General features: G+C 40.5%; 2 protein-coding genes across 3 annotated transcripts; both read left to right on the forward strand.

Annotated features, from left to right (window-relative positions):
* Window positions 1–8,574: 8,574 nt before the first annotated feature.
* Window positions 8,575–24,292, forward strand: LOC131553942 (tripartite motif-containing protein 16-like). The gene is made up of 6 exons (XM_058798927.1): window positions 8,575–9,106; window positions 22,229–22,312; window positions 22,393–22,584; window positions 23,194–23,346; window positions 23,494–23,541; window positions 23,772–24,292. Exons 1-6 carry the CDS (start codon window positions 8,672–8,674, stop codon window positions 24,288–24,290), a joined length of 1,431 nt encoding a protein of 476 aa, XP_058654910.1. The 5' UTR covers window positions 8,575–8,671; the 3' UTR covers window positions 24,291–24,292.
* A 7,496-nt stretch (window positions 24,293–31,788) lies between these two features.
* On the forward strand, window positions 31,789–41,868 carry LOC131553740 (tripartite motif-containing protein 16-like). Of its 2 annotated transcripts, none has more exons than XM_058798590.1 (6): window positions 31,789–32,479; window positions 33,852–33,947; window positions 34,028–34,261; window positions 40,368–40,527; window positions 40,668–40,715; window positions 40,930–41,868. In XM_058798590.1, the coding sequence occupies exons 1-6, from the start codon at window positions 31,907–31,909 to the stop codon at window positions 41,448–41,450; spliced, it is 1,632 nt and encodes a 543-aa protein (XP_058654573.1). In that variant the 5' UTR covers window positions 31,789–31,906; the 3' UTR covers window positions 41,451–41,868. The 2 variants fall into 2 exon arrangements, with proteins under 2 accessions (XP_058654573.1, XP_058654574.1); XM_058798591.1 differs by having other exon boundaries at window positions 40,814–41,071.
* The last annotated feature ends 15,632 nt before the right edge of the window (window positions 41,869–57,500 follow it).

A 57,500-nucleotide genomic window follows, 5' to 3' on the forward strand; every position in this document is an offset into this window, starting at 1 on the left:
AATCATCTGACATATGGCTCTGTAAGTTTGACAGACAGGAAACCAATTACAGAACTAAAACCACATTAGCATAAACCCCGCCTCTGATTACATCACAATTACATCTTCACCCCTCCCACCCACGCACACACACACACACACTCACACATGTTCGTTTTTGTGAAAAGTGGGGACTCTCCATAGGCGTAATGGTTTTTATACTGTACTTACTGTATGTGCTATTGTCCTACACCAACCCCTTACAGGAGACTGTGCATTTCAACTTTCCCCAAAAAAACCTCACTCTGAGTGATTTATAAGCGTTTTGAAAAGTGGGGACATGGGTCAATGTCCTGAGATGCCACCTTCACCTTGTAATACCTGTCATACCCTCGTCATTATACACATCTATGTCCTGACTTTTCACAAAAACGCACACACACACGCACTGTTTCCATGAGAACAAATCATGTGTTTCCGTGTGGATTTTACAGCTAACGAGGAGTGACATTAATCCAGACGAGGAGATGAGAGAATCACTGTCAGCACACGTCACACACAGCTGAAACAACACACACACACACACACACACACATACACTCACTCACTCTACAGACGGCTGACGGGAAAATCTATCATGCTGTTTTTCCCACATGATGACTTTTAACACTAATGAGCTCTGATCTGCGGATACACAGATGACTGACAGCTGTAATTACAGTGTGAGCGGCTGGAAATTACACCGTGAAAGTACACTCAACACACACACACACACACACTCAACGACACACATACACACATGCACAAAGCAGAAACTTACAAATCTGTGAACTGAATTGACCTCTTTCTGGAGGCCTATAAAATTAGAAATTAAATTGAAATGTATGTTCAGCAGTAAAATTAATTGATATTACGAACACCAATATCTATAAAAGGTTAACATTAGCGCTGTCTGTCAGTCGGTTAACCCTTTAACTTTCACCCCTAAAAGGAGCTAATAAAAATTATTTAACTTTAAATTCCTATTAGTAGACATCTAATAAATAGCCTCAAGCTTTTTATTTATTTATTTTTTAATTTATGTTTTATATAAAACTCTACAGTACGGTTGAGCTGTCAGTCCATGGTAAATCTCGATTTAAATTCTGAGAACTATTTTATGAGTTCCAATAATAGACATTCTTTTAACTTTATTAGTGATTTCTCTTTTTCTTTTGTTCTTTGATTTACATCAATGATAGACTGCAGCAGTTTTCACTTTAACAGCAGCGCTGTCTCTTTAAAACCTGATGCACGAGACGTGGATCTGACACATATCCGAATTTCTCCCAACTCTTTACGGTCATTTAGGACTTTAATTCAAGACCATGTTAACAAGGTCACTTGCCAAAACTGCACATTTTGACATAATTGTGTGTGATTTTGTCTGTCTGAAGCAGCTCAGCGTATACATACAGCCGAAGGCTCAGACTTTCAAACGATACTTTATTTGATAATAAACTTCGTCCAGTGTCTGAGCTATTTTTTTTCACCACAAATTATGAATGATAACACTGTCTTTATACTCGTTTAAATTAGAGTTGTGGACATCTCATAACTCTCTCACACAAGCGCTTGTCAATGCTGCCTACTGGTGTTGCGGTCTCCTGGAGATTGTTGTTGTTTCGTCTCTTCCTTTTCTTTTTCGGCTGGCCTTGTGGACAAACTAATTAGTGCAAAAGCAATTCAAGGCGTATTTGCGGCCTGCATACTCTTTGCTTGGACCAGATGAAGATGAATGGCAAGCCAGATCGTGAGCTGCCAATTGAATAGCCCTGCTCTATTGTATACATTGCACTGTAGAAATAAATTTGACTTCTGTAGCTTCTGAAGGGCAGTAATGAATGTTTCTTTTGTGTAAAAACTGCTTCATTTGTGTAAATTAAGTAATTATTTTGTCTTGTGGACTATAAATAAACATCTGTTAAGCCAAACAGTTTATTCAGCGCAGCACTAAATAAAACCAACAGAACATTTTTGTATCTATAAACTGTATCTATATATCAGCCTTCAAAATTTTTAATCTTTCAAAGAAATTCAGAGTCTGTTTTGATAACCTTCAATTTTCTTGTTAAAAATTGCATTGAATTTCAATTTCTATTCTACTTCCTTAGGCTGGGCGTGCATAAAACAGTGATGTGCGGACACTTCAAAGATCGTGAGCCATTGCATATGTTACGAGACAGTTAAAAGTTGGTACACAGCACGACTGGACTGCACTGTGAGCTGGAGGCATGACGCATGAGCTTTCAAGTCTATAGCTTCGGATAGAAAAAGAAAGAAAATCAATAGATGAATGTGCAAATGATTTGGTAAATTGGAGAGAGTCAGAGAGAGTTCTACAGGGGTGTTAAAATGTTGTGGTACTGTTGTAAATGCGTGTTGAAGACTGACACAGAAGAGAAGATTTGTTGAATAAAGTCATTATTTTTGTTTTCTTTGTGCACAAATAGTATTCTCATAGCTTCATAAAATTCCGGTTGAACCACTGATGTCACATGCACTGTTTTAACGATGTCCTTACTACCCCTCTGGGCCTGGGAACACTTTAGTTACACTGCTCTCTATGGAGGGTAAGAGAGCTCTTGGATTTCATCAAAAATATTTTACATTTACATTTATTCATTTAGCAGATGCTTTTATCCAAAGCGACTTACAACTGAGGAAAACAAGCAATTTATCATAAAGAGGCAATATAAACAGGAAGTGCTTGTAATACAAGTTTCAGGCATTGTTTAGATTAGAACAAGCGAGACGGGGGGATTATGGAATGAGAAAGAAAAGTTTTTTGTTTTTGTTTTTTTTTGTTTAGGATGAGGTCAAATGGTGACGAAAGAAATGAGTTTTCAGCTGTCACTTGAAAATTGTCAGGGATTCAGCGTTCCAGATGGGGGTTTGAAGATCATTCCACCAGCCAGGAACGGCGAATGAAAATGTTCTGAAAAATGATTTTGAGCCTCTCTGTGATGGTACCACGAGGCGTCACTCACTAGCAGATCTCAGACTTCTGAAGGGGATGCAGAGTCTCAAGAGTGAGTGGAAGTAGGCGGGTGCTGAGCCTGTGGCTGTTCTATATACAAGCATCAATGTCTTGAACTTGATGCAAGCCACAACCAGTAGACAAGGGCCTGGACAAGAAGTTGTGCAGTATTTTGTTTTTAGGTTTGATAACTTGAAAAGTAAACTTGAAAGTAAAGTAACTAGTTATCTGATTACTTTTTAAATGCAGTAATCAGTACTGTAATCAAATTACAATTTTAAAGAAGTAATTAGTAATTAGTAGTGGATTACTGTTTTTGAGTAACTTACCCAACACTGATGATCACAGTCAATAGGGTAAACGTAACTATTAATAAGTTCAAGTACCCATTAAGCGCACTACCATCTTTGAGCTCAAATTATAAAAAGAAAAAATAATTTCTTATCCTACTTGATGTCTTAACCAACTGATGTGTTTGTTACTACAAACCTATAAATTTACAGTTTATTGATGATCTGTGGTACTGTAAGGTGAGCTTAAAGGGTGCACTACTGTGAAAATCACACAGCTTCAGTGTGACATCAATAAGAAAAAGTATAATTTCACAAATTGTCAATAATTGTTCATATGAAAGTATGTATAAACTTTACATGACCTAGATTATTTATTTTGCTAAATCTTGTTTTTTAAATTCCATGCAGTACAACCCGAATTCCGGAAATATTGGGATGTTTTTTAATTTGAATAAAATGAAAACTAAAAGACTTTCAAATCGCATAAAGCCAATATTTTATTCACAATAGAACATAGATAACATAATTAAACTGAGAAATTTTACAATTTTATGCACAAAATGAGCTCATTTCAAATTTGATGCCTGCTACAGGTCTCAAAATAGTTGGGACGGGGCAAGTTTACCATGGTGTAGCATCTCCTCTTCTTTTCAAAACAGTTTGAAGACGTCTGGGCATCGAGGTTATGAGTTTCTGGAGCTTTGGTGTTGGAATTTGGTCCCATTCTTGCCTGATATAGGTTTCCAGCTGCTGAAGAGTTTGTGGTAATCTTTGATGTATTTTTCGTTTAATGATGCACCAAATGTTCTCTATAGGTGAAAGACCTGGACTGCAGGCAGACAATTCAGCACCCAGACTCTTCTACTACGAAGCCATGCTGTTGTAATAACTGCAGTATGTGGTTTTGCATTGTCCTGCTGAAATACACGTCATCTGGAGGGGAGCATATGTTGCTCTAAAACCTTTATATACCTTTCAGCATTCATAGTGCCTTCCAAAACATGCAAGCTGTCCATACTGTATGCACTTATGCACCCCCATACCATCAGAGATGCTGGCTTTTTAACTGAACGCTGATGACACGCTGGAAGGTCTCCCTCCTCTTTAGCCCGGAGGACACGACGTCCGTGATTTCCAACAAGAATGTCAAATTTGGACTCGTCTGACCATAGAACACTTTTCCAATTTGAAACAGTCCATTTTAAATGAGTCTTGCCCCACAAGACATGACGGCGCTTCTGGACCATGTTCACATGTGGCTTCCTTTTTGCATGATAGAGCTTTAGTTGGCATCTGCAGATGGCACAGCAGATTGTGTTTACCGACAGTGGTTTCTGGAAGTATTCCTGGGCCCATTTAGTAATGTCAATGACAGAATCATGCCGATGAGTGATGCAGTGTCGTCTGAGGGCCAGAAGACCACGGGCATCCAATAAAGCTCTTCGGCCTTGTCCCTTACTGTAGCAGGCATCAAATTTCAGGATAGGCTCATTTAGTGGATAAAAGTGTAAAATTTCTCCGTTTAAACATTTGTTATGTTATCTATGTTCTATTGTGAATAAAATATTGGCTCGTGTGATTTGAAAGTCTTTTAGTTTTCATTTTATTCAAATTTAAAAAATGTCCAAACATTTCCGGAATTTGGGTTGTATTTATTAACAATATTTTATGCCCAAAGATGAAAGAGGCATGTCATCTGTATAAAGAAGGAGCCATCAGACACCATCAGAAATCGTATCTGTCCAGGATAAAAGTAACCAAGAGAATATAAATACACCATTTAATGGTTGACATCCATTTAATCCATTAAGAGGATTCATTATGATGCTAGTCTCCATGTTCATCCCCATGAATTAAATGTTTTATTCGTTTGTTTTGTTATTTGATTTTTTTAATATGTGTTAGCTGAACGTGGACTATGTCTAAATGCTTCAAAGAGCTCTGATCCAGCCGAGAGTCTTATCTAGCGAGATGAATGGTCAACTTCTAAAAAAAATTAAAATGTATATACTTTTTAACCACAAATGCTCATTTTGCACTAGCTTGACCTCACGTATTAGGTAGTCACATTGGAAAAGTCACGCTGTCATGAAACAAAACACAAGAATATAGAGTCTTTATTAGACAACTCCAACAACAGCGACAGTAGAAGAACTGTAGGAGTGCAGAATCTCTGGAAGTGCAGTGTAATCCAGAACAGAAAGAGAAATAAACCTGACCAGTCCAAACCATCCAGAAGACAGAGACCACAGCAACCAGGCAAAATCAGAGTCAGGAACCAGGAGTACTGACAGAGAGAAAGACATGACATGAGCAACAACGATCTGACAACAATCCACAGAAACGCCAGCCAGATATAGGCAGTGCAGGCGCGCTACACCTGTGACCGCTCCGATTAGCTCGTCAGGTGCGCGGTAACTAGGCAACATTGACAAGCACAAGGAGTGGATACACACACACAGACACAGAAATGAGCACATGGACCCATAAACCGTGACACATGCGTGACGTAGGCAGAAGTACCGACCCAGTGTTTACAAAGTGAACATGCATAGAAAGTCAAACGCCCTTTACAAAAAAGGAAAAACAAAAAGGTAAAATGTCAGACAATTTTGAAGTTGGAGGAGAAAATGAGATGGAGTTTTTTTGACTTACCCTACCTTTTTGAACCAGAGTACACAGACGAAGAACTAACCACACGTGATGATTTTATACATGTGATTATGAAATGCATGCTGTTTCATTGTAATTCATTTATTTGTGAAATGCATATTTAACTTTTAACTGTGGAATTCATTTTTATTTTTAAAGGGTTATGAAACCCTAAAACACATTGTATTAACAAAGTGGTTATCTTTTCAAAGTTGAACCTACGTAACGAAAAGTGAACTCTTATGATCCAATCACTGCACTGTATTATACATGAGGTCATCTTACAACGGAGAATTCCAATCTTATGAAAGAGCTTCCACGCTGTCAGTTCACATCTGTAAACATGACCGTAACAATATTTAATATGCAACAACACGTGGAGCACGCATGAGAGAGCGGTTTCTGCTCTGAACACCGTGATGAGTTTAACAACACTCGCAGCGCGGATCATAGTTCATATCTGGACCAGAGCAAGCGTGTTTCAAGTTTTGTGAACATATTTCATATTCTCTCATGCTCCAAAAATTAACCAGCGCCATGTTTGTGCACATATCATGTCATCCTCAAATTTAATACTGCATGCGAAAATAAGGGCGCTGATACAGCGGTACGTCTGATCATGAACGCGATGTCACAACAGAATATTGTGATACACAGCAATGATATAGACTGGAAAATTTAAAGATGAGTAAACAAAAAGTAACTATGCCTTTATTCTTTCTGTTTTAAACTGACGTGTGTCATTTGTTCTGAGACTGTAGAGAGGGTAAACTAAAATATTATTAGAACTTTTAAATGTTCTTCTTCATTTTTCATATAGACCAATATCTCTGCTTATTTATTTCAAATAATAATTTATCAAAACATATTGGGTTTGTTCATGATAGTTGTTAGTCTTCAATGATAAAATTTCTTGAGAGTTCACTATCATTATTATTCTATATTTTTTTAAATATGTCAAGGTGGCCTGTATCTACGTTGTTTGTTTTACTTCTCTCTCTCTGCTCCTATTTTAATATTCGTTTGTCTGTATGAGTGTGTTGTAGGTCTGTGATTTATTGGTTGTTTTCTCCCCTTTTCCCACCCTCTTCACTCCCACTTTTCCACAGTTTTACAGCCCATTTCTTTTTCAAATCTGAGGTGTGAACAACCAGTGCTAAACCAGGGGGGTTTCATGACACTTTAAGTTACAGCTTGTTAGTGTTAAAACATGTAAATGACATGAATTTCAAACTGCTATCCTCCTTATTTTTACTGTAAGAGCGTGCACGGCCATTTGCAAATTTAACGTGTCTGGCTTCCGGTATCATTCGCTTCCAGCTTTTTTTAGCTGTACAAAACAGCTTTACTGACTCACTTTAGTAGCTTTAATAAGGATCAGCGTATGAATGTTTAAATCATACAGTGAAGACTATGCAGTGCTTTACATTTACATTTTGAATAATTTATTCAATTTCTGTATAATCCCTTACTTGAATACTACTGTTCAATAGACCTACTGTACCTAAAAACAGTATATTTCATTTGTCTTAATTTTAGTGTATTTGTCCTTTTGTTTGTTACTTGCATTGATGTTCTTATTATTAATAACAAAGATAAAATAACAAAAATGATTATATCATGATATAAATTGTTATCGTGAAATACGGTATGGTCATATTTCCCACCCCTAGCTCATGCCCTCTTATCCTTTTAGCTTATTCAATTATTTATCCTGTTGTTTTATGTTTTGTCTTGGTATCGGTTTTATTTTTAAAATTTAAATATTGTGACAACACTACTGTACAAGTTACTCACAGTCAATCAGCACTGATGATTAATATGCAAATCAGCAGAGCAGGACCAATGAGATCACACTGTGAGCGGAGCTACTGACACTGAACATCAGTCATGATTGACAGCTGGAGGTCAAAAACCTGTGTGAGTGTAGAGATTTGTGTGTTTGTCCAGATGTGTGTGTGGTCTGACCAAGAAACTCTTGCTCTTGTTCTGATTTTATGTCGCGGAGAAACATCTGAGCTATAAATTTTTACTTCCTAACACAATTAACTGCACGAAATTGCAATTTTGTATCCCATTTGCTCCCCCAAATTAACTTCATTAATTGTTTTGTAATTTAAATGTGTTCTCAGTTCATCTGAATGATGCACAACAAATGCAGTTCTTGCATATCACGTACTCTTTTTTCGATTTTGTTTGTCCTATCAATGGTATAAAAGCCGAAGTGGGTCCAGACTTTGGTCTTAAACGTGGCTGGGGCATCTGTTTACTCATACTGCTGTCCGCCATCCCATTAAAAACCTCTTTTTTTAAGCTAGTTAACTTATGTTCGTGTTTCCCTCATTCATGTATTGAGCTCCACTTCAAGGAGCCATGAAGTAGTGATGCTGGGAGCAGGGAATCTATTTAGAGCCCCTTATTTTATTAATTAAAATATCGATATTTGGTGCCAGTGTATCCATTCTCGTATCCCACAGAGAAGGACAACGATATATTGCCATACTGATATTTTGTCCCACCCCTACACAACACAGACATGAAGAGCACAGACACAGCAAATACTTGCCGTGCTCTGCAGTACACTGTTAGTGTGTGCGTCTGTGTGTGCATCTGTGTGTGTGTGTGTGTGTTAATGTGAATGTGTGAGATGTAGGTTTAGGTGTAGGGTTAGGGTAAGGGGATAGGAAATACAGTTTCTATTACAGGCTGCTGGGATCAGGAGGATCAGATGAGAGTCTACAGCTGCCCTCAGTGCAGACAGACCTTCAGTCCAAGACCTGCTTTAGCTAGAAACACCATGCTGGCTGAAGTGGTGGAGAAACTGAAGAAGACCAAACTCTCTGCTGACTGTGACGCTGGAGCTGGAGATGTGCAGTGTGACGTCTGTACTGGAAGAAAATACAAAGCTGTCAAGTCCTGTCTGATGTGTCTGGAATCTTACTGTCAAACTCATTTTGAGCGTCATGAGGAATTTCATTCACGTAAGCCACACAATTTGACTGAAGCCACTGGACGACTGCAGGAGATGATCTGCCAGAAACATGAGAAGATCCTCGAGGTTTTCTGTCGCACTGATCAGAAATGTATATGCATGCTGTGTACGATGGATGAACATAAAAACCACAACATTATATCAGCTGCAGCACAGAGGACAGAGAAACAGGTATTTAAAATTAGACACATGAAGTATTGCTGACACTCGTTTCATGTGTGTTTATATTGGCACCCATACTAACAGCTGACAGCATTCACACAGCACACGGCAGCGAAAATGAACAGCAGCTTCACTGTTTACTGAAAATGCACGATAAACCTTCATCAACACAATATTTCATAAAACAGAGCTTAAGCATCATAAAATAGTGGAGCGAACTATTCACTCGTTCTTTGAAAAATAAACACTTCCATCAGCCAAAATGCAAGTTAAATGCAGTGACAGACGAGTTTCTATTCAGTAAATCTGACTGAATCCAGATCCAGATTTCAGTCATTCATAGCTTTAATTTGTTCAGCTTAATTACACAGCAGAAACACTGTTAGTGTGAAGCCAGTGGCCTGGCGGATGATTTGGCCCACTGCCCTGTTCTTTTTATTTATTTTTTGTAATTATTATTATTATTTTAAATTATTATTATTATTATTATTATTATTATTTTATATTATTGCCTGCCCAGTGTGCCAAAGTGATCATTTCAGAATTCAACATTCAATAATTAATCCATAATAAATCATGAATCGTCTGGATCTCTCGCGCGCCTGTGTGGATTCGTATGTGTGTATATGGATCGTCATGTGTATGGATCTCTCGCGCGCGCGTGTGGATTCGTGTACGCGCATGTGGATCTCTCGCGTGCATTTGTAGGAGGTTTTGATACTGTTTTCACTCCATAGGTTTCTTCCTTCTGCACAATCAACTTTGCTGAATTTGTCTGAATCTGGGCAGAGAGTATATCTCTATACACTTCAGAATTCTTCCGGCTGCTTCTGTCTTCTGTCACAACATCACTAAACACCAGTAACCCAGTGCCACTGGAAGCCATGCAGCTCATGCATCACACTGCTCCATGTTTCACAGATGATGTATGCTTTGGATTATGAGTTGTTCCAAGCCTTCTCCATACTTTTTTCTTCCCGTCATTATGGTACAGGTTGATCTTAATTTCAGACATCCAAAGAATGCTTTTCCAGAAGTGGTCTGGCTTTTTTCAATGTTTTTAGGCAATGTCTAATTTTTAAAAAATATTTTTTCTTTACATGGAGAGGATCGTCAAATAATCGACCACTGTTGTCCTCTGTGAATGTCCATACCTTTTTATGTTGCTGAGCTCACCAGTGTGTTCTTTTTTTTTCTCAAAATGTACCAAACTGTTGATTTGGCCACTCCTAATGTTTCTGCTATCTCTCTGATGGATTTCTTTTGTTTTTAAAACCTAACAATTGTCTGTTCTACTTGCATGCAGAGCTCCTTTGACTGCATGATGTGGGTTCAGAGCAACAGCTTCCAAATACAAATGGCACACTTAGAATCAACTTCAGACCTTTTACCTTTTATGTTTTGCTAAACATTGTAGTTGGTGGAGCGTGGTTGGATGTGCAGACAGGGGAAGCAAGCCGGTGCGCTCGTGAAGCTCAGCTGTTTAGAGCGGACCGTGACGCAGAATCAACGGGGAAATTGCGAGGCGTCGGGACATGCTTTTACATCAATGAGAGGTGGTGTACAGATGTAACAGTGTTAAAGAAGATGTGCTGTCCTGATCTAGAAGCGCTCTTCATTAACTGTAAGCTGTTCTATTCGCCGCGGGAGTTACACTCGTGAGTATTTACATTCCACCGCAAGCACACATGACCTCATCTTTACAGAAACTCACTGATCAGATCACAGACACAGAACAACAATACCCGGCCACTGTTTTAATCATTCTCTGGGACTTTAATAAAGCAAATCTCTCCTGTGAACTGCCAAAATACAGACAGCACATCACATGTCCCACCAGAGATAGTAATATATTGGACCACTGTTACACAACAATAATGGATGCATATTTGAACATATATACATATATACAATATATATATATACAGTTATGGCCAAAAATATCGGCACCCTTGGTAAATATGATCAAAGAAGGCTGTGAAAATTAATCTGCATTGTTAATCCTTTTTATCTTTTATTTAAAAAATTCACAAAAATCTAACCTTTCATTGGATAATAAGAATTTAAAATGGGGGGAAATATCATTATTAAATAAATGTTTTTTTCTCAAATACGTTGGATGCATTTACTGGCACTCCTAGAAATTCTTATGAATAAAATATCTCTGTAGTATATTCCCATTCATATTCCCATATCATAAATTTTGAGCACTCCAGGGTGATTATGAACATTAAATTATCCAACCATGGCTTCCTGTTACACAGAAATATAAATAGGAGGGAAAACAAAGCCCAAATTCCCTTAATCATCCATCACAATGAGAAAAAAACAAATAATATATTTTTGATGTACAGCAAAAGATAATTGAGCTTCACAAATTAGTGAAGTGGCTTTAAGAAAAGAGTTAGAGCAGTGAAAATTCCCATTTCCAACATCAGGGCAATAATTAAGAATTTCCAATCAACATAAAATGTTATGAAACTGCCTGGAAGAGGACGTGTGTCTATATCGTCCTAATGCACGCTGAGGAGGAGAGTTTGAGCAGCTAAAGACTCTCCAAGGACCACAGCTGGAGAACTGCAGAAAATAGTTGAGTCTCGGGGTCAGAAAACCTTAAAAAAAAAATTGTCAAACAGCACCTACATCACCACATGTTGTTTGGGAAGGTTTCAAGAAAAATTCTCCTAGCCCATCCAAAACCAAACTCCAGCATATTCAGTTATAAGACATGACTGGAACTTCAAATGGGACTGGCTTCTATGGTCAGATGAAACAAAAAAAATTAGCTTTTTAGCAGCAAACACTCAAGATGGGTTTGGTGAAGACAGGGATAAAAAGTACCCCATGTGTACAATGACATATACTGCTGTATTTCTGATGTTGTGGGCCTATATTTCTGCTGGAGGTCCTGGACATCTTGTTTAGACACATGGCGTCATGGATTCTATCAAATACCAACAGACAAAAAATCAATAAGTGACTGACTCTGTTAGAAATCTTATAATGGGCCATGTTTGGATCTTCCAACCGTACAATAATCCAAACGCAAACCTCAAAAGCAACACAAAAATGGGTCACTGAGCACAAAACCAAGCTTCTGCTGGCCATTCCAGTCCTCTGACCTGAACCCTGTAGAAAATGAGTGAACTGAAGAGAAGCACCACCAACATGGAGCTGGGAATCTAAAAGGTCTGGAGTGATTCTGGATGAAGGAATGGTTTCTGATCTCTTGTCAGGTGTCAGGTGGTCTAACATCATCAGGCATTATAGGAGAATGTTTAGAGCTGTTAAACTGACAAATGGAGGTTTCGAAAAGTATTGAATAAAAGGGTGCCATTAATTGTGGCCAATGTGTATTAGAGAAAAACATTTATTTCATAATGATATTTCCCCCCATTTTACATTCGTATTATCCAATGAAAGGTTAGATTTTTAATTGTCACAGCCTTCTTTGATCATATTTACCAAGGGTGCCGATATTTTTGGCCATGACTGTATGTATGTGTGTATATATATATATATATATATATACACATTTTTTTTTTTTTTTTTTTGTGTGCTGTCAATCGATTAAAAAAAATTAATCGCATTAATCACAGTCATGGACTGTGATTAATCATGATTAATCGCAAATTTAAAATACTACGATTTTCACATTTCCACCAGGTATGAGACATAATCCTTATTATTCTTTTATCGTTATTATTTTGTTTTTATTCAGCCATTATCAGCCTTTAAACTGGCAATAACACATTTACCAAGCCACATCGCTTCAATCCCAGTGTTACGGGGCTGACGAGACAAGAGGCGTGCGGATCCATTTGCAGACTTTATTAGGCAGAGACGTGGTCGTACAGGCAGGGTCAAACAATGGCAAACAGGTATATAAAGGCAATGCAAAGAGTAAACTGAAACAGGCGTGGGTCAGGCGACAGCGAACAGTATCAAGAGGGCTAGACAAGAGAGGTAATCAAAAACGTGAGCGATAGTCCAGGCAGGGGAAAACACAATAAAACAACAAAGGCAAGGCTAGGCTAGGCTAGGCTAGGCTAGGCAAGGCAAGGCAAGGCAAGGCAAGGCAAGGCAAGGCAAGGCAAGGCAAGGCAAACTAACGGGGCTCTGTAGGGCAGCGACAATGCATACAATACTCAGCCACGAGGGAGAGAAGGTCCGTGGCTTAAATACTGTGTGCAAATGGGAATCAGCTGTGTGTGATCAGTGCAAGGAGCTGTGTGTGTCGTTAGTGCAATGAATGATGGGAAATGGAGTCCATGTGATGTGTGGTGTGAAAGTCCATGTGGTGAGCGGGTGACCTCTAGTGGTGAGTGACCGGGAGTGCAGACCAGATTCGTGACACCCAGTCTACATTTACCCAACTATTACCAAAAGTATTTCTAAATAAATACAGAAAAATATTTTCTTGCGACCTTACGTGAAGTATTATGACAAAATGCATTATGAAGAAGAATTGGACCTGTTCTGCGGGTGCATTAGAGCTAACATTAGGCATCATGCTTCATAAGACAATTTATGAGACAATTTTAATAGTACACTTTTACTCAGAACTCACTTCAAACCACCATGGAGTGTTTGTAATAACTTCCTTTTGCGATCACATGTGGAATTTGGTCATTTACTGTTCTTAAAATATGCTATTTATAGCCTTTTATATCGCTGCATAAATTAGCATTTCAGATGTGTACATTAATCTCAAGAAACCTTGCCACAATTGATGGAACCATGAATTCTGCACTCTATCAGAAAATCCTGAAGGAGAATGTCCGGCCATCAGTTTGTGACCTCAAGCTCAAGTGCACTTGGGTTATGCAGCAGGACAATGATTCCAAACACAGCAGCAAGATGGCACAACCAGTTATTAGGTCTAGGAGGCAAGCACGTTTTCACACAGGGCCATGTGGGTTTGGATTTTGTTTTCCCTTCATAATAAAAAACTTAATTTAAAAACTGCATGTTGTGTTTACTTGTGTTATCATTGATTAATATTTAAATTTGTTTGATGATCTGAAACATTAAAGTGTGACAAACATGCAAAAAAATCAGGAAGGGGGCCAACACTTTTTCACACCACTGTATAGGGTAAACATACCTATTAAGCTCACCAAAATCTAGATTGAGACATTTTTAGTGCACAAGATATTGGTTTCAGTAGAAGAAGCTTTGTTAAAATAAAATATTAATTTCTCACACAGAAATATTTAATTTTAAATGATAAAAGCATTTTGATTAAGATATACATAATTAAATGCAAAAAGTCTGGCTGTGCTTAATGGGTACATTTTTGTACCCTTTAAGCACACCCCTGTTCCCATTAAGCTCACATCATGTTTTATTAAAAATTTTGTTTATTTTAAACAATCTTTTTAAAGGAAGGAATTTAAAGTCTGATAGTGTATGATCCTCAGTCATTTAGTGATGCCCAATTTTCCTTTGTGACCATTTACAAAGTCTGTAAGTGTATGATGCCTGGTGTTTTAAAAATCTGTTCAAATTTTAAAAGTCGTGTAGTGTATTCCAGCCTTTAGCTGTTTTTTTTTTCCTGGACAGATGCGACAGGTTTCTGATGGCTCCTTCTTTGAATGGACGATATGCCTCTTTCATCTTTGGGCATAAACTATAGTTATGTCTTGATTTTCTCATCTTAAAGCTGTGAAAATAAGTATATAATAATTTTATAAAGATCAACTTAAAGTGACAACCATCAGTAAATATTTAAAGTCTGTTTATGAAGTATTTACATAGACGTTCAGTGTGGAAGAGCTTAAAGAGAGTGCACTGAGCTTAATTGGAGCAGCAACAATTTTTAGTAAATTTCATGTAATATTTATTAAAATGACAACATTTTGCAAAATAAATAATCTAGGTCATGTATTAAGTTCATACATATTTTATTTTGAACAACTATTATTAACAATATCTATGAAATTATACTTTTTCTTATTGATGTCACACTGAAGCTGTGTGATTCTTTTATAGTAGTGTACCCTTTAAGCTCACCTTGCAACAATATGAAATCTTTAAAAATTACAGCAGTGTAAAACCACAGACCAGCAATAAACTGTTAATTTATAATATTATGGATGTAAAAGTACAAGCCAGTAATGCCTGTGAAGTAATATATTAGCGTAGCACACAATCCTATACAGCTAGTCAGCTAACTGTGTTCTGTAGCATCTGCGCTGTGTTGCTAAAACTATCTTTTGGATCTAATTTAATTATTTCCCACATCCAAGTTCCAGCTTATAATATGCAAAAGTCTAAACATGAATCTCTTAATTTTACAGTAAGTAGTGAAACTTACCCAAAATAAAGGCTTAAACATCTAAAAAAATGCACATTGAAAGGGCTCCTCTTTTGGTGAAAGTTTTCAGACAGCTTTCAAAATGGCCACCAGACAGTGTGAACATATGGAGACCCATATCTCAGTGTGCAATTATCTGATTGACTTGAAATTACAGGAGGTATGTAGTAACAAACACATCTATATATATATAGCGGAGAAGGCTATATATATATATATAGCGACCATCGCCCAAGTTATGGTGCTAGTCCCCACCTCCGCCTGTAAGTTCCTGGCCACTTGGCAAGGGCCATACTCCGTAGTCGAGAAAGTGGGACTGGTGACGTACCAAGTGCAGCAGCTGGGAAGACGGAGCCCACAACAGTTATACCATGTCAATCTGCTAAAAAAATGGGTGGGGACCAGAGAAGAAACAGCAGCCTTGGCCGCCATATCGCCCGTCTTGGTGGATACCAACCCCGATCTGTCGGCGACGCAGAAGGCTGAGCTGCAACACCTGGTCGGTCAGTTTGCGGATGTGTTCTCCTCTGTCCCCGGGAAAACCCTACTGGTCCAGCATGACATCCGGACACCACCAGGAGTAGTCATCAAGCAACGGCCCTATCGGATCCCAGAAGCTCGTCGGCAGGCTATTGAGGAGGAAATCCAACAAATGCTGAAGTTGGGGGTGATCGAACCATCACGCAGCCCATGGTCCAGCCCCATCGTCCTGGTCCCAAAACCCGACGGCACCCTCCACTTCTGCAATGACTTCCGACACCTCAACGAAGTGTCAGAGTTTGACGGATACCCAATGCCCCGAGTGGATGAGCTACTGGACCGCCTGGCAAGGGCCCGGTATATCTCCACCTTGGATCTGACCAAAGGTTATTGGCAAGTCCCCCTCTCCGACACGGCCAGACCGAAGACGGCCTTTTCCACCCCCTCAGGTCACTGGCAGTACCGGACCCTTCCCTTCGGCCTTCACGGGGCCCCCGCTACCTTCCAAAGACTTATGGACATCGTCCTGCGTCCGCACCAACAATATGCGGTGGCATACCTCGATGACGTCGTGATCCACTCGGAGCGTTGGGAGGACCACCTGGACCATCTGCGGAGGGTGCTCACGGAGCTACGACAGGCTGGACTCACCGCCAACCCAGGCAAATGTCACCTAGCGCTCTTTGAGGCCAAGTACCTGGGCTTCCGAGTCGGACGGGGCCTGATCCGGCCCCAGGAAAAGAAGGTAGAGGCGGTCCGCGATGCCCCACGGCGTTTCTGGGGTTGCCAGGCTACTACCGCTGCTTCATCCCCAACTTTTCCTCCATAGCCGCCACCTTGACAGACCTGACCAAAAAGGGGCAGCCCGAGCGTGTAATCTGGAGCCCAGCGACCGAAGAGGCCTTCCAGCAAATCAAACACACTCTGACCGAGGAACCAGTCCTGCGAGCCCCGGACTTCGGCTGCCCCTTTTTGCTGCAAACGGATGCGTCCGAGGCAGGGTTGGGAGCCGTCCTGTCCCAAGTCCAGGAAGGTGAGGAACACCCTGTCTTATTCATCAGCAGGAAGCTGACAAAGGCTGAGAGGAACTACGCGACCGTCGAAAGAGAGGCTCTGGCCATCAAGTGGGCAGTCCTGGAGCTGCGCTATTACCTGTTGGGCTGAAGATTCACCTTGCTCACGGACCACGCTCCCCTACAATGGATGGCGAAGGCCAAGGACACCAACGCCAGGGTGACGCGGTGGTTCCTCGCGCTCCAGGACTTCTGTTTCACCGTCCGTCACAGAGCCGGAGCCTCCAACGCCAACGCCGACGGACTCTCTCGGATCTGGTCAGCTTAGTCAAGGTCTGTCAGGGGTCACTTCCTGGCCACCCCCAATTTCCCCCTTACTGTTACATTGTGTTTCCTCCAGGACCAGGACAACGCTTAGGAAGGGGAGTGTTACGAGCGTCCAGGTCTCTCATCAGCGCTGCCCTGGAGACAAACGAGAAACTCCTGCACCGGCTCATCACGGCTGGGTCGGTCACACCTGAAACCAATCACCACACGGCCATATAAGCCGGACGCGGCAGGGTGAGAGTGAGAACGAACTTCCTCCAACCAAGGGCTTAATGTGTGATCTTTTCTCTCCTTCCAAAGGCAAGCGAGTGACCGACCCAGCACGGACGGACTTTTCACCACACCCACGGAATCACTCACAGAGAGCACCACACGACTGCCGCCTGCACCTTGCACCCATCGCACGCCTATTATTTATAAATAAATCCACCCTCCGGGGTATTTATTTGAGCTCTCCTTGTCGCGTGATTCTTCCACCCGTCACTATATATATATATATATATATATATATATATATATATATATCTTTTTATTTATTTATTTTTTATATATATATATATATATATATATATATGTATTTTAATATGGTCTTTGATACGGTCAACCACCAGATCATCCCTATTGAGAAAAGGCATCCCTGGAACCATACTCCAGTAGTTTGAGTCTTACCTCTTAGATAGGTCCTTCAAGGTTCCTTGGAGAGGTGAGGTATCCAAGTCGCAATATCTAGCTACTGGGGTGCCTCAGGGTTCAGTTCTTGGACTACTTCTCTTCTCTGTCTACATGGGTTCTGTCATTCAGAAACATGGCTTTTCATATCACTGCTATACTGATGACACTCAACTCTACCTCTCATTCCATCCTGATGATCCAATGATAGCTGCTCGCATCTCAGCATGTCTAACAGACAATTCTTGCTGGATAAAGGCCCATCACCTTCAACTCAACCTAGCCAAGACAGAACTGCTTGTAGTTTCAGCAAACCCATCACTTCATCACAATTTCACCTTCCAGTTAGGCTCATCAACCATAACTCCTTCAAAAACAGCCAGAAACCTTGGAGTTGTGATTGATAAGCTGAATTTCTCAGACCACATTGCTAAAACTGCCCAGTCCTGCAGATTTGCTTTATACAACATCAGGAAGATCAGGCCCTTTCTTTCGAAACATGCAACACAACTCCTTGTTCAAGCTCTTGTTCTGTCCAGACTTGACTATTGCAATGCTCCCTTGGCAGGTCTTCCAGCCAATTCCATCAAACCTCTACAATTAATCCAAAATGCTGCTGCAAGATTAATCTTTAATGAGCCGAAAAGAACGCATGTCACACCTCTGTTCATCAATTTGCACTGGCTACCAATAGCTGCTTGCATAAAATTCAAGGCATTAAAGGTGCTGTATGTAGGATTTTGACTCTACTAAAGCATAAAAATACCATAATATGTTTGCAGATATTTAAGAAACATGCTAAGTTAACATACTTGTTTATCTGAAAAACAATGCTACAATCAGTTTGAAAATGTGCATTCCGGCCCGAAATGTCTGTGTTTGTTATGGTTTGTGAAACCCGCCCACTGCCAGTTTACCCAATTGTATTTCAGCACCCCGGGTTGCCAGTTGGCGGAAAACATAGCGTATTTAATTTCATTCATCGTCATGTGCTCTCGTTCCTGTTGGTGTCTATTGGTGTCTGGCACCCTGCGTGTGCGTCAAGTCTGAGGAGGAGAGGCCGGGTGAAAAAAAACGTCTCCAATATTTTGAATTTGGACTGCAATACCTAGTTCAACCGCTAGGTGTGAATCCTACATACAGCACCTTTAATGTTTGCCTACAAAACCACCTCTGGCTCTGCACCCCTTTACCTAAATTCAGTACTTCAGACCTATGTACCCTCTAGAAGCTTGCGTTCCGCAAGTGAACGACGCATTATTGTGCCATCCCAAAGAGGAACAAAATCACTTTCACAGACGTTTTCATTAACTGTTCCTTCCTGGTGGAATGACCTGCCCAACTCAATCCAAGCAGCTGAATCCTTAGCCATCTTCAAGAAATGGCTAAAAACACATCTCTTCCATCTTTACTTGACCCTCTGACTCTAGCACTCTCTATTCTAATTCTATTTTATCTACTTATTCTATTACTAAAAAAAAAAAAACACATACACTTGGCCCTCTATCAATTGCATATTTATTCTCTAACTGCTAGATTTTCTTGAAAAACTAACACTAGCTTTCTTTTTTTCTATTCGTTTTCTTTAAAAAAAGACAAAAAAAACAACAACCTTCCTACGTGTACTGCGTTAGGCTAACCGAGACTTGTCATAGCACTTGCATGTTGTTGCTCTTTTGTTGGTTTTTGGTTGCTTCTATTGTCCTCATTTGTAAGTCACTTTGGATAAAAGCGTCTGTTAAATGACTAAATGTAATGTAAATGTATATCATTCTGTACCACGGGCAACTTTGGGGCTCTCTGATCACTGTTTGGTTCATCTCACACCAACCTACAGGCAGAAACTGAAATCAGTTAAACCTGTATTAAGAACTGTTAAAAGATGGACCAATGAGACAGAGCAGGTTTTAGGTCTCGACCTTACTGATTGGAGTGTTTTTGAAGCAGCTGACAACGATCTGGATGAGCTCACGGAGACTGTAACTTCATATATCAGTTTCTGTGAGGATTTATGCATCCCTACCAGAACTTATTTAACATTCAACAATGATAAGCCATGGTTTACAGCAAAACTCAGACATCTTTGTAAGGCCAAGGAGGATACCTACAAAAATGGAGACAGGGTATTGTACAATCAGGCCAGGAACACACTGAATAAGGAGATTAGAGCGGCTAAGAGGAGCTACGCTAAAAAGTTGGAAGATCGGTTCACTTCCAATGACCCAGCTTCAGTGTGGAAAGGTCTGAAAGCCATCACCAACTACAAGACACCATCCCCCAGCACTGAGGCGAATCAACAACTTGCTGAAGATCGGAATGAGTTTTATTGTAGATTTGAAACCCCCTACACCCCCACACTCAGTCTGACCATCTCCATACACAACCGTTAACCTCTTCAGCAACCCCCCTCTCCCCACTCCTGCACTTCAGATCAGTGAAGATGATGTGCGTCAGGTCTTCAGAAAGAACAAAAGAAGAAAGGCACCAGGCCCAGACAGTGTGACACCAGCCTGTCTGAAAACCTGTGCTGACCAGCTGGGCAACATCTTCACACAGATCTCTGGAGTTGTGTGAAGTCCCTTCCTGCATGCTGCATTGAGCATGTTTGGGATGCTCTGGATTGGCGTATACTACAGCGTGTTCCAGTTCCTGCCAATATCCAGTAGCTTCACACAGCCATTAAAGAGGAGTGGACCAACATTCCACAGGCCACAATCAACAACCTGATCAATGCAAAGGAGATATGTTGCACTGCGTGAGGCAAATGGTGGTCACACCACACTGGTTTTCGGAGAAATTATCTCGGCAAAGGAGAAGTGCTCACTAACACAGATTTAGACAGATTTGTGAACAATATTTGAGAGAAATAGGCCTTTTGTGTACATAGAAAAAGTCTTAGATCTTTGAGTTTAGCTCATGAAATATGGGGCCAAAAACAAAAGTGTTGCGTTTATAATTTTGTTCAGTGTATAAATTTATTTTGTCCTCACATTCTTTCTTGTAACTCTTCCCTCTCAGTCATATACCTGACGGAATGGCTCATTATGCAGCTCATTATATGGGTCTTTGTCTTCTCAGGTGTTAATCACAGCATTAATGATCGTTCACATCCTCTTGCATAGACCCTTTCTACTCAAAAAGTGTCTTAGATAATTTAAATCAATATATTGTTTTCTGTGAGCAAGTAAACAAGACGATTTTCACATCAGTTTGAAGCAAAAACTCTAGACTACAAGATCCAGTTCTCAAAAGTCCTGTGAACAAACGTTCTGTATGTTTCAGTGACTTCAAAATTTTAGTTTTTCATTAACCATGCATAAACGTTGTGTTCTCAAAAACACAATCATGTACATAAATGCTGCTAACATATTATTGTAGCCCAGTTTGTGCTGATTACAGTGTTATTAGACTTTAGCCATTTATATTTTTATAAGCAACTGAAAAAAGCACAAATGTCAGGGCATGTCAAAACTTCTCCAGGCCCCCAAAACACCCTCAGACCCCAGAGGGTTAAATGTTTCCCCCTCTGTGCAATAAAGATATGCGCAATAACCTTCTATTTAGTTGTTACCACCTACATCCAAGTACATCCCTGGATCTCACTCTATTCTATTCCTATTCTATCATATATAGCACAACTGTACGTACAATTTATTTTATTTTATAAAACAATTATATTTTTGTCTATATATATTTACATATGTGTGTATTTTTATTCTCATCCCATTTTATATTGTCTCTGTGTTGTTGTCTCTGTGTACTCGAAGCCTGTGACACTAAAACAAATTCCTTGTATATGCAAGCATACTTGGCAATAAAGCTCTTTCTGATTCTGAAACAGCTTTGAGTCAACTGTTCAATTACTTATGAACCCTTGAAAAAAGGGGATGTACATGTAAAAGAGCTGTAATTCCTTAACCATTCCTCCAATTTTTATGTGAATACCCTTAAATTAAAGCTCAGACACTTTAAGCCCCATAAAACTGTGCCTGTGTCCAAATATATACAGTATGGACCTGACTGTATATAGTACGAGGAACAGGCAAAGGGGTTCATTAGGCCCTCTAGGTCCCACTTCCACCAGGTTCTGCTTTGTTAAAAAGAAAGATGGTGGTCTCAGAGCATGCACCGACTACCGCGGTCTCAACGACATCACTACCGAATTCAGCAGCATGTATAATGATTGTAACCGATCATCACTTCTGGAGTTTGAACCTACAGCCATTAGTTATCAGCTCAAGTTTTACTGGATTCATCTGTTCTCTTGATGATTTAGAGCCAGTAGTTTTCTGTGACATTCACTATCATCTGTTTGTCCTGCAGAAGCAGCTGAAGGCGACACAGAAGACGTTCCAGCAGAGAATGAAAGATCTTCAGCAGCTGAGAGAGGCTGTGGAGTCTCATAAGGTGAGTCTGGAGAAGAAGAGAAGTTTGTCTCAGTCTCAGTTCAGACTCACTGAAGCCTGAATCACTGTGTGTCCTAACAGCGCTCTGCACAGACAGCAGTGGAGGACAGTGAGAGGATCTTTACTGAGTTCATCCGCTCCATCAGAGATCAGGAAAAGCAAGAAGTGAGTCGAGCTGAAGGAGGACTGGAGCAGGAGATCAATGATCTGAGGAGGAGAGACGCTGAGCTGGAGCAGCTTTCACACACACAGGATCACATCCCGTTCCTGCAGGTAACACAGATCTAGAAGAACAGGATCATAGAGGACTTGAGCAGATCCTGCTGTGACAAGTCTCACAGAGAAGTGCCACCAACAGTTCAAAACTTCACTAACATTTTCACTCATTTTAACTAATTTTTCCTTCTGATTTATTACAACATGAATAAGTCAACTTGATAATACTGATTCTGAGTAACATTCATCAAAACTGGATCAGGTGATCGTCAAACCTGATAAAACTGATTTTTTTTTTAAAGTTGTGAATAATGGTCAATCTAATTGTAGCCTTTGAGCTGCTTTTCCTGAGCAAATCTACTCAACCCTGCAATGAGACTCCATTGATGTGCTTGAGCTGTTAGATGGGCATTTATGTTCTTCGCAGTTGTTTTATCATCCAAACTATTTTCTAGAAAGTACACATAGAGTGTAAGTGGCAAATACTAGAATCTGTAGCTCTAATGTGATATAATGAATATGAGAAGAATGAAGCTGATGCTATGAAATTGCTGGATTGAGGTGAGTTACTAAAGACCAGTCAAGTCAACAAGAGCCGCACAAATCTGATGTTGGTGCAGGTTATTGGGTGTGGAGCTGATGAGTTTTTATTTCTGTTTTCTGTAGAGTATCAAGTCTCTATCTGCTCCTCCTGAATCTACAGACGTAAATGTCAGTCCCTTCAGTTCTCTCGTCTCTTCTGATGATCTGAGAGAATCTGTCCATCAGCTGAGAGACAAACTGGAGGATTTCTGCAAAGAGGAGCTCAAGAAGATCTCAGACAGAGGTAAAGTCCTGGAGATTCATCTGCTCTCAGAAACCAGTCCATCATCATCTCATATCATGGAGAACATCATATTAGAAATGTCTTAGGAATGGATGCAGGATCGTGAGAATCACACTGTTCATGTCTGTTGATTTCCACAGTCACATTCACCAACATTGTTCTCAGGACCAGGAACGACTTCCTACAATGTAAGTCAGTAAGAAAATAAGCAGAAAACTTACTGAGTGTGTTCATGTTCTTCTGTAGAAGGTGAACGAAGAGTTTTATAATTGATGATGTAAATGATAATTTGCACAGATATCTGGTCATCTGTACTGAGACACTGATGATACACTGAACATGAAGAGTTCAGCTACATGAAAAAATCAAACAGATTCATAATTCCTGATTCTGATGTGTTTTATCTCCATCAGATTCCCATCAGCTTACTCTGGATCTGAACACAGTGAACAAACACATCCTTCTATCTGAGAACAACAGCATGATTACTCGCACTAACACAGATCAGCCGTATCCTGATCATCCAGACAGATTTGATTATTATGCTCAGGTGTTGTGTAAAGAGAGTGTGTGTGGACGCTGTTACTGGGAGATTGAGTGGAGAGGAGATAGTGGTGTGCGTATATCAGTCTCATATAAGAGCATCAGCAGGAAGGGACGGGGCAATATGTGTTTGTTTGGATCTAATGATCAGTCCTGGAGTTTGATCTGCTCTCCCTCCAGATACTCATTCAGACACAATAAGATAGAGACTGATCTCCCTGTGGAGCCCATCATCAGTAGAATAGTAGTGTTTGTGGATCACGGTGCTGGAACTCTGTCCTTCTACAGCGTCTCTGACACAATGAACCTCATCCACACAGTCCAGACCACATTCACTCAGCCGCTCTATCCTGGGTTTTGGGTTGGTTCTGGATCATCAGTGAAACTGTGTTGATGAAGCAGAATAGACTGAAGAGATTCTACCCATAATGCTTTGAGCTGCATGATGAATCAGTAACAGTGAGATGTTATATAGCAGGGGTGCCCACACTTTTTTGTGTGGGGATCTACTTTTCAAATGAGAAACTCACAGAGATCTACCAAATGAAAAATAAATAAATAATAAAATACATATAAAATAAATGAATAGAAAAGCTTGTTGGAATGTATCTTTATATTGCATTAGTGTCACGGGTCAGGGTGCCTTCCCGGCTCCTCTTGCTGTCTACTCACCACGCATGGATTCAGCAGAGGAAAAGGAGTTGCGCCGAGCCCTCTCGCAGCAGGGCATTCTACTGGGTCGGCATCAGGAAGAACTTGAGGCTTCTCGTCGTGCCTATGAAGAGGTTTCGCTCCAGCTGAACCAGCTGGCGGAACGGCTGGACCAGCTACATGTCACCTCTTCTGCAGCTCGAGCGGTAGCACCCGCTCTTGGCCCAGAAGGAGCAGCTCCTTGCCACGCAGAATCGTGGCTTAATCCGCCCGTTCCTTACTCGGGTGAGTCATTCCTGTCCCAATGCTCGCTGATTTTCACTCTCCAACCTTCCTGTTTTCCCACGGAGGTATCCAGGGTAGCGTATGTAATCACGCTCTTGGTGGGCGAAGCGACAGAGTGGGGCACGGCCATGTGGGATGGCGAGCAGACCTGCTGTGAGTCCTTTGACGCGTTCTCGGAGGAGCTGTGCAAAGTGTTCGATCACTCAGCTCGGGGAATTGAGGCGGCACAAGCCTTGTCAGTGCTTCAGCAGGGCGAGCAGTCCGTGTCCGTGTACTCCACTGAGTTCCGCATGCTCGCCGCATCCTGCGGCTGGAATGAGAAGGCACTCTGGGATCACTTCCTCCACGGCCTGGCGGAGAAAGTGAAGGACGAGATATATTCTCTGGAGCTGCCAGCGGGCTTAGATGGGTTGATCGACCTCGCTATTCGAGTCGACGACCGGATTGCCCTCCATTCCCGGTACCGAAGAGGGGGAGTTCCCTGCGAGCACGTCACGGGCGCAGAGATTGGCTACGCGCCTGGGGATTTCGTCCGTTGCCCTGGCCGAACCTATTTCGGCTAGGACTCTTTGTGGCACCCTACTTACTAATATTACTCATATCACTAATTATGTTACATTAACTCTGTCTGGTAATCATGCTGAGGAGATCCGATTCCTCCTATGCTCACTGAATATAAACCTAACAGACCACTCAGATCATTAGGATCAAGTCAGTTAGAAATACCAAGGGTTTACACAAAACAAGGGGAGTCTGCTTTTAGCTATTATGCCGCCCACAGTTGGAACAAGCTTCCAGAAGAGATCAGATGTGCAAAAACATTAGCCACATTTAAATCCAGACTCAAAACTCATCTGTTTAGCTGTGCATTTGTTGAATGAGCACTGTGCTACGTCCGAACTGATATAATCATTTTCTATTCTTAAATGTTTTAAATTCTTTTTAAATCAATTTTTAAATCACTTTGTTTTTATTGTTGTGATTATTATTATTTTTAATTCCTTATTATTATTTTTAATGACTATTTCACTTCCTTTTATGTAAAGCACTTTGAATTACCACTGTGTATGAAATGTGCTATATAAATAAACTTGCCTTGCCTTGCCTCCTTATTCACTCGCTCCCCGCTCCAGTGGTGTTAGGTCACACCTGGTTGGTTAACCCTTTAGGCGCCAGGGTTTTTTTGGAAAAATGCTGGATTTTGACATCAAGATTTCAAAAGCTTGTGGCTTGAAAGGGCTTAAAGATAGAGATCTACTGTAAATTAGAAAAATGTTGGGCATGGCCTAAAGTTTATGTGGGGTATAAATATGCTATTTGCATATTATGATGTCATCAGGGGGCGGCCCTCTTGAATTTCATAATATTCAGGAAATAGTAGATATTGAATTGATATTTGAACTTATTTGCATGTTTTTTTGTTTTGTTTTTGTGATCAGAAAAGAGGAAACCAACAATAAAGCAGGAGAAAGTACTAAATTATTACTATATTACTATACTATATAGTAGTAAAACGCATGTGAACAGTAGCCTACTTTTTGATCAGTTCATCAGTAATATTCAGGAAATAATAGATATTGAATGGATGTTTGAACTTATTTGCATGTCTTTCTTTTGTCTTTTTATCCTCATTCCAAATGATCAGGAAAAGAGAAAATCAACAGTAAAACAGGAGAAAGTAGTAAATTATTACTATATTACTGTGCCATAGTAAAATACATGTGCCTATTTTTTGATCAGTTGACCAGCTATCTGCCCAATCAGGTATTTAGGTGATAGTTTATAGTTCTTGAGAGTATGGTACCTCTCATTGCATGGCACAGCGCACAGACCTACCCCACACTGACTGCACCTGTACTGTCTGCCGGCGGCCCATCGAGCGCGCACGATCAGAAAAAAAGACGCAATCTGGCCGATCATCAGCAACGCGATGCCTCTCCATGGACACTAAGACCACGTCCACCCCTCCCACCCCCATCCCCATTGGGCAAAGGCTCAAAATGATCACTTGATGGTGCTTCGTGAACACTCGCGCCTTGCACAGCGGCGCCATTGCGCTGCAAAGATGTACCGGGAGATGCGCGATCATTAGACGGCCGATCATCATTTCCAAAAGGAAAATATTCCCCTTCAGAGTCTGAATAGGCGAATAACATTTGCAACACATCCTCACTGTACAACTTTTTATTAGCCATTTGGTGATTTTCTCTCACAAATCTCACAATTTACTCAGACGCTATGAACTGAACTGCTTCCGCATCAATGACACGATAACTCACTTGCTCTGCTATTTCCTCGAACAATTTTGGTCTAGAATCGAAGTACTACATGTCTGCCATCTAGTGGTAGGGAATACAAATGAGATATTGCACTATATTAGGAACTACAGTCTATTTAATGAAGTATGACGTCTTGTCGCAATTTTGCGACTTTGGCGCTTAGAGGGTTAAACATAACCCCCACATTGATTGGGCTCGCAGTTCCGTGTTGGCTTGGAGCCCTTTCTGTTTAGCCCAATGTTTGAGTGATGCTTTTTCCCCAGTTATGTCCTGTTCTGTGTTACAGGAGGAGCCGGTGAGCCTGACGGATGTACCAGAGGCTTACCATGACTTGAGAGCGGTGTTCAGTAAGTCCCGAGCTTCATCTCTGCCTCCGCACCGCCCGTATGACTGTGCGATTAACCTGTTGCCTGGCACTTCCCTGCCTAGGGGGCGCCTCTACTCTCTGTCCGGCCCGGAGAGGCAGGCCATGGAGAGGTATATTCACGATTCTCCGGTAGCAGGCATTATACGTCCCTCTTCCTCTCCAGCTGGGGCGGGGTTCTTCTTCATGGAGAAGAAGGATGGTTCACTGCGCCCCTGTATAGACTATCGGGGGTTGAATGATATCACGGTAAAGAATCGTTATCCTTTGCCATTGATGTCATCGGCCTTTGAGCTCTTGCAGGGGGCAACCATCTTTACGAAGTTGGACCTCCGCTGTGCTTATCACTTGGTTTGGATTAGGGAGGGGGACGAATGGAAGACTGCCTTTAACACCCATTCTGGGCATTTTGAATACTTGGTCATGCCATTTGGCCTTTCAAACTCCCCGGTGGTCTTCCAGGCACTCGTCAACGACGTGCTTAGTGACATGGTCGACCGGTTTGTGTTTGTCTACATCGATGACATCCTGATCTTCTCCCAGAACGAGCGCGATCATGTCCAGCACATCAGGCGAGTGCTCCAGTGGCTGCTGGAGAATCGTTTATTCGCCAAGGTGGAGAAGTGTGAGTTTCACGCATGGTCGGTTCCGTTCCTGGGGTTTATTCTCTTTCCTGAAGGTATCCGAATGGATCTTTCCAAGGTAAAAGCTGTTGCTGATTGGCCCACCCCAGATAGTCGTAGAGCGGTCCAGCGTTGTCTGGGGTTTGCCAATTTTACAGGTGGTTCATTCGGAACTTTAGTCAGGTCACCCTTCCTATGACGGATCTCACCTCCATTAAGAAATGGTTCTGTTGGTCGTCGTTTGAGAGTTTGAAGAGTCGGTTTGTTTCGGCTCCTATTTTAACGACCGCTGACCCGTCCCGGCAGTTCATTGTGGAGGTGAATGCGTCCGAGGTGGGGGTTGGGGCAGTTTTGTCTCAGAGATCACCTTCAAACGAGAAAATACATCCCTTTTTCTCCCATCGTCTAACCCCCACGAAACGGAACTACGACATCAGGAATAGGGAGTTACTAGCTGTCAAGCTGGCGCTGGAGGAGTGGCGTCACTGGTTGGAGGGTGCAGGGTTTCCGTTTATCGTTTGGACTGACCATAAAAATCTGGAGTATATCCGCACCGCTAAAAGAATAAATTCCAGGCAGGCTCGCTGGGCATTATTTTTTGGACGTTTCAGGTTTACCATCTCTTATCGCCAGGGCTCTAAGAATGGTAAACCTGACGCACTGTCGCGGATCTTTGAAGCTAAGGCCAGTCCCACCCCCACTGTGGCGATTCTGCATCCCGAACGGGTTGTGGCAGCTGTCACCTGGGGGGTGGAGTCCAGGGTCCGTGCGGCACTACGCGACGCTACGGTTCCTGCGGGATGCCCAGAGAGTCTGCTGTTCGTGCCTGAGTCTGTCCGAACTAGCATCCTACAGTGGGGCCACTCCTCTAGCCTAGCTTGCCACCCTGGAGCGACTCGCACTTATAGGTTAATCAAGCAGTGGTTTTGGTGGCCGTCCGTGGCGCGAGATGCTCGACGGTTCGTGTTGGCCTGTCCGATTTCCGCTGCGGGTAAGGGCTCCAATCGACCCCCAGCAGGGCTACTCCATCCGCTGTCAGTCCCTTCGCGACCCTGGTCACACATAGCGATGGACTTTGTTACTGGCTTGCCTCCCTCTAATGGCAAGACAGTAGTCCTCACTGTGGTGGACAGGTTCTCGAAGGCGACCCACTTTATTCCCCTCCCCAAATTACCTTCAGCGAGGGAGACAGCGACTATTGTCTTGGATCACGTGTTCCGTATTCATGGCCTCCCGGTGGACGTGGTTTCTGACAGGGGTCCCCAGTTTGTGTCTAAATTTTAAACAGAGTTCTGTCGACAGCTAGGGGCGACTGCGAGCCTATCCTCCGGATATCACCCGCAGACCAACGGTCAGGCTGAGCGTGCCAACCAGGATTTGGAGAGTGTTCTGCGCTGTGTGGCGTCGGCCGAACCGTCATCTTGGAGTTCCAGGTTAACTATGGTCGAGTACAAGCATAACTCCCTCCCTGTCTCGTCTACGGGTTTATCTCCCTTCCAGTGCTGTTTAGGCTACCAGGCACCATTATTCTCCTCTCAAGAATCCGATGCAGTTGTTCCTTCCGTGCATGCATTTATTCAGAGATGCCTCCGTACTTGGAGGGTCGCCAGAGAAGCCCTCACTCGGACTGGCAAGAGGAACAAGGCGTCGGCGGACCGTCACCGTACCAAGCCCCCACTTTACGTGTGTGGTCAGAAGGTCTGGTTGTCTTCTAAGGACATCAATTTCAGACTTCCCTCACGTAAACTGGGACCCAAATTTGTTGGACCGTTTATGATTGCCAAGGTGCTCAGTCCGGTGACGGTGCGGCTCAAATTAACCCCACAATTTAAGAAGATCCACCCGGTTTTCCATGTTTCTAAGATCAAACCCGTCTTTCGCTCCCGCCTCCAACCCCTGACCTCTGCCCCCCTGCCTCCTAGACTCATCGAGGGGTCACCAGCCTATACACCGGCTCATTGATGTGAGGCGTAGGGGTAGAGGTCACCAGTACCTGGTAGACTGGGAGGGTTATGGTCCGGAGGAGAGATGCTGGATTCTGGCTCGCGACATACTGGACCGCGCTCTCATTGATCAGTTTCATCAGTGTCATGGTGAGTCCTCCGGGGATGCCAGGAGGCGTCCCTGAGGTGGGGGGTACTGTCACGGGTCAGGGTGCCTTCCCGGCTCCTCTTGCTGTCTGTGTTATCCTGTCATATTCGGCAGCTCGTGGTCTGGGCAATCAGCGCTGATGCTGCAGCGGGAGTGCTTGGATCACGAGCTGACTCTCCTCCACCTGTCGCTTATTCCCCCACTCCCTTATATGTCCCTACTTTCCTGCTCTGCATTGTGAGTAGATTGTTTTGTCCTGGCTTGTATTCTGTGTACAGTTTACGCTGCTTTCTCTGACCTTCTGTTCCCTTGTGCTGCAGCACTAGTAGCACAGAGATCCAGCAGCTTGTGTGGTCCGCAGACGCTGCCGGCCAGTTCTGGAATCTCCGCTTCCTTAAGCAGCTGTTAATTATTGTTTATGTTATTTTGTGTTTTGGGTGGCGAGAAATAAAGTTTCTCCGTTCTCTACTCTGCATCTGAGTCCTCTTTCACTCACTCCTGACAATTAGTTTCATTTTTAATTAAAAAATAATAATAATAAAATCATGTTCAATTATTAGTACCCCCGTAGAACTGTGCCTGCATTTACCTAAAGCAGTGGTTCTCAACCTTTTTTACTCCAAGACCCCCTCCTCTCCAAATGAATACTGCAAGCCCAAACTTTTCTATTTACTAAAACCTTTATATTTGTTATCACTTTTCAATTATATGTAATTTTTTAAACAAAATAAATTTAAGACAGATTTAAGCATTCCATGTTCTTTTTTGCAAAAAACTTTGCAAAAATGTCACTGCAGATATTCTATACAACTTAAAATATAGCTGGATTACACAGTAATTTTAACATATGACCACAAGTCAACCTGCCATACCAAACAATACCACAGGGAGATGCCAAAGGACTGCATATAAACTACTATACGTGTCCATTCAGAATCACTAAACACACCAAAATACAAATGAAAAATGAAACCATTCTAAACTCAGTGATCTACAGCTGAACAGTGAACAGTTCCTCAGTCAGAACTCTGTTTGGAGCGTCTGATGCCCATTTGTACATAAACACCACTGATCCTCACAAAATTCTCCAACATTCTCCAGCATCCATTATATAAAACACTCACTGTATTCAACTACATTAATATACTGAGCTGTATTCAAGCAGAAATATGATGTTATAGTGATCAGTGCACCGAGAGCACACATACACGGTTCGTTTGCACATCATTATAACAGACGCCACAAGCTCCTAATGCACGACTCCTGTATGTCACTGTAATCATCTTTACCTTGATTACAATCGCCGTCCATCAAAACATTAGGCTATTAGTGTGACACTGGCTTCTTTTATCCAGCCGAGAGCTGTAGTTTGCTTATCATATGCTCATACTGCGGTTTTGAGCTGCCGTTCAGTCTGTATTTCACACAGCGTGATGAGAAACGGTTTGAGCTGCTCCGAAACACAGAATATCACAGAATATATAGAGAGGTGGTGCTGTTATTTATTTGTATATATTTTTACATTATTTAACATATTAGTCATAACATTAGTGAATGTATTTTAGTTTTAAGTTTTAGCAGTGGATGTGGGTGGTTTGAACTTCACACATCACTCAAACACAGAACCAGGAAACAGGAAACACGTGTATTCAAGGAAAGAGAAACCAACATGTAGTTGAGCTGTTGTGCGTTTGTGTCTCTGTATTCATGCAGTAAAATGGCAGAAGCCAGAGTTTTTCAGGATGAGTTCATGTGTGCAGTGTGTCTGGATCTCCTGAAGGATCCAGTGGCCATTCCCTGTGGACACAGTTACTGTAAGAGCTGTATTACAGGCTGCTGGGATCAGGAGGATCAGATGAGAGTCTACAGCTGCCCTCAGTGCAGACAGACCTTCAGTCCAAGACCTGCTTTAGCTAGAAACACCATGCTGGCTGAAGTGGTGGAGAAACTGAAGAAGACCAAACTTCTTGATGACTGTTACGCTGGAGCTGGAGATGTTCAGTGTGACGTCTGTACTGGAAGAAAATACAAAGCTGTCAAATCCTGTCTGGTGTGTCTGAACTCTTACTGTCAGAATCACCTCGAACAACATGAGAGTTGGTTCAAAGCAAAGAGACACGATTTGACTGAAGCCACTGGACGACTGCAGGAGATGATCTGCCAGAAACATGAGAAGCTCCTCGAGGTTTTCTGTCGCACTGACCAGAAATGTATATGTGTGTTCTGTATGATGGATGAACATAAAAACCATGACACTGTATCAACTGCAGCACAGAGGACAGAGAAACAGGTATTTAAAACTAGACACTGATGAAATACTGCTGACATTCATTTCATATGTTTATATCGACACCCATATTAAGAGCTTACAGCATTCACACAGCACACAACAGCAGAAATGAACAGCAGCTGCAAGAAGTTTCACTGTTTGCTGAAAATGCACCATAAAACTTTATCAACACATACAATACGCCATGATTAAGCAACATAAAATAATGGAGTGAACTATTCACCCATTCTTTGACAAAATATATACTTCCATCAGTCAAAATGTAAGTAAAATGCAGTGACAGATGAGTTTCTATTCAGTAAATCTGACTGAATCCGGATTATTTTAGTAATTTATAGCTTTACTTTGTTCATTTATTTTCAGTGTAGAGCCGCAGATTATAGGTGCAGTAGGAGATCTTGGAAAATGCTAACTGTAGCCTGATAGCACTGAAAGCGAATGTCCCACCCTCCCTTCAATCGCTGTCCAAAGCCATGCCCCCTGAACGCATACGCTCACAGACCAGAATACCAGAGACAACATGCTTTCCCCTGCTCAGGGAGTAGGGAGCAAAGAACACAGTGTAGGGAGCATGTCAATCGGAACACAGCTCATGCACGTAGCTCTCTTCTAACGAGCTGGTTATCTGAATCGAGTGTGTTAACTAAGAGAGACATGCAAAATATGTAGAGACGGGGGGCGCGAGGACTGGAATTGAGAAACGCTGAGCTACATCAGGCGTCATTCACCAGTGAGAAAACTTTATAGCACAGTTAGTAAATGTACTACCAGGAAGGAAGATCAGATTGTTGATGTTTGTATGCCATTCTCGCTCTGTCTGCAATAGCGTACGTGAAAGCGCTGATGACGTATCCTGTCTGTGCGAACAGGGTGCGCAGAGGTATGCAAATACATATGTTGACAGGCAGGTAGGAAAGACAATTAAAACACTCGGACTGAGCATTTTGATTGGACGGACATTTCTTGGTCCTACACCTTCCACAGAATATATAAATACAGATAAATACATTTAGACCACTTAACTTAATGATTGCTATCGGGATGTGAAGAGACTTTCAACCAGCATAGCTAAAAATGATTCCGAAGACAATCACCTATTGCACCTTTAATTACACAGAACACAGAAACACTGTCAAAGTGAAGCTCTATGTCTGTGTCAGTTTCACTTTTATAATACTTACACTTGCAGTATGAAAAAAGCCTTAAACTTCATATTAATTCATGTATGATGATTGTAACTGATCATCACTTCTGGAGTTTGAACCTACAGCCATTGATTATCAGCTCAACTTTTACTGGATTCATCTGTTCACATGATGATTTAGTGCCAGTAGTTTTCTGTGAGATTCACTATCATCCGTTTGTCCTGCAGAAGCAGCTGAAGGAGACGCAGAAGACGCTCCAGCAGAGAATCCAGCAGAGAGAGAAAGATCTCCAGCAGCTGAGAGAGACTGTTGAGTCTCATAAGGTGAGTCTGGAGAAGAAGAGAAGTTTGTCTCAGTCTCAGTTCAGACTCACTGAAGCCTGAATCACTGTGTGTCCTAACAGCGCTCTGCACAGACAGCAGTGGAGGACAGTGAGAGGATCTTTACTGAGCTCATCCGCTCCATTGAGAGACGCCGCTCTGAGCTGATATGGCTGATCAGAGATCAGGAAAAGCAAGCAGTGAGTCGAGCTGAAGGAGGACTGGAGCGACTGGAGCAGGAGATCAATGATCTGAGGAGGAGAGACGCTGAGCTGGAGCAGCTTTCACACACACAGGATCACATCCAGTTCCTGCAGGTAACACAGATCTAGAAGAACAGGATCATAGTGGACTTGAGCAGATCCTGCTGTGACACCAGACTCACAGAGAAACATTTCATGAGTGTCTTATTATATAATCATCAGTCGATTAAAACTTTTAATCTAATTAATCACAAATTACTTTTGGCTGTGAAAATACCCCCAAAAGATGATTTAAAGCTATTTTTTGTGTTAAATGAGAAAGTAGACAGTACAAATAGTAACTTTAGAAATACATATTTTTTTTGATTCAACATAAAATGTATTACACATAAATGTTTAGGCTACAACAGCCTAGCATAAACTATAGAACATAAAACAAGATAATTTGAGAAACATCTTTTTTTTTTTTTGTTCTTGCAATGAAAGTCACTGGTAACCAAAACAGCTTTGTTACCAACAGTCTTCAAAATACCCTTTTTTATGTTCCACAAAAGAAAGCAAGTCATTCAGGTTCGAGTAAATGATGACATACTTTAGTTTTTTTGCGTGAACTATCCCTTTAAAGTTTTTTCCCCTTTTTAATTTTTTAATTTTTATTTTAAATGAAGTAAAATTAACCCAAGGAAGGCCCGTACCTCTTTTTTCGTTCGAAGTCTTGAACAGTTTCGCACATCCTCAACCTTGTCAACCTGTGGTCGGGCTTCACCATGGCCCAGCAGAAACCCTAGGTATTGTGCTTCTTGTTTTGCCCACTCACACTTTGTCACATTTAAGGTCAAGCCTGCATCACAAATCTTCAGCAAGATCCTGTTCAGGTGCCGTAGATGTTCTTCCCAGCTACCGCTGTAGATGACCACGTCATCAAGACATGCTGCACAGAGGTCCTCTGCCCCTCGTAGAACCTGGTCCATCAGCTGTTGGAATGTTGCTGGAGCTCCATGTAACCCGAACGGCATGGTTGTACAATGGAACAGTCCTAAGGGTGTTCTGAAAGCGGTGTATTCTCTGGATTGTTGAGCTAAGGGCACCTGCCAGTATCCTTTGCACAAATCTAGAGTGGTGATATATTTAGCTTGACCAATCCGTTCTACCAGCTTATCAATCCGAGACATTGGGTACGCATCGGAAATCGAGGCAGATCCTCAGAGACCCATCCTTCTTTGGTACCAGGACGGTCGGGCTGCTCCATGGGCTGTTTGATGGCTCAATCACCCCCCATATGTTTCATTAGCTGAATCTCCCTCCTCAGTGGCTCGATCAGCCGTTCAGGCACTCGATAGGGCTGTTGTCAAATGGGAGTTGGGTCAGTCAGCTGGATGGTGTGTTCAATCAAGTTGGTTCTTCTCGGCTCTGTCCTGAAGAGATTCGGGTGCTTGTCTACTATCTGTAGCAGCTGCTCCCTCTGTTCCTCTTTCAGGTGTTTCAGGGTTATCTTTGCTGGGGATCTCTGTACAGCCACGTCTTCTATATCATCCTCACCCTCCTCTCCATCTGTGGCTCCTTTGCAGGCAAACAGAACTGTGTCTTTGTCTGCTGTCGTCTCTCGCCACTCTTTCAGGAGGTTGGCGTCATTCACTTGGCAGGACTTCCCCTTCTCTGGGTGTGATACCTGGTAAGTGACCGATCCCACACACCTCAGGATCTCGTAGGGCCCTTGCCACTTCGTTAACAGCTTGTTCGTTGATGATGGCAGTAAAAGCAGCACTTTTTGTCCTGGATGGTATTCTCGGTGTCATGCATACTGGTCATACCAGCATTTCTGTGCTTTCTGGGCCGCTTCCAAGTTCTCGATGGCTTGTTCTCGGTACTTCTCCAAGTGGTCTCTCATCTGCAGCACGTATTGAAGAATACCTTGTTCACCAGCTGTGGATGTCAGCTTTTCCTCAGCAGGTCTAGTGGACCCTGTACAGACCATCCGTACAATTTAAATGCAATTCAAATGGTGAAAACCATGTTGATGCTTGCGGCACCTCCCTGATTACCTTGGCAGTTGTAATGGATCTTAGGGGGAATGCTTCAGGATACGGGGTAGCATAGTCACACACGACCAAGATGTACTGGTGACCAGCACTGCTCTTCTCCAGGGGTCCGACTATGTCCATTGTAATCCTTCTAAATGGAGTGGAGATCACTGGTAATGGATACAGAGGGACTCTGGCTGACCTGCGAACACGACTGGTTTTCTGACAAACAGAGCATGAGGCACAGTATCTGAGCACATCAGTATACATGGAAGGCCAAAAGAAATGGGATCTGAGTCTTTGGTATATTTTCTGGTGTGCAAGGTGTCCAAACCATGGTATAGTATGGGTAAGGTGTATCACAAGAAACCTACAACACTTAGGGAAGACATGAAGTGTAACCCCATCAGACTTCATATACCAAATACCATTCTGCACAACATACGTTTCAGCCCCAAGAGTTTGTATTCTGCCCTCGCCCTCACATGTTTTAGCAAACAACAGCTTTAAAGTAACATCGGCCATCTGCAACTGAGCAATATTGTCTGGGGTCTCCCAATCCCTGACCTCTAAACCATCTGTTGACTTCTTAGGGGTTGGTGTACCCAACAACTTTGCCCGTCGGCGTTGCCTAGGTTTGTTACAGTTCTGAATCAGACTATCATCTAAGTCTGGCAGAGGCTGCAAACCAGTCTTAGCTTGAGCTCACATGATATGACATTTACAGCATTTGTGGGTTTATCGCACAAGTTTTTCAAGTCATTGAACACTGGTAAATCCCATCCCAAAACCATGTCAGCAGGAAGTTTGTCAACTACCCCAACACACAACAAGTAAATCTGTTCACTGATGTTCAATGTAACCTCAGCTGTAGGGTACTTTACTTTATCACCGTGAACACATTGTACAGATGTGGTCTTCATGTAATCAATAGCATTTTCAGGGACATAACCATGCTTAATCAGAGACATTGAACTTCGTGTGTCAATTAAAGCATTCAGAGTCTGTCCATTCAAAGTAACTTTGCAACAGTGTGTAAAGAGTTCAGTTTTGTCTGTTAGTTCAGTTTAGAGTGTGCATGCGCTTAAATCCATGCCAGCGCTCATATTTATAAAAACTGTCTTTGACGTGAAAAAGTGCTTAGCGTCACGTCAGGGTCTGAGCAGACGTACGCACTTTTTATTGTCAGAGTATTGCAGGTTTTTTAAAATGTAAGCTGTTCTTGCAGCTCGCTGTTCTAAATTATGAGGATTGGTGATATTTTATATGTTATTGACATTAATTAGGAGTCGTTTACAAGCAGAGAGCTGAAACCATTCAATTGCGTGCAAGTTCAAGATCATTTGCGATTCATAGATTTCACATCTGAAAGAGACGCGTACGCGCGTTTTCTGTTCGTACATTCATTCTATGAATCAAACGTACGCATATTCGAGATATGATCGTAAGACCAAATTTAGGATGGTTTCTGCGCACCATTTTATAAATGAGGCCCCTGGGCTGATTCCTCACCTTTCTCATGATCATTGAAACTCCACAAGGTGAGATCTTGCATGGAGCCCCAGTCCGTGGGAGATTGCCAGTTAGTTTGTGTTTCTTCCATTTGCGAATAATCGCACCAACTGTTGTCACCTTCTCACCAAGCTGGTTGGTGATGGTCTTGTATACCATTCCAGCCTTGTGTAGGTCTACAATCTTGTCCCTGACATCCTTGGACAGCTCGTTGGTCTTGGCCATGGTGTAGAGTTTGGAATCTTATTGATTGATTGCTTCTGTGGACAGGTTGTCTTTTATACAGGTAACAAGCTGAGATTAGGAGCACTCCCTTTAAGAGAGTGCTCCTAATCTCAGCTCCTTACCTGTATAAAAGACACATGGGAGCCAGAAATCTTGCTGATTGATAGAGGATCAAATACTTATTTGACTCATTAAAATGCAAATCAATTTATAACTTTTTTGAAATGCGTTTTTCTGGATTTTTTTGTTGTTATTTGCTGTCTTTCGCTGTTCAAATAAATCTACCATTAGAATTATAGACTGATCATTTCTTTGTCAGTGGGCAAACGTGCAAAATCAGCAGGGGATCAAATAATCCCCCACTGTATTTAGGCTACTTGTTTTTAATGAATGTATTTTACAACAGTACAAAGCAATGTGTAACATTTTACCAGATTTAGTCATACACTTATTAACTGTTATTTGTTCCCCACTAAATAATGTTTTCACTAAATGTTTAGTTTAATGTTTTCATAAAACTATTGTGCACCCATGATTTTTCTAGAATAACTTTTGCTGCTGAATTATCCACTAACCTATTTTATAATAGTATTTTTTGTCATAGATTATGATTATATATTTTTCATTTGTTATTTTTCATTCAAATGAAGATGTCTACATTTAGCAGATTGTGTTTAACACACACAGGAGTGATGATCAGGTCAACACACAGAAGTATAGAATTTCTACATTGATTTAAAAAAAAAACTGTGCTGGGATCGGAATTGGCCGATACTCACAATTTCTGGAATCGGATCGGATTGGTTCTGAACAGCACTGTGTGGTCAAATCATCATGCATGTTTACGAGCCACGGCTTTCTCAGATCGGTTTAGGATTAAATCTACAAGTTCCATTGAGTTTGGAACATTCTGTACACAGTAATCATCAGAATATCTCTTCACCTATCTCTGAAAATTTCTGGATTTTGAAATCATCCTGCAGGCGCTCATTTTAAAAGGCGTTTATTCAGCTAAGTGATTATAGCATATTGAAAAATATACATAACTGGAAGAATCGATACACTGCTTTGACGAGCACTTCCGGTAATCAATTCCACTGTGATAAAGGTTTATAGGCCTTTGAATCATTGATTCACCTGATTTGGTCAAAACACAGATTTGTGTTGCTCGGAGATGCACAACAATTGACCTATCGGTAAGCCCCGCCCCCTTAGTTACTGTTGCTGCCTCAGACAAACAAACGGAGCTGCCCACTGTCTTACAATGACAGCTGTCAGTGTGAAAACCTTGTCCGAAGATGTTTTTGATAAATTTTGTACACAGAAGGACCATCATTGTCACTTGACGAGAATATGACAAACAGAAAATGAATGTTGAATAATAAAATAAATTCCAAATTACATTGCCTATCCTCTCAGGATACCTGGAATCAGTGTTACATGTACCCCAGGCACATCGTTTTATTATTTTTGTAGCATAAACACCATCAAACCGATGAGAGCTTCGGATCTTCCAATGTTTCTCTATGGCACTGAAACCTCAAGATGTCCGAGTTCCCGTCCCCGTGCAACTGATACTAGACCGCCATTGGCTCATCTGCATTCGAAGGGAGGGGCTTACCGATAGGTCAATTCTGCCGTGGCTTTATAGGTAATATTTTTGTTGGCAAAACTGAGCAAAAAAAATAATTACTGAACTGCTGTATAAAATTACATTTGCACTCATTATATTTGGGATAAACAGCACTCGTGTGATATTGCTCTCACTGCACTTGTGATATCGCTTATCATATGATATAAATATGAGTCAAAAACTCATACAGGAGCATTTCTTTTGACCCAATACCTTGAATTTTAGGGCATATCTGCATTTATGGAGTTGTTGCCCTGCATCATATTTAAATGTAAGATGACGTACAGGTCTGGGGGCGGGGCCAGTGCGTTAACTTCATTAAAATATTTTAATCACATTATTTTTCATAACTACTTAATAAAGTTAATGTGTTGAACTGACAGCCCTGATAGATCCCAAACCAAACCTGAGCGTGTCTTAAGGGTCCTTGTGAAGTTTCAGTATCTCTAACCGCTCTAAAGTCATAAATAATGGTCAATCTAATTGTAGACTTTGAGCTGGTTTTCCTGAGAAATCTACTCAACTCTACAACGAGACTCCATTGATGTGCTTGAGCTGTTAGATGGACATTTATGTTCTTAGCAGATGTTTTATCATCCAAACTGTTTCCTAGAAAGTTCACATAGAGTGTAAGTGGCAAATACTAGAATCTGTAGCTCTAATGTCATATAATGAATATGAGAAGAATGAAGCTGATGCTGTGAAAGTGCTGGATTGAGGTGAGTTACTAAAGATCAGTCAAGTCAACAAGAGCCGCACAAATCTGATGTTGGAGCAGGTTATTGGGTGAAGTGTGGAGCTGATGAGTTTTGATTTGTGTTTTCTGTAGAGTTTCCAGTCTCTCTCAGCACCTCCTGAATCTACAGACGTAAATGATGATCTCTTCAGTTCTCTCTTCTCTTCTGATGGTCTGAGAGAATCTGTCCATCAGCTGAGAGTCAAACTGGAGGATTTCTGCAAAGAGGATCTCAAGAAGATCTCAGCCAGAGGTAAAGTCCTGGAGATTCATCTGCTCTCAGAAACCAGTCCATCATCATCTCATATCATGGAGAACATCATATTAGAAATGTCTTAGGAATGAATGCAGGATCATGAGAATCACATTGTTCATGTCTGTTGATTTCCACAGTCACATTGACCACCATTGTTCCCAGGACCAGGAACGACTTCCTACGATGTAAGTCAGTAAGAAAACTCACTGAGTGTGTTCATGTTCTTCTGTAGAAGGTGAAAGAAGAGTTTTATAACTGATGATGTAAATGATGATTTGCACAGATATCTGGTCATCTGTACTGAGACACTGATGATTCACTGAACATGAAGAGTTCAGCTACATGAAAAGATCAAACAGATTCATAATTCCTGATTCTGGTGTGTTTTATCTCCATCAGATTCCCATCAGCTCACTCTGGATCTCAACACAGTGAATAAAAACCTCTGTCTGTCTGAGAACAACAGAGTGATTACTGTCGCTGGCACAGTCCAGCCATATCCTAATCATCCAGACAGATTTGATTGTATGTCTCAGGTGTTGTGTAGAGAGAGTGTGTGGGGACGGTGTTACTGGGAGATTGAGTGGAGTGGAGATGATGTGTATATATCAGTGTCATATAAGAGCATCAACAGGAAGGGACGGAGTGTTGAGTGTTTGTTTGGATATAATGATCAGTCCTGGAGTTTGTTCTGCTCTCCCTCCAAATACTTATTCAGACACAGTAAGATACAGGCTCGTCTCCCTGTGAAGTCCATCATCAGTAGAATAGGAGTGTTTGTGAATCACAGTGCAGGAACTCTGTCCTTCTACAGCGTCTCTGACACAATGAGCCTCATCCACACAGTCCAGACCACATTCACTCAGCCGCTCTATCCTGGGTTTTATGTTGGTTCTGGATCATCAGTGAAACTGTGTTGATGAATCAGAATAGACTGTAGAGAGATTCTACACATAATGCTTTGAGCTGCATGATGAATCAGTAACAGTGAGATGTTTTTTCTCTTCATGACATTAATACTGCAGCTGAACTTCTGTCAGTGAAATAACATGAATCAGAATAAATGTGTGTAATAAATCCTCATATAGACAGTAAAAACAGTGTGTGTGTCAGTCTTGCTGAGTGACCATGTGTTTCTGTGCTTTCTCTATTTGTGTTGATTGAAATCAGTGATTTAGTTTTTTAATATAGAGTCACATCAATCATTTTTATTATTACTATCAAAATTACCTTTTAGTTGAAAATGATCACACACAGTCAATAAATCATTTTCATTTTGTTTCAAATTTCAAGTTGTTATAGCTCATGTATGCGCATGTGGTTCAGGTATACACTATGTCAGGGGTTTTCAAACGTTTTTGTCAGCCGAACCCCTTTGACCTAAATTATTTACTTGAAGTACCCCCTGAGATTTTAAGTAAATATTTCAATAAATTAATGGCACATAACTTTAAAAACATGTATTTTTTTATCAGTTTTAAAGTTTCAGTAATATTTACATAGCTATTGTTATTATTATACTCAACAAATTATAAAAATTCATATTATTGTAATTTATAATGTATAAAAAATGTTCAACAATATTTTTTTAATAAAGGGTTTCCCAAAAAGATAATTATTTTTATACATTTAAGATTTTACATTCATATAACATTTGTATAAACCTGTAACATTTCTTTGCAAAAACTTTTTAATTTGATTTATTTATATATTTAATTAATTCACTAATGATATACACTCGTAGGCATACCATGTATGGGGTGACCACCTGGCAATAGATCTGTTGCAGGACAGTAGATGTGATTTTGTGGGACAATGCCGGACACGTGTGAGACAGATACATTTACTACAGTTATGCTATGTAAATAATGATTTACAACCCGAATTCCGGAAATGTTGGGACGTTTTTTTAAATTTGAATAAAATGAAAACTAAAAGACTTTCAAATCACACGAGCCAATATTTTATTCACAATAGAACATAGAGAACAAAACAAATGTTTAAATGGAGAAATTTTACAGTTTTATCCACTAAATGATCTCATTTCAAATTTGATGCCTGCTACAGGTCTCAAAAAAGTTGGCACAGGGGCAACAAAGGGCTGAAAAAGCAAGAATTTTTGAAAAGATTCGAAAAGATGTAACTACAATTTTGTTGTATTACATTGTTATATTTTGTTACATCTCAATAAACAGATTGTACAAAAAAAAAAAAAATTTGAAAAGGTTCAGCTGGGAGAGCATCTAGCAAACTAATTAAGTTAATTGACATAAGGTCTGTAACATGATTAGATGACACTGCATCACTCATCGGCATGATTCTGTCATTGACATTACTAAATGGGCCCAGGAATACTTCCAGAAACCACTGTCGGTAAACACAATCCGCCGTGCCATCTGCAGATGCCAACTAAAGCTCTATCATGCAGAAAGGAAGCCATATATGAACATGGTCCAGAAGCGGCGTCGTGTCCTGTGGGGCAAGGCTCATTTAAAATGGACTGTTTCAAAGTGGAAAAGTGTTCTATGGTCAGACGAGTACAAATTTGACATTCTTGTTGGAAATCACGGACGCTGTTTCCTCCGGGCTAAAGAGGAGGGAGACCTTCCAGCGTGTCATCAGCGTTCAGTTCAAAAGCCAGCATCTCTGATGGTATGGGGGCGCATACGAGCATACGGTATGGGCAGCTTGCATGTTTTGGAAGGCACTATGAATGCTGAAAGGTATATAAAGGTTTTAGAGCAACATATGCTCCCCTCCAGATGACGTGTATTTCAGCAGGACAATGCAAAACCACATACTGCAGTTATTACAACAGCATGGCTTCGTAGTAGAAGAGTCCGGGTGCTGAATTGTCTGCCTGCAGTCCAGGTCTTTCAACCTATAGAGAACATTTGGCGCATCATTAAACGAAAAATACGTCAAAGATGACCACAAACTCTTCAGCAGCTGGAAACCTATATCAGGCAAGAATGGGACCAAATTCCAACACCAAAGCTCCAGAAACTCATAACCTCGATGCCCAGACGTCTTCAAACTGTTTTGAAAAGAAGAGGAGATGCTACACCATGTTAAATATGCCCCCGTCCAGACTATTTTGAGACCTGTAGCAGGCATCACATTTGAAATGAGCTCATTTTGTGCATAAAATTTTACAATTTCTCAGTTTAAACATTTGTTATGTTATCTATGCTCTATTGTGAATAAAATATTGGCTCATGTGATTTGAAATTCTTTTAGTTTCAATTTTATTCAAATTTAAAAAACGTCCCAACATTTTCAGAATTCGGGTTGTACATCTGTTGTCATATGCGCTTATTTATGTTTCTGAGCGCGCACAAGTAAGCGAGAGAAAACACATCCATTTTTTGTGAGAGTGAAGAGAATCCACCTGCGAGGGAAGAGATTTGTGCTCGCGCATTTTGATGTGCCCTCACAATACAATGCACTCTGGACATTTGTCATTAAAATAACGCCATAGAAACCGCCTCAAATTAACTATTAAATAAGAGGAAAGTTGTATCGATTTTTTAAATTGGTTAAAATCAATGGAGAATTTCGTGTTTTATTGTGTGCGCTAGTCCTTTGGGTGAAAACTACGCCGCAAAAAGAATAAATAAAAAGCTTTCTTAAAAAGGCAAAAGAACGTATGTACGTTTTCTTAATATAACAATTAACAATCAACAGACTGATGAAAATGCGGGACAAGGGGTGATAATGCTGTGCGGTGGTCACCCTAACCATGTACCAACTCACGAACCCCCCGCAATTCCCTCATGAACCACCAGGGGTTCGCGAACCCCACTTTGGGAAACCCTGCCCTATGTTATGAGGACAAAATGTCCCCACAAGTATAGAAATACAAGTACATTTTGACCTTGTGTGGAGAGAAAAAAAAAGCTTATAAATCATACAGAATTAAGGTTTTGCCTGTAGTTTTAGGTGAGGGGTAGATTTAGGTGTAGGGTTAGGGTAAGGGGATAGAAAATACAGTTTGGACAGTAGAAAAACCATTACACCTATGGAGAATCCCCATAAATCATAAAAACCAACGTGCGTGTGTGTGTGTATCATGCTAACAACACATGTCAGAAGCTGCTGACAGATTCACAGCATCATAACGATGTGTCCCAAAGCAAAACACCCAACAACCACAGCAGCCATTAATCCTGAGGGTTATTTGCACAAACGGACCTGAAACTCCACAGCAACACAAACGTGAGGGATAATGTATGGTCATTAATGTGGCTATTTAACAAATCAATAAATGCAGCTGAAATACTGATCAGCATGTGAATTCTTATTTCTGTGAGCAAAGAGTGTCATGACACGAATCCCTGACTAATGTTGTGTGTCCAGCAGGGGTCAGTGTGTGTCTGCTGTGCTTCACTGTTTGGATCTGAACATCATTGTACTTCACTCTTTAGTGTTGTGAAGTATTTTTCTGTCAGTTTGAGCAGCAGGTTTTCTCTGAAAGACAATGATCAGTTGTGATTCCGGTAAAGACGGCGCAGTGGTTTCGGTGGAGGGAAGTGGAGGATTTGGTTTTATTTGCTTTTAAATGACTGAACGGAGCTCAACTCACTGCTGCATCAATCCTTAAGAAAATATTGGTTGCAATTTGACTGTTTATAAGGCTAAAAATACTGGCTGTGCTTTTCATGATGTCAACATTGCTCTCACACACACACACACACACACACAAACATAACGGTGGATAAGAGCGGCAGTGTTTCATGATCGCTCATCAGAGAGTGTGTTTGCTGGAATAAACACTAAGTGGGTTCATTTAGACTCACAGCAGAATCTCTTCAGTCTGTGAACACAAGCTGTGGAGCTCAAACCACCAGAACAAGCAGCAAAAGTGACACGCATGTCACATACAGTCCAGCACTGGCACACGCTCCTAAAACGTGCAGTTTAAACACTGACTACATACCATTCAAACTTTTGGGATCACTACAATTATTTATTTTTTGAATAATGAAATTACTTATATTCATCAAGGATGCATTAAATTGGCAGTAAAGACATTTATAATGCAACAAAAGATTTCTGTTTCAAATAAATGCTGTTCTTTTGAACCTTTTATTCAAAGAATCCTAAAAAAAAATGTGTCACAGTTTCCACAAAAATATTGTGCAGCACAACTGTTTTCAACATTGATAATAATCAGAAATGTTTCTTGAGCAGCAAATCAGCATATTAGAATGATTTCTGAAGATCATGTGACACTGAAGACTGGAGTAATGATGCTGAAAATTCAGCTTTGATCAGCAATCAATTACACTTTAACAGATATTCACACAGAAAACAGATATTTTACATTGTAATAATGCTTCGGTTTTTACTGTGATTTTTTTGATCAAATAAATGCTGCCTTAGGTGAACAAAAGAGACTCTTTCAGAAACATTAATGTCTCACCGACCCCAAACTTTCCACTTTCTGGTTCCTGTTTTCACTCATACTACAAACTCACTAAATCTCTAGTAATGGTGTAAATGTACAGACCTGAAGTCAGGACTCATGTAACGCTGGGAATACAGTAAAGTTTCCATGACGACTACAACAAACTCAGCTGACGTCATACAGAGAGAGAATACAGATGCCCACAGAAACACGCTCATGTATGTGTTCTGCATGTGCGCTCATTCTCTGGTCTCTCGCTTAGAGTCAACCAGGAGAACATGAGTTTGGTCACTTTTACATTAATGACAAATTAATTCATTAATACACAATTATGCTTCAATTTTGAAATAACAACTTTTAATTATTAAACTGTTAACCCTAACCAGACCAAGCTATAACTATTATCTCTAACCAAATATCTGCCTACTGATCACACACACACACACACACACACACATACACTCGTCCATGTGAAGTGGTAATTTACAGGCGTGTTTCTAAGCACAGGCTGGAAATCAAGCGGGTTTTCTTTGCTAAGTGTTCACGTCTATTTTTACATGTCAGAGTTCATGATTGAGTGCAGAGAGAGAGAAACGCTTTAATTCAGAGCCAAACACACACACACACCCATGTAAAATGCTGTGTAGCGTAGTTTACATGATTAAATTAGTCTTAAACTTAAGCACTACTTCTAGTTTAAATCAGTTAAATGTGCTTTTGTGGTTTTTGCAACTTGCACACTGCAAAAAAAAAAAAAAAGAAAGTTTTTCCGAAGTGTTTGTCTTGTTTTCCGTCATGTGCTGTTACTTAAATTTTAAAATGTTAAAATATTAAAATTACTGTACTTTGAAGCTGCATTGAAACTGCGATTTGACCTTCAGTCCATTGATCCCCATTGAAGTCCACTATATGGAGAAAAATCCTGGAATGTTTTCCTCAAAAACTTTAATTTCTTTTTGACTGGAGAAAGAAAGACAAACATCTTTGATGACATGGGGGTGAGTAAATTATCAGGAAATGTTTATTCTGAAAGTGAACTAATCCTTTAAATAAAGATACATTTACTGGAGAATCAAATGACTTAAGATAAAAAGAGAAATTGTCCAATATAAAGCGAGTTTATGCTTAAAACAAGAACAAATATCTTCCAATGGAGTCAGAAAAATCTTAGTTGAAAGGAAAAACAGGATTATTTTTGACCCCATTAGCAGATATTGGCACTTGTGCTTCTCCAGTAAATGTATTTTGATTTAAAGATGTTTAGATACTTGTACTGGAAATTGTATAGCATTCTGTAGTATGGAAATTGTACTTTCATACCATAGAATGCAGTTTAAAGCCTCGTTCAGACTGTCAGCCCAAATCCGGATGGAATCTGATTTGAATAACTGACTGTCCACACAGCGTATCGCAACTGTTCATATCCGATTTGTGTGTCCATAAGCGCTCTTTCGTTTTTACTGAATGTGCATTGGTCTCTATGTTAATGCCGTTGCCTTGTTATGCCTACGCTAAAAACAACTACAGTAACAGCAATACAGTTTGCAATACAGATGTTGTCTTGTCTTCGCGGTTGCGCTGTATTATTATATTTCGTCTTGTGAGGCAGCGATATAAACGCAGGAAGCTTGAATGTGTGGCTTTATTCCGTGCTGCCGTCTCAGCTACTTTTTTTTTTTTTGTCCCCGCTACTTTTAAAACTCAAAGAGGTACGTATACTAGCAGTATATTGTTTTTTTTTTCCACTTGACTTGCACTTCGCAATGACAAACTTGTTTCTGCAAAGATGTTCAGCATGTTTTCTGCAAAAACGTCTGATTTGTTTACGTTTTATGTGGCGTGAGGATGTGAAAAAGCTACGCTAAATCCGATCTGACCGGTCAGACTGTAGCATGAATGTAGCTCCAAACGGATTTGCACAAATAGGATTTCATGTAGTTCATTGCTGTTCAGACTATCTAAATATGATCGGATTTCAATCAGATCTGCACAAAAATCAGATTTGTGCTGACAGTCTGAACGAGTCTTAAGTTCCTCAGATCCAGTACTGTGTGAATTCAGGCACAGTTTGAGGCGTTACGGTGTGTGTCTGATATTATTACTGATCATCTGCTCACAAACAGGAAGTTTTTCATCATGTTTTTCTCAATTATTGCGCCTCATGCAGCACGCAGACAGGAAACGACAGGAGAAATGAGTGTGTGTGTGTGTGTGTGTGAGAGAGGGAGGTTTCCACTGCAGCCGTGATGAATGAGGCTCTGTGTGCAGCCGACTAATGTGCAAGAGTGTGTGTGTGTGTGTGTGTGTGTGTGGATACAGGACTTTCATGAAGCACTTTAATATGTCTATAAATCCTGCACTGATGTGTCATGATGAATCGTCAGCGTGCTTTAAAGAGACAGCAGAGTGTGTGTGTGTGTGTGGGTGGGGTTGTGTGTATCGCGTTCATTTGCATGAGTCTCGGTGTGTGTTGTGTGTTTGTAAAGTGATTGGTGGCCTGTGTGGTGAAGTCGCCATGTTAGTTTTCATTGGCAAAGATGGCAGCGCTGCTTTAACTCCAGCACACACACACACACACACACACACACACACTCGTCCTGCCAGCAGCGGTGGACTTGAGTTCCTGCCCAACTCAAACACATATCAAATAAACATCTCAGAGTAAATATATTAAAAGTGTTCCATTAAATATGAGTGTGATATACAGCGCTTATTAAGAGCTTAATGAACAGAGTTACATTCACACACACTGTGTTCATTATCGTAAAATCTACCGACATCTCAGGAGGCCCATTTCAGGCCTGTTTAATGAAGGGGTCAGTAACGAGCGCTTTACGGCCTGTAGCGCCGGTAAACGGTCAACACCGCAGTATAGAGAGAGTCACATCAGTAATATATATATATATATATATATATATATCTCACTGTCTTTATCAAAGCTTCTCCTCGCACATCACTTTCTAGTTTAATTTGCTCTTCTCTAAAGCGCCCAAGATCATGTGATCATTCACTGTATCATTTCATCACAATATTGTGCTGACAATAACTGAACTGATGCTAGAATTTCATGTTGACTTGTTTATCAAACAACCGATTGTGATTTTTGTACAGAAACTTTAACACTGGGCTTCATTTATGAAACACAAACAAAATTAGCAACAGTTCACCCAAAATGAAAATGTTGATTAGGAGAAATTAGGAGGAGTGTGTTTCTTCATCAGGTTTGTAGAAATGTGTCTCTGCATCAGTGTCTCAGCAATGGATGCTCTGCAGTGAATGGGTGCCGTCAGAATGAGAGTCTGATAAAAACATCACAATAATGTACAGCACTGCAGTCCATCAGTTAACATCTGGAGAAGACACATCCAGCATTAAGACGTTTTTAACTCAAATATGAGTCCATAATCCATAATAACGCTTTTTTTTTTTTTTTTTTCATTTTTGGGTGAACTAAGCCATTCAGATGTAAATTTTGGACTCATTAAAATGTATGCATTAAAAAACTTACTCGTTTAGGCAAACTGATGGTAAAAACATTTCACCTTCTTACCAAAATAATATATAAACAAAAACTGGTTAGCAATTGGATGGGGTTAACTAATTAAAATAATTAAATAACTAATTAAAAAGTAAAAATAAAAGCAGTATAATTTGTTTTACTTTTTATTATTCTAAGCACCAGTACTATTTGTCTGTAATGCTTTAATCATATAATTATTGGAAATTATTAGAAATGATTAAGAAATACACATTTAACTACCAAGTCTGAGGTTTATGAAGCATTTGTTTCAGAAAGGTCCATTTTAAGCGTAAATTACGTATTTATATACTTGTACAAGAAACATTTCATGAACGAGGCGCAGTGTTTAGTTTCAGTGTCAGAAGGAAATGCTGAACAAATGTCAAAATTTCAAACTACTTCAGATATTTCAGATTGTGAGATGTCCAGAGCAGGAAAAGCAGCTCTGAAAACAGGTCATGTTCTGTAGACATGCTGTAGAGAGAAATATAAACCGTGTAAAACAAGACAAACCAGAATGATTCAAGCCTATAACTGGACACTAATGTAGATCTGAACAGGTCAGGTCTGATCCATCACTGTCTGTAGAGCCAAACATCAGGCTAAACATCTCAGATTCCCAGTGAACACTCGGATCAAGTGTCAGTGTAAATGAACTCACTGTCCCTCGTGACGGGACGAACACCCAGCCATCATCTGAGCAGCACTACTAGTAAAGTGTCTCAAGGGTTAATTACTGTAACCCCTCCGCTAAACGAACAAATAATTGAATAAATGTTAATGAACAGCACAAACCACACATCCAAACCCTTCACATCCAGCACCATTCACAACTAGACAGACAGATAGACAGATAGATAGATAGATAGATAGATAGACAGATAGATAGATAGATAGATAGATAGATAGATAGATAGATAGATAGATAGATAGATAGATAGATAGATAGATAGATAGATAGATAGATAGATGTCACAATGACATCACTGTAAACTGACTGACTGACGGATGGATTCACATTCTACTCACTTCCACAGCAGACTGATGTGAGTCAGGGAGTGTGTGTGTGTGTGTGTTTCTCTTCATTTGTCACACCATGGTGGTCTTGGCAACCTGCAGTGTGACCTTTGACCTTGTCAGTGTGTGTGGAGCTCTGCCACTGAGAGCTAAATAAGCCGTACTGCCGCTATCAGCCTCATAGAGAGACGCGCACATATGGTAAAAGAATCACAATGAGAGATGAGTGTGTGTGTGTGTGTGTGTCCAGCGGGTCACAGAGAGAGAGAGAGTTCTGCCTCCATCTGGAACCTCACACACACTCAGATGAGCCTCAAACACAGACAGAGAACATCTTATTCTGACAGGCCCTAAAATAATGAATAATACATATATATATACTATTGGCTATACTGGCTTTAATTTATGATTATTTAAATAATTTTAATAATCACTGACAATAATGACTTAAAAGCAAACTCAGATGAGCCCTGAAGACGCAGCCAGAGAATATAAATGTCTTGTTCTGGTCCTCTAGTTTTTTTTTTTAAATAATGAGAATTGCAAAGAAGCTCAAGAGTAAACCTCTGGTTTCTACACGGTAATGACTGTGTTTAACTGATATGAAAATAATGTCACTTTAATGCACGAGTCGTAATGCTTTCTTTAAGCCAAATATAATAAAGAGAGATAGAGTGTGTTATGAGGCTCATATGAGCATTTCTGTGGAGGTTAATGAGCGTCTGTGATCTTCCACTCTCAGTATGAGTGTATTTATACCTTCTTTAAGTCCTGATTTATTCTGTTTGTTCACGGTGTAAGTCTCTGCGGCGGCTCTGAGGGCTTTTGACGCATCAGTGGAGTGTGTGTGTGTGTGTGTGTGTGGTTTGAAGAGCAGGCCAGTAGAGTGAGATGGAAAGTTGAGAGCGAGCGACACACACACACACACACACACACACACACACACACTCTCTCTGGCGGTGGGCTCCTCACAGTTATTCCAGCTTATTTGTTCAAGTGCTGAGGAAATATTAAATATCACACACTCACTAGAGACGGCCAGTAATTATCCACAGATGGAGAGCAGGAGGGCAGCGTGTGTGAGAGAGAGGTGAGAACAGATAGACAGACGCTCACATTACAAACACGAGAATAACAGCTATGAGGATGAGGATGAAGATGAAGATGAGATTCACTGCAGATGAACAGAGTCACTGGGACAGAATCACACGGAGAGCCACATCAGAAACTGCAGTCGACATCTAAGCGGTTGAGTATTAAAAGAAGATGTGAAAATAAAATCATAATTAAAATAAAGGTTATTAATAAACACTATAACCGTATAAGGTACTAAAAACTCAAAGCACCAACTGCCTCGATATAACATCTGATGTTAATTGCGTTTAAGCAGCAGTAACAAAATTCCTGATTAATTAAACACAATCAAACACAATCATCCACTGGCTCTGACTCCCTCTAGTGGCGGTACCTTAAATACACATTTTCACGCTTCGACTAATTTGACTGTTCACTTTTTTTTTCCTGAGGTTTTTAGAAGTAGTCATCATAAACGTCTAGAGTGGTGAATGAAAAGTCATTTTTGTGTTCCCATTTGCTCCAGTATCAAAGCAAGGTAATAAAACACAAAATATAGTGTATAAATCTACATCAAATATAAAAATATTTTCTACATTTAGATGTTAATAATTGTGGAAACATGGCATGTGCCGTTTGAATAAAATGAATGACTCATATATTCTATTCAGCAAATTAAATAATTATTAATAACGAGAAACACAATAAATAGTACAATGAAAACAAAAAAGACATGCACATTTTCTATTAATTGCTGAAACGAGCGCGCTCTGGTAAAAGCCACGCCCACGCTGCTGAAACAGCGAATCACATTTAGTTTCCCCTGGTGTTTATTTGCAAATGAAGCCTTGCAGTAATCCAAGAGAAACTAAACACTGTCCTACTGTCCTGTCGTCATATCTGGAATATTATTCAGTTCCTCCAGGATTGTGTGATTTTAAAAATGCAAGAACCATTGCAAATTCAACCAATCAGCAGCTTGCTTTTTTTGTCTTATTTCTATAATTTTTCCACTAAAAGTGTTAACTTGACTATTCATAAAGTTCAAAGTTCATAAATAGGCACCAAAACAAACTGATCAAAATGTTCAACTGTGCTTTTGTGTCAAAGAATGAGATGAAACTGCAGTTTATAGCTAAAGGTTTAGTATTAAACCACTATATAATACTGAATATACACACAGAAAAATAAGGGGCCAGGATTGTACCTTTTGAGCGGTACCCTTAAAAGGACATCTTTTTAAACCTAATAGGTACATATTAGTACCTTAAGGGTACGTATTACTACTCTAAGGTACTAATATGTACATATTAGGGGTAAAAAGGTACAAATATGGCCTTTTAAGGGTACTGCTCCAGTGACAAGCTGTTGTACCCCAAAAGGTACAATTTTAAACCCCTTTTCTTTCTTTGTGTTCTGGACATTTTGGGCTGCAAAAAAAAACAAAACCCAAAACAAACAAAAACAATTCAGCACATTCCTAATGGGATGGGTTATTATATGAAGTAGTTTGTCATAGAATCCAATTTCACATCTCTATTAATATGAAAGAGAATCTAGACACACACACACACACACACAATCATACACTCTCTGTCCCTTGTGTGTGATCACACATATTACCCACTTAAAGGAAACCAGATCCCACTGCAAACATCAAGCACACACACACTCTCACACACACACACACACACTGCATAATGTGTCACAGGTGAAGCTGACCGTCTGCCTTCATCAACATTATGATCTGCAGTAACATCAGTGTTTCAGACATACTTTGAGGTGAGTTGTATGTCTTTCTTTGTGTGTGAATGAGACACTCGACCTGGAAAACACAAACTCTGAAACCGTTTTCACAGTGTTATCTCTGAATCTGAATTTAATCGTCCATCGCAGGACAGATCACAGTCATGTTTTCTGCATTTGTGTGGCAGTTCAGATGATTAAACAGATGCAGGAAAGACAAGACCAATCACAATCCAGTATGCAAATATGATGATGATTCTAATTCTATCTTAAAGGTAATGCATATTTATTCTTACATGTCTAGATCAGAGGTTCTTAATTAGGGGCCCCGGGGCCCACTGAGGGACCGTTGCAAATATTTTTTTACTTTATTTCTAAAATAACATATTAAAAATTAATATGAGGAAATAAGATGAGAAAATAATAATTTTTTCTTCAATAACTATTGTTTTTAAGAAAATACAAAATCAGATGAATTGTGGTTAAATATTAAATACAGTATCTCACAGCAGTGAGTACACCCCTCACATTTTTGTAAATATTTTATTATATTTCTTCATGTGACAACAGAAAAGAAATGACATTTTGCTACAATGTGGAGCTGGTGGATGTTAGAGACCTTGCGCTCCTCCACCTTCCGTTTGAGGCTGCCCCACAGATGCTCAATAGTGTTTAGGTCTGGAGACATGCTTGGCCAGTCCATCACCTTTACCCTCAGCTTCTTCAGCAAACTGTTTGCGGGCTTTCTTGTGCATCATCTTTAGAAGAGGCTTCATTCTGGGACGAGAGCCATGCAGACCAATTTGATGCAGTGTGTGGCGTTTGGTCTGAGCGCTGACAGGCTGACCCCCCAACCCTTCAACCTCTGCAGCAATGCTGGCAGCACTCATACGTCTATTTCCCAAACACAACCTCTGGATATGACGCTGAGCACGTGCACTCAACGTCTTTGGTTGACCATGGCGAGGCCTGTTCTGAGTGGAACCTGTCTTGTTAAACCGCTTTATGGTCTTGGTCACCGTGCTGCAGATCAGTTTCAGGGTCTTGGCAATCTTCTTATAGCCTACGCCATCTTTATGTAGAGCAACAATTCTTTTTCAGATCCTCAGAGAGTTCTTTGCCATGAGGTGCCATGTTGAACTTCCAGTGACCAGTATGAGAGAGTGAGAGCGATAACACCAAATTTAACACACCTGCTCCCCATTCACACCTGAGACCTTGTAACACTAACGAGTCACATGACACCGGGGAGAGAAAATGGCTAATTGGGCCCAATTTGGACATTTTCACTTAGGGATGTGCTCACTTTTGTGGCCAGTGGTTTAGACATTAATGGCTGTGTGTTGAGTTATTTTGAGGGGACAGCAAACTTACACTGTTATACAAGCTGTGCACTCACTACTTTACATTGTAGCAAAGTGTCATTTCTTCAGTGTTGTCACATGAAAAGATATAATAAAATATTTACAAAAATGTGAGGCGTGTACTCACTTCTGTGAGATACTGTATATATTTACAGTAAATACAAATGTATAATTAAAAATAATTACAAATATATTAACCAATATTACTGAAAAAAACTGAATGAATTACAAAAATAAAACTGTAGAGAAGAAAAATAAGAGTAATATTCCCTGAAAAGACACTGATGATGAAATCAGAGCTTCAGACGTGTTGAATGTGTTTGATAGGAACATCATTAACTCTAATCTGACTGTAGTTCAGATGTGAGACGAGAGTGAGTTTTACAGCATATAAACACGTCAAGCGTCAGCTGCGCGTCTTTAGTGAGTGGCTCCACACTTTCACTTGTTTTGGCCATCAGGTCTGGTTGTGTCGAGCCGTGTGTGTGTTGCTTTGATAGCTGGAGAGTATCAGCGCTGTTAAACGCTCCTCCTGCTGAGCTGCTGACACCACACGCTGCAAAGCATGCTGGGTGGCCCTGACACAGCCGAGGTCACGACCCTGCAGCATACTTCACACCCCGTCTCATCTCCACACACACACACACACGCCTCGCTCGGTCTCAGTCCGTCTCTCTCTGCTGATCCAGGGTCCAGTTTCTCTGCACGGGTTTGTTAAACACCCATATTAAATAATCAGTGAATGTGGTCCTACACATGAACCCAGCACTCCTGCTGACACACACACACACACACACACACACACACACACACACACACACACACACGCACACACACATATACCAGAGATGGGTAGTAACTGATTACATGTAATGGATTACGTAATCAGATTCCAAAAATTAAATACTTGTAATTAGATTAAACACAGTTCAAAATACTCGTAATCAGACTACAATTAGTTTTTTATTGATTTTACTGATTTACATAAATAATTTCAAGTTTAAGAAGTGTTTCATTGCATCAGCATCTGATGAACGCATCAATTTTCATTTGAATTATCACTGAGTATGTCATTTAAACTATTTATTATTATCTCTTTGGAAGGCTTTTGTCTTTCAAACACATTAAAATGCACAAATACACGCTATTTCTGATTTACATAAACTTTTTTTGTCATCTGATCTGATATATTTACTTGAAAAAACCCTGAGATTTTAAAATAAATATGTTGATAAGTATCACATTTGCATGTTTACAGTTCTCTTAGTTATGGTCACATGACATGCAGGTAAACAAATGAAATATTTACATTTTTAGTAAGTGTTTTATTTTGATTGATGTTATTTTAAAATTATTTAATTTTACATTATGATTTCATTTATTTATTAGCTTTTCATTAAACTCACAAACCCCCTGCAGTTCCTTTACGAGCCCCAGTTTGGGAAACCTTGATGCAATGTAATGTTTAATGCACTTAATGTTGTTGATAACAATGAATGGAATATATTTACTTACTCTTTGTATTTTTATATAAATATGGTACAAGATTTCCCTGTTTAAATCAATGTGATAATCGAGTTAGGGTCAAACGTAGTCTGATTATATTACCTCACGTGTGTAATATACTGGATTATGTTACTAACTACAATTGAATTCATGTAATTTGGAATCAGTAACGGATTAAAATTTGTAAGTAATCTGCATATACATAATTCTATTTATACTTTTATTTAAAACATCCTGCCTGTTTCTTATTCTTATTTCCTTGAATAACTGATTTCTTCTGTGTGACTGCTGATTAACCCTTACACTGCCTCAACACTCACTTTATTGACATTATTACCGAGTCGTTTCTCACAGTGCTGTTCATCAGTGTCTCACACAAGACGTCTGCACCGGATCATTAGAGACGCTTAAACTCTGAACGCCACGTACAGAAACACCCTCCAGCTTCAGAAACACGAGTGTGTGTGTGTGTGTGTGTGTGTGCGCCAGCTCGACTCTTAAAGATGTATTTAACAGAGCGCCTGCAGCCGCCCGCTGCCTGAATGGGCTCTTTATTAGTCAAAATAGATTATTTTAAATAAATTACAGAGCACTTTGGTAGAGTAAACAGGCCGAGAGCGAGAGCGCGAGTTTGTGTGGAACAGACGAAGCTCACTACTAAACTCCAGAGCGCTTGAGACTGAGACGCACATGAGACGAGGTGAGAAACACAGGCCCTGGATCTGCTCACAGGACTGAAGACAGCGGTGAGATTCAGCGGAGAGCAAACTGAGACGTCTGTTAAAGTCTCCTGCTTCTCAGAGGCTTCTCCTGAGAAAAAGACCTCAGTGATCTCACATGTGTTTCAGAACGATCTCAAAAACATCTCAAACTGTGCTTGAACGCGTCAAAGCCTGGAGATTTCAACAAGAACTCAAACATTTCTCGTCGAACGATCTGAGCTGCTCACATTCATTTTATATCTGTACTCTTACTGGATGACAACCAATAGAGTAAAATGAAAGAAAAAAGACTTTAACATATCCTTCCCCTTTCATATTCATAATCACTTGATTATAAATGTAAATATGTATATATAAACTCTTACTACTACTATAGTACTATAGTAGTAGTAATACTACTGTATATTTTATTTATATTTTGAATTATTTTTTATATTTTGAATTTTCACTTAAATTTTAAAGTTTCAGTCATTTTGAGTGCTTTTGACATTTTTAAATGTCTATATAGCTTTTATTGTTTTTATTTGAGTTTTACTTTATTTTAGTACATCCAGTTAAACTAAATGAAAATGAGAAATTTTGCTTTGACCACTAGATGAAATAAAACATTT

Source organism: Onychostoma macrolepis, chromosome 14 (genome assembly GCF_012432095.1).
Source record: "Onychostoma macrolepis isolate SWU-2019 chromosome 14, ASM1243209v1, whole genome shotgun sequence".
Taxonomy (NCBI): domain Eukaryota; kingdom Metazoa; phylum Chordata; class Actinopteri; order Cypriniformes; family Cyprinidae; genus Onychostoma; species Onychostoma macrolepis.

Excerpts from the sequence above, each read along its gene's own strand:
- LOC131553942 (XM_058798927.1), top strand. The coding sequence starts at position 8,672 with ATGAGAGTCTACAGCTGCCCTCAGTGCAGACAGACCTTCAGTCCAAGA. Across the intron at positions 22,313-22,392 it reads AGGCTGTGGAGTCTCATAAG|CGCTCTGCACAGACAGCAGT; the intron begins GTGAGTCTGGAG and ends GTGTCCTAACAG. Across the intron at positions 23,542-23,771 it reads CAGGAACGACTTCCTACAAT|CATCAGCTTACTCTGGATCT; the intron begins GTAAGTCAGTAA and ends CCATCAGATTCC.
- LOC131553740 (XM_058798590.1), top strand. The coding sequence starts at position 31,907 with ATGGCAGAAGCCAGAGTTTTTCAGGATGAGTTCATGTGTGCAGTGTGT. Across the intron at positions 32,480-33,851 it reads CACAGAGGACAGAGAAACAG|AAGCAGCTGAAGGAGACGCA; the intron begins GTATTTAAAACT and ends TTTGTCCTGCAG. Across the intron at positions 34,262-40,367 it reads ATCACATCCAGTTCCTGCAG|AGTTTCCAGTCTCTCTCAGC; the intron begins GTAACACAGATC and ends TGTTTTCTGTAG.